The following is a 72,089-nucleotide window of genomic DNA, read 5'->3' as shown; positions in this document are numbered from 1 at the left end:
AATTCTGATGTTCTTGAAGCACTTTGCTGGTGCACAGATGCTGATGGAACCCAATAGCTTTAGAATCTTTTAAACTGTGGAGTGCATATTTGTGTCAGGCTAAACACAAGTACACTTTTTTTTTTCTTTATGTAAGGATAGGTCATAAAAGGGTATAAAATGAGGTAGGCCATATGGCTTCATGTCTTATGGGATGCACAAGAGGAAGAAATGGTTTCCCCTCCTTGTTGTAGCAGCTCTCCTTTGCTTTCCTCAAGTGAGATGCTGAAATGGGAAAGAAAACAGCTCCACTTATGATTTCTCTACTAGACACAGGGGTGAGAACATTGCTCCACATTCATGAACAAAAGAGGGTTGTCCACTGTACTTTGCCTCTGCTGATACATCTATTGTCCTTGTCCCTGTTTTGTGCTGCAAGAGGAAAATACAACTAGCTTACCTCAGAGATTTTACTTCACACACAAAAGAGCAGATTTCCAAGGCATTTGTGAATCTGAATCTCAAAATGGAAAAAAGAATATTATATACCAGGTACCATGAACAGTATGAATTTTTACTTTAAAAAAGCTTCAGAACAATATTAACAAATCCTTACGGATAAAAGATATTCTCCATAAAAATTCAAGATTTCTTTGGAAGAAGTTCTAGCTATCTAAAGTTTGTTTCTGGAATATACCTCAGTAAGTAAGATTCAGATGGTTGATTGCAGAGAGGCAAGATCTCAGTTCCAATGAGATTAAATCCTCATGTGGTCGTATTGACATCACATCTGTGCATCCAAATGCTCTGTGAAGAGCTTTCTTTAACAAGAACAAGTAATATCACTTGCACTGTTTTGACTGGTACTAATCTGATAAAAGGAAATGCTTCCATTTATGCTGCTGAGGCAGGTAACACTTTTCTCATATTTATCCATTATTTTAGCAGTTTGGAGATTAAATTTATGATTCCAGGAAACAATTGTTGTGAAATTTTGATGCAGAGTGTTAAAAAAGAGATTAGGGAAAATTAATAAAAATCAAACAAAACAAACATTTATAATAATTTTTCCAATATTGTACTTTTCCGTTCTTAATGTGAGAAATTAATCCTTATTTTTCTGTAAAAACAAATCTATTAACCCCAACATCAGTGGAGAAACAGTTTCTACAGGAAACTACTCCCTGACACATAAGCTTAAGTGCTGGGCAGGTGGATGTTTTACAGTAAATGTAAAATATTTAAATAAAATAAAATGATTGGCATTTTTATTTCCAGGATAGGATTATGTGCATGCATGTGGTGTGACACAGGCACTGTGAATCTAATGTGTCTGAATTACTCCTGATCATGGCACACATCCGGATAATACATTTGCTATACAAATTATAAAGGATGTTGAATGCACATTATTTTGTTGTGATCTCCAGTTCTTATGTCATTTCTTATTCATTCTCTCCAGAAATCCAGGAATCAAATCAAGGTGCAAGATGTCTATAGAGACTAGAAAATGCACCAAGTTTTCAAATTGTGTTCGGAAAAAGTATTCTGCATCACAGGAAAAAAAAACCACAACAAAATCTTGCCTGGCCTTACTCATCAGCAAAACATTCAAAGCCTGTACAAAAAACATGCATAATGTATCACTGGTACAAGATATGGCATTCTACTTTTTTTTTCCTGGAAACTTTTTGCATAGAGATTTTGCATAGCTGAACTTAAAAGTTCAGTTTCTTGAACATCTATGTACTGATCATTTTCCACACAACCTTGTCATAGAAAAAACCCTTAGTCACATGTATTCTGTTATGCCTCAGGAAAGTAAGTAATGACCTTTGAAAATGTATTAATAAGCAGGTAATATTTTTACCTATATTGCAGCACAGATAATTACATTATACGTAACATGATATTCCATTGTAATATTTATTATCCATTTATCTTTCCTATGCATTTCACAACAGCTTGTAAACCTCTGAATTTTAAAAAACTTGCCTTAGAGAAAGAAATGCCTTTTAAAGTTATAGTCTCAGATTAATCAAGAAAGTAGAGGCAAAGAATCACATGAAAATAAAAAACCCCCTTAATCTCTCTTGAATTTTCATACTTGTGAGTTATATATGGGAACTTTAAAATAATTTACTTGCAATATTTTACATTCTTTTACTGTCACTGAGAACAAATGGCTTAGATAAAAAGGGCTTAACAGAAAAAAGATAAATATTTATTTTTCCTGCTTTATCATTAAACTAGGAAACATAAAAATAAAACTAAAGTCTCAGGCTTTTCCCAAGACTAACATTTTTCATTAAAATGCTACACAAATTTCAGTTTAGCCTTTTTGTATGCCTGAGGCAACCGCTGAAGAGCTCTGAATTTTGAGGCTTTTCAGACCTATGTGCTATTGTGTGGTTCATAGGCAGACACATTTTTTTCTTTGATCCCTTTGTTTTTAGCAATCATTTATTTCTTTTCAATGGTGGTAAGTTTTTTTGTTGTTTTGTTTTCATTTTGCTTTGTTTTGTTGTTGTTGTATTCATCAGGACTGCTCTGCACCTCGGCACCTGGCATCACTTGGTGACCTCCCTGAGGCTAAACACAAAGGAAATTGTTGTATTTCAAAAGCAAAGATCTATCCTCTGCTTGCAGAATGCACCTTTCTAAAGGAAGAGTCACCAAATGAGAAAGGGATGGTTTATGCACAAGTTACCCTCCATCAATTTTGAGCAAGTTATAAGAACAGCACCTTCCATAAGGTAAGCATAATTCTGATCTGTCAGCAGCTCCCTACAACTAAATTTTTCTAATGCTTAGCAGTAGAACGACAAGATTTTTAAGATTCTTTCAAAGCTGCCTAATTTGACAGAGGAAATGGATGAAAGCAATTTCCATTGCTGGTGTCTTACTTTCCACTCCAACATCATCGCTGACCACCAACAGTGAGACGCTCGGATCTGGCATGTCCTGCGTGTGCAAAGAGCTTGCTGAGGGAGCCAGGGCTACCTGCAGTGTGCAGGGAACTAAAAGACAAAATTAAAAAAAAAAAAAACAAAACAAACAACAAAACAAAACCAACAAGAAATAAAAACCAGAAAGAAAATCAACAAAAAAGAAAATTTAAATCTAAACCAAGCAGTATTCAATATTGCAACTACCAATACGAAGCTGGCAATGTCTCATTAGAGAGTCATGTGCAGGTTATCCTGATTGTGATCTAGAAGTCTGTACCAGAAAGGACTGAAATATTCTGGAAATCAAATGTCTTAATGCCTACAGTCTCTTTCCCATGGTGTGAATTTTAAATCCATTTAGGACACCTTAATTTTCATCAGGGAACCAGGTGATAAACAGGGATCCAGGGAACCCTGATGAAATCTTGATCTTAAGATAACAAACTAAGTGTTCATTACCACATTTTTATCTTGAGATAAACAAGTTATCTGAAGCTAACCGAGTTAACTGCAGTGGGTTCTGGTTAAAGGCCCAGTGCAATAAAGATGAGTGACAGAGAGTTTTCTCTTATTTCTCTAAGGGCCGTACTGCCACAATTTCCATTCTTTTTACCAATGTCATGTCACTTTGTGCCTCAAAAAATCAAGCATAAAGACACACTCAAAAACCAATGCAATTACAAGACATGTCTGATCTGAAGAATTTTAGTTTTATTTGCCTGGACAGATTCTGAAAATAATTTTTGAGAAGGAAGCTGTTGTATGACATTTAAAAATTCAAGCATCAAAAAGATATAATGCCTGTAAGGGGAAATATAAATGGTAAACTGAAAGAAGATTAAATGAGTAACTCATAAAGTCTATAGGCTATGGAAAAGAGGGAAGATAAATGGCTAACTCAATTTGATGTTACAGCTGGAAGTCTAGGTTTACAGAGAGGCTCCTTCTGTTGCTTTTACACAGACTCTTTATTCCCATCAGGTGATGAATGCTTAGGGAGGTTAGGTTATGGGCATAATAAATGTTCAGAACTTTTCCAAAATGCGTGCAAATTACAAAGCTAAGAGTACATGCCTAAGAATAATTTATAATCCCCATATCAGTCTGAACAATGTAACAGCAGCACAAGTTCATTTTGCACAGGAACAGACCAGAATCTGACAGCTTTCCACTACAGTTTACAGGAAAAGAAACGTCCTGGTATCTCTCAAGTAAATGCTCTCAATGATACTCCTGCTGGCAAGCTGTAAGTTAACACACACAATTTCCCTGAGCTTCCTCTTTGCAAAGAAAGAATAAACCTGCTGAAAATATACTGATATAGCAGTATTAACTTCCAAATAATTGCCTGTACTATTTAATGATCACACATCTAATATCTCAAGAAGGGCACATTTTCTTGATAAGCATACTATTGGTGTTAAAGGAAGAGCCTGGCAGCATGAAAATATTGTAACAGTTTAGCAACAGGAAGAAATTGAGGGTTTTGTTTTCCTACCTGGGGAATAGTGAGAAGTTTTTCTTTAAATTTTTGCATGTGTATAAGATCTGTGGAGAACCTTACATAATGGTTGGTAAAGCAGTTCACATGAAATTTCTTTATAGGCAGAACTTCTTATGGTTCTTTGAGATGACATTCAAATTTCAATAAAACCACATGATTTAGATGGAAGAACTATATTAGGGACAACAAACAGTGATTGTGGTTTAGATCTGTTTGTTTTGTATTGAATAAGGTGTGCAAATTCAGGCATAGCTATGGAGACATGAAGAAATTTTTCCCAAAGGCTTGCAGGGTCATGTTAGCTTTCAATAGAGTGAAAACAAATAAACCAAAGATGCCTAATTTATCCTGAGTGTAAATTCTTAAACAATATACATACTCTGCTGCCAGCCACAAAATACGTAGGTAAAGAAAATTGGAAAAAAAATCATTGGAGGTTCCAAATTGTTTCATTTGCAAAGGCAGACACTTAATGGGTCACATTTTTATTTTCTATGCAGCTTTGGTCTTGAGTGAGGCAATAGCCTGTGGTGAATATCTGTGATTCTGTAGCTGAAGATCATGTCATAAACATAATGACAAAGGAATTACAATTGTCCAAGGAAATGTAAGTGTTTCATGTCTTAACATTTGTGACTTTCCACCTAAATAACCTTCATTTAATCTATTTTTATATAAATATTATGTAATTGATTGAGATTTACATTTAAAGCAAAGCAGGCAAAAAAGCTATGAATGTGTTTTCTCCAATGTAATGCGGAACTAAATTAAATTTACAAGATCTTAACATCTGGGGGTAATCACAGAATTCCTGTGCTATGTTTATTGATGTGTTACCATTTTTGTGCTGCTGTGTAATTGTCACATTAAAGCATCAGATTTTATTCTCTGTCTTTTCAGAAATACATGCACAGAAGGACACTGGATTTTATAATTCGCTGGAAACTAAACACCTTTTCCTCTAGGAAAATGAGGGTAGGAAGGTGCTTTCTTATCCTGAAGGTTTTGTTATCCTGAAGGTTTGCTCCTGTCAATGCTCACAGGCTTTGTGCAACTAAGAAGGAAATGGACATAATAGATCTTTTTGAAAACATCCTGTGAGCTTTTCATTTACTATAGGAAAAAGTGGCTTTTTAGAATTTCAGAGCAGAAAATACAGAAAAGCTTGTGAATTTTAAAGATTAGACAATAGAGTCCTGATCTGGTCTATCTAACCTGTGACTTTTTTTATTTTTTATTTTCTTTTTTGTATTGTTCCCAACTTCTTTGGCTCTCTCTCATCAATCTCTGTTATTTTGGTTTCAGAAGTAGTTATTTTGATTCAGAAAGTATGATCATTGCTGACAGTTTGGACTGCTGGGTAACAGCAACAATTGTACTCATGGACAGCAATTTTACCCATGGACAGCAATTTCTTTCCTCATGCACGTGGTCCCTTGTGAGAGTCTTGATGGCTGGGGGAGAGCAGAAAGCAAGCTCTGTCACCTCAGCTGACCTCACCTGAAGGGAAAATGTTATGTTCTTTCCTATTCCCGCACTGGAAGTAGTGCTAAACCTATGCATAACATGAACGGAGGTGTCTGGGGGTCCTAAATCCCAATCCTTAGTCCTAAACTGTGCTTCAGTGATTCATAAAAAAATAATGAACATAAAAAATGATGGGAGTGGTTTAACCACAGAGCCTGTAGTTCCACAATATGACAAATCTAAAAGTCTTTTCTCCCATACATTGGGGCTCTATATTAATGATACAACAAGCCTACACAGTTCTTGCCAGTTGGTAACAGCTTGCAATATTTATAGAAGAATTTATGTACAGACTGGAAAGCACTCTGTATTATTATTGGCATAAATCTACCAGAAAAGTACAGGTATGTACAAGTTTGTAAAAGTCATCTATGTGTGTTGACATTTTATATTATAATATGACAAGAGAGAACATTTCTTCATTTGATGATGTTCAACCATAACTGATGATATATACAATTTATGGTACCAAAATAAGTGTATTTTGATTTTGAATCACAAAAATAATGAAATTTAACTTTTTATAACTTTTTTATTTAGATCTAACTGTTTGATCACTAAACATTCTTTGTTTAAAATAGCTTAAGCCTACAATCCATATTTATTCCAATTTATCAGCATAACTCTCGTTACTTCAGTTTTCAATTTGATTTCTAGCTGCTTGTTTTATCTAAAACCCAGGCCTTGCTGAAAACTTCCCACCCAGAATTTAGCTTAGAAGGACAAAAATATGCTCAATGGAAAATATTTTTTGCTTTCCTGATATAAAATTATTTTGAAAGTGAGACTAGTAGGCAAACTATCTGTCTTTAGTTCTGAGCCTAGAGTTAAGAATGTTGTCTTTAAGGATGTACTCTCCTTCTTTCAGCTGTTTTGCTTTGTACCTTATCGTGTAAATTTTGATTCACTTAATTCTTCCTCCTAGGTCGCTTAATTATACCACGACCAAAGATTTTTATGTAGTATCTCCAGTTACAGCTCCCTACCTTGTCCAACATTTGAATTTGATATAAAAATGAATAATGTATATGAAACAGCATTAATTGTTCTGCTCAGACTGTCTTGTTCTTCCTCAACTCCCCAAACTCACATCTTATCACTCCTGCTCAGAAGCAGAATTTTGCGCATCCAAATCAGTAGGTCTGCAGCCAGCACAAAGTAGTAACCCACAGTGTTATGTTATCACAGCAGTAATAGGGTCAATAATAGGTTTGGATTTTAAAAGCCAAAACAGGCACTAAAAATAAAATCATGACAGGAAACATCTTTCTTGTATCCTATATGGTGACAAAAGTATCTTACTTCATATGCAAAATAAAACAGCATTCCAGTGTTCCTTGGCTCAGAAGTCTGAATTTTTGGATTGTTTCAATACAGAGTAATTTTACGCTGCCTTCCAGGCCATAACAAGTTTATGCCCAGCTCGCTTGGTGCTCACATAAAGAAATTAAATTCTCTCTGCTTGCAAATATATATGTTGATTGTATCCTGAATTGTTTACTTCTCTGAGGGGCCCTCTAGGGAGGAAACAAGACCAGAATCATAGTGACTGTTCTCTCACATGCCAAACATTGAGCTGCAAGCTTTCTACTGCACTTTTGCCCTGGGAAATGTGTCATAAGGTGCAGATTCTTTGGGGCAGCTCACAGAATATTTGTTTTGTCATACCAGGATCTACTTCTACATGCTTTGGAAAGGTTGTAATTAAGTGTGCACTGTTTTCTCCTCCTTTACTTCAATTAAAGTAGGACCATACACATCTTTTTGAGTATGAATCTTACAATATTTTGTAATTCATCTCAGAATCCTAGTTTTACATCTCATCTATGAAAAGGTCATAGTAAATATTTTATTCCTTGGCTTGTGAATTGTAACAACACCCATAACAACCACAAATATCTCCTGGCATTTGTTTATCTGGCTTTCCAGAAAAGTTCCAGAGTATTTCTTCCAAGAACTTATGCACATGCTTTTATTGTTTTTCTCATTTCCGTTTCTCACAGCATAAAGAGATACAATTCATGATGACTTGTTTCTGTGTTAACAAAGTTTGGGCTGAGCTCTGAGCCTGGAGCTGTTGGCTGCTGAGGATGGCAGCTGAGGAGCAGCCCCCACTACATAGCAGGATTTACTCCTCTGGGATCCCATATACCTTCTACTTTCCACATCTGTTCTTTTTGTTCTTGTTGAAGTTAAAGTAATGCTTTTTGGTATCCATTGAAGACCTTGGGCATTTTTAATGACAGGACTCTTAAGGAAAGATTAGACTGACTTTATTCACTCTCCAGCTAGTCATCCTTGAACTAAAACCTACCAAAATAAACTTTTACTTTTTAAACTAGGGTAAGACTAACATAGAATTTTCTTTATGTGTTCAGATGCTAAAGGAAACAAAACATTCCTAATGTGCCAAGCAGCAAAATGAGCTCAATGAGCTCATACTTCTGTGGCATTTCTGCCACTACATCAGGAAATGGTTGCTATGGAGCGAAGGTTGCTGTTAAGGTGATTGTAAGGTAGTGTTTCTTTCTTCCTCCCTTTATTTTCTTGAAAGACCTTATGTTTTGCACTTGTTGAAATGGTAACATTTTGCTTTTCTTAAGGAACAACAAGTATCCCAAAACATGCATTGGACTTGATTCAATGAGAATATCAACCAGCAAGAACTACGGTATTGAAAACCTATGCAAAAAATTCTCATTCATTTGTAATTTCCACTTAAGTTATGGAGTGGCCTTTCCTCAGTATTTCCTCCTAATTCTGCTACACTTTCTGCTCTGTTTGACATCCTGATTGCCTAAAGATAAAAGTCTTCTTCCTTTCATTTGTTGATCTTTCCTTTCAGGATTATTAAGTATAATTGCTTATATCCACCTCCTGTTGACTGATGTTGAGACAGTTTCTGATGCAGAGAAACGATGAGCTACTTTTTTTTGCTGTAGGTGTATTGTCTGAAATATGATGACTGTGGTACAGCTCTGTTACATGCAATGAAGATGACTTCACTGTTTGCTGTTGTACACAGACCATTGCAGTGAAATATGTAAAACTTGTTACTACTTGGAATTCTGACTTATTATTCTGGTTTGCTTTCCTTTTCTGTCAACATTTCTGTTGCAAAGAGATAAGTCTTAGTAGGCTTTTAATTTAATGTATGTGCATTTTTAATATTAATAATAATTAATATTTAAATGTGCCTTAGTACATGTAGAAAATATATTATGAACTGATTAGAGGTGATTATTAATTTTTAATTAATCAAATAAAATCCACTAATGTGTTTAATTCAGCAGAAAATCTACAAATTTCTGGTCCTTTCAGTTTTTAAAAGAGTAATTCCAGGATAGAATAAGTTGTGTTCTTGCTTTCATGGCTCATGCCATGAAAAACATCAGATTAAAAAAACAGGAGCCAACTTCTAAGGCAAAGGGTAAAAACTTCGACTTCCTAGAAGTGATCTTCTAGATAGTTCTATGCACCTGCTGATATGTTTAAAGATGAATGAATGAAAGTGTAATTTCTAACAAAAGGTGGTTTTGCTTGTTTACTTACTTATCTGTTTGTTCTCCTTGGATGCTCTGAGGAAATTTATACATCAGATATGTCTATCTATATAGCAGAAACTAAGGAAGCTGCCACAGCTGAAATTCAGTAGTAAATGAAAAGGAACTATTAATTATTCAAATAAAAAAATCAAGATAATAGATGCTCAAGGAGCATTTATCATCTTTTTCCATTTTTCAAATTGCTTTTCAAAAATTTTTTTTTGTCTCAGAGCAATGGTGCTATTTGGAAATGTAAAACTAGATGAACACTAGGAAAGGCAATGGTGTAAGATGGTTGGCATGTGGTTAGCAAAACTACCCATCCCTATCAGAAAGCATTATTCTGTCTCTGTAGAGGTGTTTTCTTTTGAGCAGGTATGTGGGATGTGAGTACAGAAACAGGGTGTGGATACCATTCCATCTTAAAAGGTTGTAAATAAAATATTTTCATTTCTTATTAGTTCCACAGTATTGTTAATAAAACTAACTCTTCTTTTAGGGATAGATCAATTTTTATTGGCATTATGGACTAACCAGACAGAAAAAATATTACTCAAGTTTACAGTACTCTGTGTGGTCCACTGCTAGAGCTCCAAACCCAGACTTAACACTATTGCCATAATTTGCTTAGCATGTTTGAAAAAATGTAATTGCATATTAATCTGAAGGGTAGGATTGTATCCATTTTATAAAAAAAAATCTTTAAAATATTTACAGAATGCATTTTGTTTCTCTAATGGTGGGATATATATCTGTGTATACACACACATAGCATTAGTGTGTATGAGAGTGCATATGTGTTGTGTGGTCTATATGTAAATTTCTTCAAGAAATAAAAAAAAAAAAGTCTGGAAAAAGTACAAATCTAAACTAAACAAAATATAAATCTTAGTTGTTCTAGGACGCCTAAAATATATTTATATTATTAAACAAAATATTCTGATTAAACTTAGCATAAATGAGCTGTGACCATTCCAAAAATACTACAAATTGTTAACACCTGCATGCACTTCATAACCCTGGTTACTGATATCTGTCTCATGTTGTAGTCTTGATCTCTTCTCCCTCTCACTCTTCCACTCATTAAGTGACTTCAGAAAATCTTTTCATGAAGCAGAGGCAAGTGAATAGCTGATCTTGTCGCTTTTTAAAAGTACTTGAAGGATTTACTGAAATTTATTTTGTCATTTTTATGAATTTTTATATATGAAATAAAAGAATACATAGCCTTCCAAATGTTTCTGGACAGTTCCCTGATTTTAGACTGCCATCATACTCTCTGATTTTAAAACTTAAACTGAAAGTTACAATAAAAATGTTTATGCATATACAATATTTGTATTGGTCTCAGTGGAGAGAAAAAAAAGCAAAAATTTAATCAAGATAGGCATATGAATAAAATACCCTGCAAACTTCACCTGTTTCTCATAGTGGCCAATAATTCTCAGCCACCAATACATCTGTCTTATTTTTAATCTCTTTTTCCACAACATTTTGGCAGACTTGTTGCTAATCTGTCCTTATAACTTAAATATTGTAGAAAAGGGGAAGATGCTGTGAATCCTATTTAATTTTAGATTTTCACAACTCAGCACTTACTACCTTTTAGGAAAACTCCAACTTCCTACTGCTTTTTCCTGCATTCCTCCTTGCAGTCTCATCTCCTTTCTATATCTGAAAGTCAAAGTATCTGTGTTGGCAGAGAGGAGTGTAACTGAATCTTCTGTTTCCTCTGATTTCTGTGGGATAAATTAGAACCAACTAAAAGGTTCAGGTGAAGATGTCAAGATAAATTTCAGTATTTTTGTTTCACTTTATGTCTTGTGAATATTTCTTGGTAAAGTGCAGTACCCAGATTTGTAATGGAGAATTCTGAGGATACATTTTGAATATCATCTCTGTTCTCTGTAGTCCCTTGAGTGAAATCCTGGGGAATGATTGTCATAGTCAAAAACTCTTAACCTTCAGATCTTTCTACACTCTTTTCCTTTGAAATATCTAACTGTGAAATTAGAGTGTACACTGCTGTGTTTCTGTTCTTTGTGCAACGTATCTGAAACGCTCCCTGATATGTTAATTTGGCTAGCTTATCTTTCTTTGCACACTCCTTTGCATCTCATTGTCCATCCATGTCAGCAAAGTCTTACAAACTCCTTCATGGAATAATTTGATTATGCTGTAGAATTTACAGTTTTAAAATCCTTGCCAGTCTTCATGCCTGCATAGTTGAAATTTGCCTTTTAGAATAATACACCTGTACATCAAAAGTCTTTCTCAAACCAGGATTTTGAATATAATGTTTTTATTTTGTCCCTGTCCTGTGTGTTCTATTTATGAAGTAAGAAGAAAAAACAGAACCTTGAAGATTGAAAGGAAACAAGTAGGTCAGCTTCCCAAGTGAATATAGCTCCTTTTTATTCTGGTACAATTGTTTCTTAAAATATGTCAAGTAATTATAAATATATGAACTTAATAAATTTAAGTAAACTATAAAATAAAATCCTTAAAATAGTTTCTAAGTTACTGTAATTTATGTATGAATTTATATTTACTATAATAAAATTTTTAAACACTAAGGTTGCAATACTAATTGAAGTCTTCTTTTTGCTATATTCAAACTTTAATTCCTATAGAATTCTGCCTCAATGGACCAAAAATAACTTGTGACGATCAGAGCAAGTCATCTGTCACTATAGGTGAATGCAAAATCATTTTCGCTGGTCAACTGGTAAGGAGACCTATTGCAGAGTTTTGCTTTATTTATAAGTACTATTGCTTTATTCTTGTTCCTGCTGCTGCCTCCATAAATGACGCAAGGTACTCAGGAACAGTTCAAGTCCCTGTGGTGCTGTTTCAGCCAGCCTTGCTCTGAGCTAGAGCTACAGGGAAGCAGATTATCCCTTTAGTCTTTAACTGCTTGTGCTGGTGGTTGCCGGGCTGTGGTTAATTTTCTTTGCAGCAGCTCTGTATGGGGCCGTGTTATGGATTTGTGCTGGAGACAGTGTTGATAATCCAGGTACATTTTAATTGCTGCTAAGTCACGTTTACACCGAGTCAGGGCCTTTTCTGCTCCTCACCCGCCCCAACAGTGAGGAGGCTGGGGGTGCACAAGAAACTGGGCAAGGACACAGCTGACCCAGCTGACCAAAGGGGTGTCCCACACCATATGGGGCCTGCTCAGCGTGTGAAGATGGGGCGTGAAGAAGGAAGGGAGGAACATTTGAAATGATGATATTTGTACTCCCACGTAACCCTCATGTGAGGTGGAGCCCTGCTTTCCTAGGGGGGGCTGAACATCTGAACATCTGCCTGCCCATCTGAAGTGGCGAATGAATTCCTTATTTTGCTTTGATTATGTGAGTGTGGCTTTTACTTTCCCTATTAAAATGTCTTTAACTCAACCCATGAGTTTTTTCACTTTTACTTTCCAAATTCTCTCCCCCCTCCTGGGGTTAAACCACAACACTTCTCCACTGAGATTATTGTCTGCAGGTCTTATGTGTAATGCTGCCCACTGCAAATTGAATACATATGAAATGATTCTCTGTATCTGTCTCACAGTCCACTAAACAACCATGAAATGAAATTAGCTTTTCTTCATTACTAACTCAAACCATATTCAAGCAAGAATATTACAGAAAATCATTCCTGATTATCGATTTTCTGATCCATGTACTATAGTCTAATTTGGAGTTTTTATGCAGTTTATTTAGGGTTGTTTTTTTTGTTTGTTTGGGGTTTTATTTTGGTTTTGTTGTTTTCCTTTGGGTTTTTTTGTTTTAAAACAATAGTTTCTGATTCAGTCACATAGCACCTGAGAAAAACTCTAAAACTACTTCTGTGTCTCCTTTGTTTTGTGTATGATAAAAACTTTGAGTCTTTGCAAGTGCCTAGTCTTTAGCCATTATTTTGTATCTCTTTGTTCTTGCATTATCTTCCATACCTTCCACAAACCATCTCCAGGTTTCCTTTTCCAGTGTATTATTTTCATTATGAGTGAGTTGAAGGCAGGAGAGCTTGTTAAGACAAAGTGTTTTGTCTTTTTTTACCTCTTTTTCTGTCTTTTAATTTATTCAGGTATTTAATCTATATTTTCCATTTTCCAGAGAATACAAAAAAAAAAAATTAAATCCTGTTTGGCATACTAAAGGGTGTAGCAAATGATGATGTTGCATGAAGGCCTCGTAGATTTCAGATAAACAGGCAGTGACATTTCACTCACTGGTGTTTCTTATTTACTTTATTTCAGGTGCCAGCAAAAAGGTAAAAGAGAATAATTCTTTCATTGGCTGAATACTGCACCAAGAAGGGATTTCTGTAAATAATGTAACTTGCCTAGAGAACAAGGCACTGATATCAATCTCAAATACATATAACCTTCTAACATCAACCATCATTCATGTTTGTTTTCAACCCTCTCCCACAGAAAGTGGAGAGTGAATGGGTTGGGTGGGTACTTGGCTGCTACCCTGGTGGTCATGGACTCAAGCTAGAGCACAATGTGGAGCAAAAGCAGTTGCAGAAATATAGGAGAACAGCAAAGGAATTTGTCCCATTTCCTCTTTTTTCATGGATCAAAAACAAGCCATCGGTTGCAGTTTGTCAGATTTACAGGTTCCTGCTGACTTTTTTTGGATAAAACAATAGGATTGATAGATATCACCACTTGATGAGATCATGTACGCAGTTTTGTCCTCTGGAGAACTACTTAGTAATTTTGGTACACTGGCCAAGCAGAATATTTTTGGCAGATCAAAGAAGGGCCAGCAGATCAGCCAAGTGCCAGTTCTAGATGTCATTATTATTATTATTATAAAGCTATTGATCCCCCAGGAGGCCACAGGGGGAGTTGAAGCTGCCTTAACACCTCTACACCACTCTCAGCTTCCACCTTTCCACATTGTGTTGATTAGTGAACACCATCTCTCTAGGATTTTATGGTAATAGGTAAGTTCATAACAGTATTTTGTCAAGTAAGACACTAAAAATAGTGCAATTAATGTAAATGTTTATAATTATTTTTACTCACTACTTTTCTAATATTGGTGCCATAGAGTTTCATTTCTCTGTATTAGAACAAATGCAATTATGCTGCCAATTTTTAGATTAAATTAATAAAAGCTATAAAATTAAGTAAACATATGGAAAAATAAGTTAAGTAAACATATGGTTCTTTTCAGCTCTCTTTCATGCAAATAGCAAGCAGAAATATTTATTTGCTTTCCCAGATATCAAATTTCTGTTGGCCTAATTGTGCCTATGGGTATAACCGTGCTGAGGTTGTTTAAAGCATGTTTTTATTTTCTGTAACTATTGATGTGTTAGGGAATCTCGGGAAACTTGCCTGAAGGAATTTTTCTTTATAGTGATAGGAACAAACCCCTATTCTTTGAAAAGATAAGCCACAACAATTTTCAGGTTCTAATGAGCATTATAAATTAATGGAACTCCTAAAGAGAGATCAGAGTTATTTTGTTTCAAAAAGTATTTGCTGGGATTTCTTATTAATTAAATATGATTTCAAGTATGAAAGTAGATAAAATTGATTCTGTACTAATCAACACATATTGCCTGCCTATGGCACTAACATTATGCTGATGCACTCAGTGAGAGTGGTCTGAAATCAATATAAAAGTCCTTAAAGCAATGTTCATAGCTTTAAGCTGTGATGTTTTCAGGCTGTTTGTTTTATAATTAACAAAGCTAACAAATTGTACAAAGAAAAAAATATTAAACCAGATTCTCTGTGAAGGAAAAAAGAGTATTTTATTAAGACTGAAGGTTTTTGTTCTTCATGTCTTACAGCAAATTACATTTTTTTGTGCAAGAAGGTAATTCTGGAAACCACTTATAAGTTTCTTGGGTTCATACATTTGGGGCCTACTTAATTTGGAAATGGATTTGATTTTCTTGTTAACAAAAAGATTTAGATTGATAATTTTTAGTTTAATTGTTTACCATTTTGGTCATAATTATTTTTATTTAGACTATAAGTCTTCTATGATCAGTATCTTGCCTTCACATATTTTTGTATTATCACAATTTTATATGGATGAGAAGTTCAGAATTAACTTTTAAGATCTTACTGTGTAAGATCCATTACACAGTAATTGTAGTGTATCTTAGAAAATTCTGACTTCCTGTTACCTGGGAAAGACTTTGTATCTTACATTTTAACCTCAAGTGAAAAATAAGGTCATGTATGAAACAAATGCTAATAATTTAAGTGATGCTACTTTAAACACTGGAAATACTTGTAAAATTCTAACTTTTTGAGGAGGTCATGCTCTCTCATTCATAAATGTTTCAATTTATTGGAAAAAACTCAATAACAGCCTTCCCCCCCAAAAAAAACACCCACCATGCAGGAAATAACACTCCAGTACCAAAAAGTTCAGTAATTTATTATAACTGACTTTTCTTGAAAAAAATTAAATTATTCAAGAATATATTAGGGTTTGAAATGACTAGGAAATATCTATACCCCAAAACCCCCAAAAGATTTAGAGCTGATGCAGCCTTTCAACAGGAACCAGAGCTGTGCAGAACAATTGCACATCTCCTTTGTGCTTACCCTTCAAAATGTTAACAGGTTTGACTGGGACTTAAATATTTGGAGTAGAAAGTAAATTTTTATAGTACCTATGGGGACTGTGGGAAAACAAGTATTAGCAATCTTACAGTAAAACCGGCTTTAGAAGACAAGTGACATTTAGCTCATATGAGGCAGTAGATGCTTTGTCTCCTTTCTTCAGCTGTGGAAATGCCCAGGCTTTGGCTCTGTTCCTACAGGATGATGACTGCCCTTAAATCCCAGTCCTGCTCTCCTTGTTCACTGACAAGTAAATCTGGAGATATCTCATTTGTCAAGACAATTGCCACTGATTCTCATCATTGCAGGGTAGCAGAATTGGGCATTTACAGTTCAGTGCAGAGTCCTTCAAAAGATGTACTGTGAGACCCTATATTTGCCATGTATATGCTTGAAACAGCAAACTCCCACCAAAGAAAGCAGCACTCATCTTTGTAATTTTTTTCCTGGTTTAATCACTGAATCTTGTAATTTTTTTCTTCCTCTTGTGTGATAACTTGCCTGTTTAGATCAAAAGCTGTGTGAAATATGAAAAATAAGAATATGAGCACTGGGGTGAGAACATGTCAAGGTGTCCAGCAGTATGGCTCAGACCATGACTTGTTTTTGAAGGCAAAGCCTCCTGGAGCTCATTTGTCAACAAGGCTGTGCACAAACTGACCCCTCACAGTGGGTGCAGAGCTGTCCCTCAGCACAATCTCTCCCTAGCTACAGCTTTACCAGTGTGCTACCCCTTACTCTACATTTTGGAGCAGTATTCAGCCCCAGAGAAGCTAAGGGGTTGAAGCCTGAATTCTGTCTGGCTCATATGCTGGAGGAAAAAAAAAAGTCAGGAAAAAAGACAGATGGAATGTTATCCCCAGGACCTGAAACAAGCCAGCCAGGCATAATGCAGCTCAGATACGTTAAGGTGGTTCTTCATTAAACTGAAGATTAGTGACTCATAAAGAACCAAATTTACTACAAAATTGCATTTTTTTAATCTTGCTGAATTTGCAAAATGTTGTTTAAGCATAACAGTGATCAGAAAGCATGTAAGTAAATCATACTACTGCTGGGGATTACATTGGTTTCTAAATTCTCTTAAGCCTCTGAGGTAGTTAAATCATATTTTTAGCAGTTTTGTTAAACATATCCATATTTTCAGTTAATGTGGTTACTTTTATCCTTAAAAGGAACATCATGACTGCTAAGGGAGTTGTAGCATCAGACAGAGATCATGGCTACTTGCAGCTGCCATTAACAATCTGGTTAAATATCAAGAGGCAAATTGTATTAAGTGTTTAGTCACTCAGGGTTTTGAGTAGGGACAACTTGGGATTTGGTGCTTCTGTGGAGTGTGGTGTTGGAGTAGGGTTACCATTTGTGCCAATGTCTGCAAAAGTTATTTCTCATTTCTACAAATATTTTATTGTCGAGAAAACAGAAAAATAATTGGTGTTGAATTTCGTGGACATAAGTGCTTTATGAATATTGCGGACTTACTGCATGGAATGCACACACATAGGAACATTGACAGCTGCTCCTTTTCAGAAAGAGAGAACTGAGGTATATAATTGACAAAGGCCAAGACTATTAAGTGGCATCCAAACTTTCCGTGCTTAGTTTGATAAACCTAATCTTGTGTTGCCAAGCACTGGAAGTTTTTGCCTGGGGTTTTAATTTTTTTTTTTTTTCCCTGAGAAGTTAATAAATTGCAATATGGCATGTGTTCAAAATTGGCTCTTTTTTTGCATTTGGATGCAGGCATGAATGCTCACTAATTCTACAAATGTAGTTCCAGTTATCTTGTGCTGGGCATGTAGAAAAGGAGGAAGACATGACTATTGATAAAAATCCTTGTTCCAGTTGCTCAGCATCCTGCTTATGAATAGGGTTTCTTTCTAGTAGTCTATAGTAATGTTTCCCTAACTAAAAAACAGTCTCATTTGTTCCTGTGCTGTGAATACCTTGTTTTTCAGTCACAGAAATGACTGAAGCAGAGCTTAGGTCATTTTCTAGTGCATAACATACATTCATAGGATTCTGTTTTTATGAACTTATATCTGGGTATTTAAATTGTAATTAAATCTTTAGAGATAGCCAAAGATTGTAATTGAAAAGCATTTCCCAAAAATGGTATTGAGTCACCTCCTGGATGTAAATGATATAAAAAAGACCATTATCATCTAGAAAATTATATGATAAGCTGGAAAGAAGGACCAGAGAAAACAGGCAAAGTATTAAAGAAGAGACGAAGGAAAGAACCATTACAACTTGTTCTTTAACATTTTTTTAAGAAGAATTGACTGATGGAAAATAAGCACTGTCTGTGCTGTATGTTAGCATTTAATGTGCATCATCAATTTGTATTTAGTCAGCTTTACTCCATTGCAGAGGTTGAAGCTAGCTGAAAATAAAGAAGTAAACAAATGAATATGGTTAACTAAGGGATTTGAATAATGTCATTATTTATCAAATAATGTATTTGACAAATAGTATTTTGACTCCTGCAGAATTGGTTGACTATCATAAGCAGTATTTGTTGAATAAATTAGTCAATGAAAAATGACAAAGATTCAATGAATAATGTATTTGATAAATAATATTTAGCAAGCTCAACTGTACATATAATTTTATTTTCTGAATCCTGTATTAAGCAGAAAGTATTCAAATTTTATTCTCCTCCCTCCCCCAGCTCCCAGGTCTCCTATGGCAAAGTGGGAACTGCTGGTTTTGGTTCTAGTAATACTGTTCCTCAAGTTGCACAGGAATGAAACTGAAAATTAGCTACTTCTCCTAGAAAAAACATATTTGATAGAGATAATGACATTAAAGACAAGAAAGAATTTATATTTTTTTTAAAGCAATGACAAGGTTTTGTAGTGCTCCACATTTAAACATAATGGAAGTTTCTCCTTAAAACCAAAATCCAGTTTTATTTGCACCACTTCTGTCTTTCTCTTTGGTATAATAATGATTGGAGACATGCTTTACTAAAAACATTATTTCTTATCAAAGATGCCAATACAGACTAGAAACGAGGATTACACACACACTAAATCCTGATATTTAAATGTCACTTTACTTGAAATTGACATTTTTAATATCTCTAATGCAGTAGAGTTTTGAGCTGCTTCAATTGAGTAAATGATGAACTTGCATTACACTGTTCTTTGTATTTATCCTTTCTTCCTATAACTTACAAAACCAACTTTTAATTATTTCAATTTTTTTTTATGGGGCAACTCTAGGAAAAATAAATCCAAAATGAAGATGATGGTGGTTATTTGAAATCATATATCATCTTTTTTCTTTCTCTATGAGATATTTCAATGATTTTTCAAAGATATTTCAAAATCAGCTCCAAAGGAGCACTATTTAATGTTGTTATGTAGAGGGTCAGCCTATCTGCCTAATATTTTTATTCTCTTACCAGTCAGATGTCCTAGTTAGAGCCTGAAGACATGAAAGATATGAATGCAGGAAGAGATGTAGATCAGAAGAAGAAAACAAATCTCAAGGCTGAGAAGGTGCCTGGCCCTGCAGAACTTGAAAGGAAAGAGCTGGCACAGCAGCAGTGATTCTGTCTCTATGGGGCCTTGGGCACAGCCCTTCCTTAGTGTCTGCTCCACCTCACCTCTACCTCATATTTTTAATTTTTCTGAATATTAAAACACCTGCTAAAGTATTTTTACCTGATAGAGAGGCTTTTGATATTTCTGAGGAAGGATGACACAGCAGGGGTTAGAGATGAAAAGGTGTTTTTGAGGCCTTTACCTGCCTGTGTGTCTGGCTCATGCTGCAGCTCCCTGCGGGCTGCTTGAGATCCTGCAGGATTTCCTATCTTGTTTTTCATTCACATCTGCTTGGGAAGCAATTGTATGTGTAGGATCATGTAATGGTACCACTGGATTTAATGTGCATGACATGACGAAGGTTTCCAGAGGAGTAAACAGTTTGTGTCCCCTTATACTGAAGAAGCTCAGTTCAGACATTAACTGTGAAGAGTGAAGTTGTATAAAAAATAAATTGAAAAAAAAAGAGAGTATATATTGCTGCACTGTAGTGATACAAACAGGATGAAATACTGTCTTTGCAGCAGTCAATGAGAGATTTATTCTTGATTTAGTAGTCAGGAGGTCATCACTCACAGTACTAAATAAGATGTTAAATAAGCTTTTGTCCTTTGGTTTCAGCAAATATTCTAAGTCATCTAAGTCAGATAAAAAAAAATTGATAGCATGCATTTAAACATCTGCTTGAATAGTTTAACTGTTTGTACATAATCATGTTTTAGTGTTCCGGAATAGTGAATATGGAGTGAAAAATACCAATAGCAACAGCTCTAATTTCTTTGTGATACATAGAAGTACATTTTATGAGTTTCCTTATGCTAGCTTAACCAAAAAAGTGAAGAAACAAAACCAAGAAAAATGAGACATTCAAATGCAATACCACAAAATCATCTATCAAAACTTTACCTTTAATCCTTAAACTAGGCTGCTTCAGGAAGCAGTTAACAGACCAGGCACTGTTAGAGTGTGTGTGTTGTTACATCTTAGCAATACTGATATATCAAATATCCAGTCTTGAGGACAAAAAAGAGACACCACCGTTTTACTTTGCTTTGTTCTTTTTGTTGAAGCTGCAGGGTTAGGATGCCTGTTTATTTTGGTGAAGAACTTAGGGATTTAGAATAAAACCCCCTTAAATTTGGTGTCTTAATAACTGAGTGCATACATGTGCCATCTCTAATTTAATCACAGGTAGTCTGCCTTCTAACTGTAATGTTGTGCTTTTAGGATAAGGCATAAGAATTTAGACAAGTATGTTTTCCTCCTGTTTAGCTACAATCTTACCGAAATTTAAAAACAAAGTAATGGAAGCAAGCCATTGCAAGCTATTTTTCCTGCAGATATATCTAATATATCTATATCTATCATCTGTCAATCATCTATCATCTATATATATCTATATCTATCATCTATATATATGTATATCTATCATCTATATATATCTATATCTACAGGTTAAAAATATATACAGGTTATATATATATATATATATATATATGTGTGTGTATATGCCGTGTAATATATTTTCATAGATTTGTCACAAAAACACACACAAACACCCACAAAATAGACATTCATTTTCATAATGAATCGAGGACTTTTCCTGTTAAAAAGTTATGTCATAACTTCTACTAAATTTGGTTCTATCAGAGCACAACACTGATACAGCTCCAGAACACATATAAATATTTTGCTCTTTCTGTAGAATATTTTTCCTCATGATTCTGCACCTTTGATTACAAAGATTCACTTACGTTTTCTCTCAGTTGGATCAGAAAGTCATCCTGTTAATGAGAACAGTAGTTTTGAGCTGTTCAAGCATAGTTTTCAGCAATACTGTTCTGACCTTTTAAATTATACTCTTAGAGTTTGTGCCCTTACTGTGCTCTGCCACATAGAACTCAATTTGTTTTACACACAGGGTGATGAGAGAGCATTAAGAAGCAGATATGAAAGTTTGTGAGAGTCAAGACCAAAAAAAGAGAGAGAAAAGTGAGTGGTCTAATTCAGGAAGGTTTGAAGTAGTGAAGGGCAAAGCACAGACTTAAGCAAATGGAAAGAGCAAGAAAAAATAGGAAAGGATTATGGAAGTCAGAGAGGCTACATTTAATTTAAGCTGACAAATTAGTTCTCACTGTACATTTACACAGCAAAAGATTTACATATACATATTTTACTGCATGTAAATGCATGTGTTAAGTAATTTTAAAAGAAATAAGTAAGTGCACACAAATGTAAGTAAAAATATTGATTTTGAAATATTTACACTGACAACTTTGTGCAACAAGAGGGGAAAGAGTGAGTGGCATGTAGCATGCCTCACAGCTGTCCTAGTGAAGATGAGCAGAGGGATGCACATTTTCACTGTCTGTTGATATCCTTGAAAAAAGGTTGTTTCATAGGAGCAAATGAGAAACATAAAAGGGGCTTAGAACTGTTTCTCTGGGACAGTCTAAGGGTTGATTTAACCCCATTGCAATACAAAATTGAAGAACCAATTCAATATGATTGTTCTGTTATTTCAAGACAAAACTCCTAGATTTTATTACATGAAAAGAAAATAATGCCAGGGCAGTTGTGCTGGTAAACAGAACACTTTCTGGAGTACCTGCTGCCACTCTGACTGAACAACATGAACTCCCCTGTAGATTAAAATGTAAATTTTATTGAGAAAAAACAGCAATACACAAAAATGGAGTCTTTCTACTTTCTGCAGAAAGCTGGCAATGAATCTCAATACCTTCAAGTATCAATCCTATTTTTACCTACCTGTAAAACCTCAGCCCTTTCCAAATGTGAGTTTTTTGAACTGGAGACGTCTTCATACTGTCAATTGTTGGTCAAAGTGATTTTGATAAGTTTAAGTCAAACCTATCATCCTAAAACATCCTGAGCTCAGTGTGCTGGTTTTGGCCAGAGTAAAGTCAATTTTTTTCCCAGTGGCCAATATGAGGTTGTGTTTTGGATTTGTGCTGAACAGAGTTGATAACAGAGATGTTGTTATTGCTGAGCAGGGATTTCTGCTTTTTACAGACAGGCTGGGGAGCAATTTGAGGGTGCATGGGAGGTTGAGTGGAGACAGAGCCAGGACAGGTGACCCCAGCTGACCACAGGGGACATCCCACACCATGTGACATCATGCTCAGCATATAAAGTGGGGAGAAGAAGGAGGAAGGGGAGGATATTTGGAGTGATGATGTTTGTCTGCCCAAGTAACCCTTACATGTGATGGGGCCCTGCTCTCCTGGACGGCCAAACTCCTGCCTGCCCATGGGAAGCAGTGAATTCATTCCTTGATTTGCTTTGCTTGTGTATCTTAATCTCAACCCATGAGTTCTCTACTTTTTACCCTTCCAATTCCCTCCCAGTTCCTACAGGTAGGGCAGTGAGCAAGCGGCTGCGTGGGGCTGGGCTGCTGATTGGGATTAAATCATGACAGCTGAGCAGACCCACTCATTAGCTACTAACAAGACAACAGATCTGGTTAGTGGTCTCTGAAATCTCTACGGGTTAAAGAGAAAAGCTTGTGCAATCATTGTGATATCTTAAGATTTAAGAAACATAAGATACGTACATTGACAGCTTTCTTAGGTGTATTTAGAATCACAAAGAGATCAACCTGCTACTTCAAATAACTTGTTCAATAACCACAAGGTATGTGTATAAAGTTTATGAAAATATATTTCTTGCATTTGCAGCTGAGGGTGCTCCTGTTGTTTCTGATGGAGTTTATTTAGTAGTAAGGGATTTTAAATAGGTTATTAATATAAGCATGAAACACAGACCTTTTGAATTAACACAGATTGTCACATTCAGATATATATTATGACAGTTGTAGTTTTTTTCTGTTTTATTCATGTTACCCAAGGCAGTTTAGACCATTTTAATTCTGAATACTAAGAACTAGTAGAACAGAGTTGAATAATGTGTTTCTTAGCTAATCTAGTGGGGCTACAGACATGATATCCAGTATTTTGTTTTCTCACTGGGCTAGACTAGGAGATGTCATAACTATCGAGCTAAGGTAGATGTTTGTGCTCCCTAGGTTTCCTCTACAGGAACTGGAGAGAGGAAGATTCTTTAGAAGTTAATGCAAGGAAGATTATATGTAAATTCCTTAATAGTACAGTAAGTATCCTGAATGAATTGAAAAACACTAGGAAAAGAAAGCTTTTTAGTTTGGGTACCCAAAGTCAGATGATATGAAAAACCAACTAAACAACCCTCCCCAAATTCACAATAAAAAACACCACAGCATTTTTTCCCAGAATACTGTTTTATATAGCATTTTCCTAACATTTCACATAAATTGAATTTTAGTGTAAACTACAATTATATAATTTCTTTTTTACTATTTCTCAAAATGAAGTCTTCATAAGCAAATGAAAACAGACTCAGTATGTGTTATCTGTGATTTTGGAAGCGGTCATAACTATTCACTGGCACACTAAATATTTCAGGATACCTTGCAGTACATTTCAAATTATTGGCTTCCCTATCTGACATGGTATGTGCCCTATTTAAAATAATGCCATAACCAGGATTACACAAGTTTCTCAGACAATGTAAATTAACATAGATCCAAGAAAATCAAAACTAGATGAGAATACAAATTACCTGAGGTAAAAGTTATTTTGGTTGAAGTGTTAAATAGTTTATTTATAATTTTTCATCCACTTTCTTTGTGAATCTTGTTCATATCCAAAATAGGAAACCATCAATGAATCCATAGAACTCCATCAGATAATCTCCTATTTCTATTAGTTATTACTACAAGTTCTGTGGCAGACATGGATTCTGCTTGGGTTTTCTGTCCCTTGCTTGCCTCAGCATCTTTTTTTCATTGTCATATCTCTTCTCATATCTTATGTCCTGTACCCTGTGGTATCTGAGAGGAAAAAACTAGACCTTTTTTTTTCATTTTTTAGAGTGGAAACTAAGGAAAATATGTTGATAATGATGCAGAGCTACAGCAAGTCTGAAGGATGAGGGAGACATCAATGGTGACAAAATAAGAGGTCAGCTTTTCTCTTGAATGATAATCTTAAATGATACCCTGGTGAAACACTGCAGAGTAACTTGGTCAAGACCTGGCGGCTACTGAGCTGCTGTGTAAATGAAAGGATTTTGTATTTGAGAAGCTTATGGAAATGTCTCCAAGAACACAGAAAATAGAGGAAAAGAGTACTCAGAAAAGGATTAGATTCTGTATATAACACATGTAGTATAAATGATGAGTTTGCAGGTAAAATATAAAAAAAAAAATAATAAGTAGAGGAAGAAAATAACAGCTCGTACTGCAAAAACATAGAAAAGGATGATGTGAGACAGCTGCAGCTGGAGAAACAGTTTGAAAAATGAGACCAAGTTAGATGAAAGAGGAAAGAGCAGCAGGAGTTTATTTGAGGCTGAATAAGAGCCAAAGGTGAACACAGTGGAATCTGCTATTCATCCATCATTATAGATTTGACAGCTTCCTTCTAAAGTATCAAGAATATGCCAAACTGTGAGGCCAATGAATTATAATAGTAAAGGTTTTCCAGTGTTATTTTTCTTACATTCTTTTAACATAAAAAACAAAACAGAAAATGTAGGTGGAAGGACTGAACAAATTGTGATAATAGATAGATGTCTGCGCAGATAAAATAACATTACATTTTCAAGATCTTCAGCTATAGACAGGTGTTCAAAAACACAACACAGTGACTGGATGGAGTCCATTTTAGAGAAAAACTTCCTTCAGATTGCCATAACTGCAAAAAAATGAAAATCAAAGGGAAAAACTTTGCTCTCACTACGCAATTGCCTACTTCTAACACACAAAGGAAAGAGGGAAAAGGAAGTCGCATGACATGTTGCAATAGATAAATGATCACGAGGGAGGCATATTTAATAATAGCACAATATCAAAGTAGGTTATAACTGTTTATAGAAGAGTTGAGCATAGATAGTTGAATATATCAAAAACAATTATTGCAAAGTTTACAAAGTCTAAATAGATGTCTGGGAAGATCAATAAACAGAAGGAAAAGAGCTACATGTGTGAAAGAGGGCATTATAAAAATATTTGAAACCTGGTGGGCTAATCACTAACAATAAAAGTCCATTACTAAAATTTTAAAATTCAAGAAGCAGTATAAAACTATCCAAGGAGGAAAAAGCATTAAAGAGATTAAAAATCCACAAAAAAATTAAAAAGGAATGAAAATATACTAATTGCAGAATTTGTCTGGTACAAATTTTTTTTTTTTAAAAGGTAGACAAATTATAAAATCCTGTGGTAGGATTTTTAAAATTTTATTACTCACATTACAGAACTAGTAAGAGATCACTCTATCAGATTCAGTTTTGGTAAAAGTTAACTGAGATGGGGTGGTTGAACATAACATGGGTTTAGTCATAGTAAAGCAATTGATTTTTTCATTCAATGAGTGGAAAAAACATATGTGATATAAGGTCTTCAAATTCAAAAGGTAATAGGAGTGCTCAAGAAACTGAAAAATACTTTAGGCTGAAGAAACTGTATAGAAGAGGAAAATTTTATATGCCTGGCAATCTTAATAAAGGCACATTATACTGCCTGTAGTGAGTTTCAATTTTAAAATAATGTTTTATTCAAGTATTAATTTTATTCCTTTTAACCTGGAAATAACCATTTCGGGTCTTGTCTGATTCTGTACTGAAAACTCATTATGCTACTTACAACACTTTCTTCACTTTCTCTAGTACATTCTTGGTGGTTAGCTATTGTCAGCATAACTTCAGACTTCTTCCAATTATTTAGAAAAGCATGCTGTTGTTATAATTGTTAACTATATATAATTTCTCTCTATTCCTAAGTGGGAACAATTTCTATGACATTTCAGGATAATCATACTTTAAGCCATTCTGAGGTAAACTTGAATTTTAGTTAAGGACTCAAAAACATGAACTATCCAATACACAGAGTGAGAGCTTTAGATTTAATGCACTTATTTGATGCTGAAAGGTGCGAGAGGGTCAGGAATGAAAATACAGATATTGTGCTAATGCTGGCAGCTTCAATTCTGCATCTGTTGCCATCTCCATATTGCAGATGAACTCTGATAAATTATACCAATTCATAATTTTAAAACAGTCTCATGGGTATCTTTTATTATGCATTTTAATCTGCATCTGCAGTGACACAGTTCTGCAGTTCCCTTTACATAGCAAATGCAGCAGACACTTTTTCACTGTAATTGTCGTTGCACATGAGTGCTGCATCAGGATTTGAGAAAAGGCTGCTAAGAGTATCCCTCATAATAGTTTTCAGCTAATGTATACTTCGATTCTGAAAGTCCAGGCAGAGTGTGTAACAAGGCATAGAGACTTATTTTACTTGTTTCACACAAATTCATAGGAAAAAACCTGACAAATAACTCAAAAGGTCAGTTCTTCTACTCATCCCAAAGACAACAAGGATATATAGAAGATTCCATGCAAAAGAACACATGGATAAATTTCTATATAATATCATTTATGATAAACTCTCTAATAACTGATAATAATTTTTAGTTGTGATAAACAACATGATCAAAATGTGCAAGAAATAATATTTAAGAGGAAATATTAAGTAAAACAAAGTTTTTCATAAAATTTTAAAAACTATTATTTTCCTTGATCAAAAGCTCTTTTTTCTTGCTAGCTTTGATTATATTTTATGAGAAAGAGACGGTCTTTTGGCAATATTACATGATTCAGTATTTTTAATGTGAAATATTTAACAAAAAATACAAATATTTAAGTATAGAGAGAGTTTTGCAGTCTTGAATCATTTTTATTTGTGTGTTGTTGAATAAGAACACAACATAAATTACTGGAAGCTTACTTCTAATGTGTATACATCTATTTCTCAATAATGTATTTAAGTTTATACCAGAGTAAAATATATTCCTAAAGTCATTTAGGATAATTATCAGTGGATCTTTCAGATTATAAATGCTGATGACTGTGAATATATGTGCCTTAAAGAAATATGCCGTATTGGATACCATGAAGTTCATCTGTCTGATAAAAATGTTCTATTATAAAGAAAATTCTTCATCCCATATTACTATTCATCATTATTTCTGTCACATCAGAGTTTATGATGGAATTAAGTGATATTTATGTATTTATTGCTGTGCTATTTCATTATACATCATTGAGTTTTATGACATTTCTAAGCAAATTAATTATACATATTCTCCCTGCTCCCCAGTCTAAACTCTTATAACCACGGGCCATTTGAATAAATATCTGTATATATCCTGAACTGGAAAGTTGGATTTGAGACACTTTTGCATAATTTTGTAATTCCATTAAAATATCAACGAGAAAAAGGGAGAAGAACATCTGAAATAAAAAGAAGCAGAAACAGATTTAATCATGTTACATTATACATAAACTATTATCTTGAAACTGAGAACATCTTAAAGTATTTGTTCTGACCAATGTTAAATGTTGTGTTAAACAGAATTATGAAATATTTACTTAAACCACTATTTTTTGGTACCAAAATATGATATGTTTGTAATATGTAAGTTACAATCACATAGTAGTTTTAAATAATACTTATGTAGGAATTATTTTATGCTTAAAATAATTATAGCTCATATTAAAGTGATTCTGCAATAAGTGACATTATACAATAAAAATCATATTAAGAATAATTAGATGGGTGTTGCAATGAAAAATGAATGTTACTTTTTAATTCTTCCCTACATTTAACTAAATTATAAGGGGAAACATTTTAGTAGTAATGACACTATTGCAGTAAGAGTAATAAGGAAATATAATAGTTGGAAAAAGTAACAACTATAAGGGGGATGTGGTGGTGCACAACTGTATGAACATTTTACACAGCACGAGCATCAAAGACAACACTGAGCATCTCTTCTCTCACAACTGATTTTAATAGATAAAAACGTATCAGAATGGTGATATTAAACCAATGGTTATATTATTAACAAGGGTCATATTATATACCACCTGACGGTTTCTTACACACCTGGGTTGTTTGCAAAAAGAAATAGTATTTAATGAAAAGAAGTCTTTTGTTTCATGCTTGCTGAACAACTTAATATTCTAAAATGCCTTCTGCTCAGCCATTTTCAAGTTTCTAGAATAGTGTTTCCATGAAAATAAACCAGAAAAATGGTGTTCAGTTTTCAGCAAGGAGTTGACCCTCTATGGCTGTTAGCATTTCTGTGTGAAATGTTGGCAAATAGGATGAGCTGTAAGGGTCTGAACAAGCACTTCCTTTCTACTATAATATTTGGTGTGGAAAATTACAACCATCTCCAGTTTTTAAAATGACATCTTGTTTTTCTTTTTTTTGTTGTTAGCATTGTGCAGGTTTTGTAGGAGAAAAAAAAATAAGGTGAGATTGTGGGAATAGAGGGATTGATTTTATTTATCATATAAATGTACATATTTGTGCTTGTCTGTGTACTGCTTTTATTCCTAACATTAAAAAAGCAGATGGAGATGGTGCCAGAAATAATAAGTAAGTTTCCATTAGTACTTAATCACATAAAGGTAGATTCAAAATTGCAATACTTTTTATTTAAAAACAAAAATGGAAAACTATATTACCAGTAAAATTTCCTCTGTATTTTCAATACTGTTGAAGTCTCTTACATGCCCAGATAGTAATAGTGGACTATTATTATTTATTAATTATTATTAAATATATGAAATGTCCTCTTCTGGGGAATACAACAGATACAAATATATTGCATTAAACTGAAATGGATACTAATTTTTACTATCAGCCATAGTAGTTACATGAGCACGACCACAGTCCTGGCTGTGAAGTTCTATATCAAGATCTACATCTACTCTACATCAAGCAGATAATTTCCTAGATGTGAGATCAGTCTAAGTGCTAGGTTTTGTGCTTTACTTCCGTTTTGTCACAGAAATCCGACAAAGGAAATGTAAGCGTTGAAGAGTAAGGTTAAAAAGTAACATTATTCACAATGCTCAAAATGAATCTCTGCACAATGACTTGGTAACCATGGACACAAAAATCTCATCTGAATGTTATCTGGAAGATGACAGATTACATCTAGGAAATTTTTTCTAGTGTTATTTGTTCATTGGGAGCTGAAGATGGATCTCCTCGAAATTTGGGTTTGATATAATGCCTTAAGTTTTAGCTTTCATATTTTCCAGGTTCTGTACTACATTACTATGTAAGTCTGAACTTCATATAAAGTTTTAACAGGTTCTCTTCTCAGGTTAGTTAGACAAAACAATCCTTTTCCAGCCTGAGAACCAAGGACACTGTTGCAGCTTCAGGCCCAAAAGGTATAAACAGCAGCGAATTGAGGAGAGCAGTCTGGGAGGGTGGGAATTCATAACCTGAAGCTGTAATTGGAAAATTAACCCCAATATTAAAAAAAACATAAAAAATTATAAAAGTGTGAAATCTCGTAACCGGGCGTCCACCTTGGTAGGAGCCATGGCCGGGCTCTTGTACTGCCCAAGGTGTATCCTTTGAAGGCCTTTTGATAAATACCTACTTTATTCCTGTAAAACTGTCTAGCCTCTGTTCTAGGGAGCCTCTCAAGGCAGCAGATACACAGAAGACTGAGTGCCACAGTGGTTACATGCAGAACTAGAAGTAACAACATCAATGTCTTCACTGGTATAACTGCTACTTTAGTAATTTTGCAATACTAAGGAGAGTGAATTGGTCACAATCTGCCAGGCTCAAAGTAATTTCATTTGTAAAATGAGAATTCAATTTGATGCATTTAAAATTTTAAATGAATTTAAATTTTCAGATGAATTGGGAAGAAATATCAGTATTGGTGAAGCAAACATAATTCTGCAATATGGTCACTTTGGAAGATACAATCTGATTATAAAATTGATAGGAGTTTTATAGGCTGATAAGAATTTGACAACCAGTTAGGGTGATGTTTTGAGTTGCAATTTATTGTCATGATCAGTGTAGAAGATATGCAAATGGAGCTCAATTCAAACGTAATCTCCAGATTCATGTGCCAGAATTTGGTCTAAAATGTCCATGTCTAAAATGTGCTGAAAGGACTAAAAATCTCGTTCTGCGACAGAACTTATATTCAAATTGAATTAACCAAGGCAGTTCTTAAATTTTGAAAGGACAGTATTGGAACCTAATGGTTATTATGACAGTGATGGAGTAAACTCCCCAGAAAGTTTAGGTAAGTAAACAGTGACAACTGTTTAGGCTGAAGTTTCCCCTTCTCCATTACTCCTTCCTTATACAGATAAGGTACCACAAGGATCATGACATCTTCCTAGGATATTGAGAATATTTTGCAATGTATGTTTATCACATTATGTAAAATATTGATCCTTAACATTTTCAACACAATAGTCATGGGGCCTCTGCATCAAACAGTCAAAATGTGAAAATTTCCCTTTTTCCCCCCTTTTTTGTCATTTGAATAAACAATTTTGGTTTTCAAACATAAAATAAGACTAAAACTATGTTTAAATAACTTTGTGGTTTGGCCTTGAACAGACCAAAAAAGAAAACCAACGCAAATTTACTTACCTTTGCATCTCTCAGTGCAGAAAACTAAATTATGGAAAGAATTTCAGGCAAAAATAGAACATGAATTGGTTATTTATATATCATCAACCCTACATGTCATCACAATGCACCAGACACAGAATTAAACAAAAGTTGCAGAGCACACTACGATTTCCAGGTAATATTTAAATCAAGAATCTGGTTCAATGCAGTGATAATTAGAAGGAGAATTTTATATTCACCTGACATCACTTTTTGATAGAACATCTCATTTAAAAAATAAGTAATTGCTTACTAATAGCTGGAAGCTGAGTTTAAATTAAATAACAATGATAATTTTAGGGATCTAAAAGAAAAAGAAATGAGATTTGGTGGAGGCTGGAATAGGAAAACTTGTACTCTTATATGTATACATATTTTTGCAACATATTACTGGCAAATGTGCTTGTGCAACTGGGACTCATTTTTCTATGAGAATAAACCAGCTTAAAATAATAATGAGCTCAACAAGTATTGACCAAGTCTTTGAGGATGACAAGACCTATAGCTTCAGGCACAAGCTTGAGCTCTAAGAGGAAAAGAGATTTGTCATTTTTTCCCACTGTATGTTTTTTCCTGCAGTGCATGAGGAATACAGAAAAATAAGCAAGTATGACTGTACCTTTCTAGGAGAAACTCCACTCGCTTAACAGAGCACAAGGAAATGCACCATTTGTGGTAAAAAAAGAAAACCAAAAAGAAAAGAGTCTAAGTAGGTTTGGAGGTATGATTTATAAAGCAATAACAATTCTTCTGGAAATAGCTATGCCAGAATTAGGGTAAACGTGCTAAAGAATCAAGGAAGAAGTACTCAGCTATAAAGTATAAATATTTCCTCCCATGAATTATGACAGCTTCATATTTTCCAAAGGAGTAAATATTTATGGAATATTATTTTAAAATATTTTTCTTCCATAATTATGTGAAGTGTACTAAGGCACTGGAGAATCTCTCATAAAAGGAGAGGCTGAGAGCAAGGACTGGTCAGCCCAAAGAAGAGAAGGTTCAGGAGGACCTTATAAATGTGTATGAATCCCTAATAAGGTCAGAGAATACAGGAGCCAGATCCAGACTCTTCTCAGTGATGTCCACATGAAAGGATGAGAGGCATAGATTGAAATGTAGGAAATTTTATTTAAACAAAAGAAAAAAAAACCAACCTTACTTTGTTTAAGGGTGATTGAACACTGGAATGGGTTGTCTAGGCTGGTTGTGGAATCTCCATCCTTAAGTCTATTCAATACCTGACTGGACATGGCCCTGAGCATCCTGCACTTGGGCCTTGCTCCTAGCAGAAGGACGAAGTAGAAAATCTCCATTCCAATTTCAGCAATTCCATGACACATTTTATATTACTGTTTATGAATAACCATTCTGAAAAAGAAATTTTTGGCAGAAAAATGTAGAATTTACTAGTCTCCATTTGTCATACTTGCCAGTTATATATGCCAAGATGAGTTTCTTGTATTCTTTTTTTTCTCTGGCCTGATATTGGCCATGCCCTGCCAATGATTGCCATGACAATGAATTTATTTGACATATCACTTGATTTACTCTTGCAATAAGCATACACAAAATATTTTACTCTCTGTACAATGAACTCTGTCTCTTTTGGGAGTTTTGCATAGCTAAAACAAATGACCTTAAACTGTCAGAAAAGGGTGCTGTACTGGAGGACTTGGTTTACTTCTGGACAAAATCCTCCTATGAACAGTCTGTTCAACAAAACCATGGCTTCATACATATATGAAAAAAGGTTGATCTCCTCAAAGAAAGGCCTCCATCTTATCTAGCATTTTGATTTGAAGAAAGGAGTGGTTATTCTGACACAACCTGCTAAACTACGATCAAAGCTAGGGATTCATTGACTATCAGGAATAGCATACTATACATAAAATAAGATGTAAGAATGTTTTTTTAAATACCTGAGGTTGACTTTGTGTTCAGTTTTTATCACTGGTCAGCCTTAATTCAAGAACACATTTGCATTCAGGAAGGCATTCATAAACATTGAGTAAGTTTGGCACTATCACAGCAGAAAAGTAAGTTATAAGATAGAGTGAGCATAAGTTACTAGGTTAGACAAGGAAAATGTGATATTTAGATGAAAGAAATGCTTCTGTTTGACACAGACTGAGAAAGAATGAAAACAGACCTTCTGGTCATCCTGGAGACACAAACCTGATTCAGATTTTCTAGCAGACCTGGATTCTTATGTGTGTATGTGATTGGTAGGAAATCACATATTCCTTCACATTGCATTTTGCCTGGTGCAAACAAGGGAGCGTTGTTTTGTAGGTCAATGTGTGATCTCAGTGTGTCTTATGTCAAGAGAAGTGCTTTTATAAGTAAATGGTTACAATTCAAAGTAATGTTTAGCAGAAAAGGCTACTTTATCCAAGCAAATGTGACAAGGCCATGGCATATGCCCAGGACAAAAATGTTTGTCCTGTTGCATTTTTAAAAAAGTGGCTTATACAGGTCAGCTAAGACTATTAATATCAAACAATTCCTGTTTTCTGGCACAGAGGAGATACATCTTAAGGTAGAGAATGCTGCCAGTGAACAGTATGGCCAAAGCCATGTAATTTTTCTAAGCTGCCACTGTCTTCCCCACACAAGTGTCAGCACAGGCTGCCCCACCACGCACTGCTGCAGCCTTCATGCCTTCATCACTCTGGACACACCCCATGGTGCCCTACTCTGAAAAAGCCCAGCTCCCAAGATCTCCAGAACCTCACTGTTCTGATCCAGGTGAGCTGTCCTAAGTGTTTCAAATTGAAACAGAGGCTCAGCTGGGTGGTAGAAGCCCCTGGTTGTTCAGGACCTTGCAGAGGCTCCCCTTCTTGATCCTCCCCCTTCTCAGATTAATATCGTCCTGTGGAAAAACGTGATCTTTGGAGGATGAATGGGAAGGTGTTAGAAAGCAGTCATCACTGTGGCCACCCTCGCCCATACTGATGAGCCTTGCAGTGGTGTCAGCCCACAAGCCCAGCTCTGGTAAGAAAAAAGTGCCTTAAGCATGCTTCTGGGAAGGTGCTGGGTTAAAGCAAAAAGACAAGGATACCTGCAAGACCTTCTCACAAAATGGCTTCTAAAGACAAACTTTAAAATTCTAATTCTAAAGCAGTTTAGATTGTAGCAATGGAATTACATTAAAGATTGATTTATTATAGTTTAAATTCTGGCTGCCAGAGGATGGAAGAGCTACTTTTCACTGAAAAAGCAAGAATTTGCTTTTAAATTTTACCTGAATGATGTAATAAGATTGACTTAATAAATACAGACTGAGAAAATGATGTATGTTGGCTATGACCCAGCCAGGTTATTCTGTTAACTGAATTAAACCCTGTGTTAAAATAGATCCCTTTTCAGTTCCTTTTACATTATAGAAGTATTCTGAGCATTCTATAAGTGCCCATTCATTACATTTACTGTCAATTGTTCCACGTGAATAATTTACAGCAAATGATCTCCAGAAAATCAATACCAGACTTCTGAATTTACGGAGCTTTTGGATATGTAGGAGCAAAGCTTTTATATTAACTAGAAATAGATCTAACTTTTCCCTGCTCTGTAGAAAAGAAATCCCAAAGATAAGAAATCTTTCTGAGTCTAAATAATTGTTAGTACTTACCAGTTATTTACTAAAATTCAGAGTGCTGTCCTAGCATTGCCATTGGTACTGATGTCCTTAAGAGGATGGTGAGGTGTGGTGTACAGGCATTTTCAGGGTCCTTTGCTACGTTCTTATGAAGCTTCCTAGTGGGAACACAAGGAAAAAATGCATGGATAAAATGGGGAAATACAATGCTTCTTTTCCATGATGACACACAAAATACTGCCTTCATGTGCAAATAAGCACTTACAGCCATGGCCTGGAATGCAGGCCATGTAACTCTCTTGCTTACAGGAAGTCACTCAGTAACACTGCAACAGTTTGTAATTATTTGAAGAAAAAAAAGTTAATTATATTACTTCTTTTATCAATTTTTTTTTAATGTTTAAATAATACCCTTGAGTAAGTAGTCCCTTTTTTCTTCCCAGCACTTGAAGTATTCCTAGTATTATTAGCTCCAGCCACCATTGGTGTTACCTCAATGATTTTGTGCACTAGACCTCTGATGTCTTCCCTGCCCAGTGCTTAGCAAGGCACGAGATTTTTGGCTCAGGTCAAATAGGAGTTTCTGGCCTTGGGTTGGAGCTACAGCACCAGCCAAGGAAGTCCCACAGTAGACATCAGGGACAGGCTTGTATCAGGTTTGTCTTTTTCTCTCTCAGACAGAAATCTCCAACATGAGCTGAGGAGGCCTTGTGTTCTCCACCTCCCTTACACGTGTGGCCTGAGGTGGGACACACCCATCAACTTCTTGAGACTCTTTTCAGAAACTGCCTGTACTGCCCTTCCATTATCTCCTATACCTTGAATTAAGCACACATACACAAGTGATTATCATGTCTGAGAAGCATCACAAGAAATCAGGTGCTAGATAGGTGAAATTCAGCCAGGTCTCCAGCTTGTCCTCAGAGCCAGAGGCTCTCAGCCATGTGTAGTCTACCATCCTTTTTTTTACCATCATTCCTGTTGTTAGTGCCTTCTGGTATTTGTGTAAAAAATATTTTTTCACCCTTATGCTTAAATTCTTGCAGGAAATGCCTCCCTGGGGAACAGTTTTCAGTTTAGAGAATGGCACCCAGCTCTCATACAGCACTTACAAGTGAGCTGTTCAACGCTGGCTGCCAAAACCAGCATTGTGCTGCTAAACTCAGTTCACTGAATTTATCAAGGAGGAGAGGCCAGGCCAGAGAGAACTTTACACACACTCAAACACACACAGTTTGTGCCATATTATTGTACCATATTATATACTGGATATGGTAAACAACACCTTAATTAAGGCCCTTCTTTAGTACTTAGAATAGCTATAAAAAGGGGAGAATTGTTCATCTGCTATTTTGGGTCTGTTGTGCCAGCATTAATGATTTGTTTCATAAATATGTACTCATCCATGCATGCACTACTGTTTAAGTATATATTAAAGAAAAAAATTTTTCAGACATAAAGGTGAATACCCATTTAGTTTGTTCAGTGACAGCGATGTTAACCCCAGGACTCCTTTCCTCCAAGCTCTTATTTTCTACATGATGTTTGAAGACTTTTTCATTTAGAATATAATTCCTGCAGAAATTAACTGTAACGTCTTGCGTATTATAAGAAGAAAAGTGTCAATTTTTAAATTCTTGTTTCTACCTTGATACAATAACAAAATAAAATTTCAATTTAAGCTGTAGTCTGAGAAGGGCCCAGATATCCCACTGCTTGGAAGGCTATTAGATATTTTGTAACATGAGGCCTCCAACATCATGTTGGATGTTTTAAAGGATAAAATTTGTTCTGCTCACCATTTCAGAAGCTACACCAACAAAATATGACAGCTAAGAAGTAGCTGAATAGCTGCCAGAATTTCTGAAGTCATAATGAAGCTGTAACAAGTCATTCAGACACTGCTATACTTAATATCTTGCACAACTATTTTCAAATCATTAGTTGAAATTTGCTGCCAGAGGCAGTAGTTCTCAGCTGTGTAACTGATTCCCAGGAATCAGATACAGTCAAAAGTAACTCTGTGTTAAAAAAAAAATCACTTTGGCCATTATCATATAGCTAATATATTGATTGTATCTCTTATATCTCTCTCTCTATCTAAAATTATGTATCTGTCTAATTCTTACCAAAAAGTTAATGAATTAGAAAGAGAAGCTGAGGTGTACCGCTCTTTAGGATAGTACAAATGTTACATCAAGAATAACACATACAAGGAATCACTTCTACTTTCACATACATAACCTTCACAAGCTTTCCTGGGAAGTTTAAAAACAAAGAAAATTAAATATAGGAAAAATGTTAATCTAGTACTTTCTCTTTCCATACTGGTCACATACTAAGCAGAATAAGAATTTTGTGCATCATCTGCAGTTAAATAGTTTTTTTTTTTTTTGTATTTGAATGAGCTCATTCTTAGAAAAGCAGCTTTTTCTTTCAAGCCTGCAGCAAGAAGGAACATATTATGCAAGCATGCCGTGAAATGTCTTTATCATCTAAGGCTATTCATGCTAGAACAAATAAAATGTTGCAGTTGTCTTCAGTGAAAACTCAGCTGACCCTTTGCTAGCATAACATCTATTATGCAGCTCCCAATTATGTTTCTCTAGACTTGATTAGGCTTTTTATTTCAAATAATAGCGATAAAAAACTTAGCTTTCACATGTGAAAATTCTTCATTAATCAACTCTATTTTTTAATAATTCATTTGCTACTTACATAAGCATTTACAGGCTAAAAAGCAATGTTTTGGTTGATGGTGTTATTTCACCCTTTGTGGAGAACTCTTCCCCTGAGTCATGCAGTAGTAATTCTGATATGCGTGAATGCAATAATATAAAAAATGATGCAACAAGAAAAATAATTAGTACTTTATGCCCCATTTGAATAGTTGGAGTGTAAAAACTTAACCAGGGGATGGAAAAAAAAACCATAATGAGGCAACTGTAACAAGCGAGCCAAAGTCACTGTTCTTATTTATGTATCAGTTTCCATTACTCAAGCAGTACTAGAAAAGAGAGATTTGCCAGTGTAAATTAATTAGGATATATATAAAGCTATTTTTTAATAGAGAAAAATTATGTTTTTAGAGAAGATTGAAAACAATAAACCACATGTATACTAGCATACATAAGAAGGCTGATTCTTCCAGAAGAAATTGATGGAAGAGAAGATGAGTGTCCAGTATAGTACAATAGATGTGATTAATCTGTAGGCATAAGAGACTGGAAAGAAAAATTCACTGCAATATTTAAGAAATTTAAAGGAAACATTTGAAAGCAACTAAATGGCAATAGTCTGCTGAATTATCTTTGGGTGTAAAACAAATGTACTTAAGCAGGGCTGTGAATATATTAGCAGGAAGGAAAACAAAACACATATTTGCATTGAATTAGGAGCCAGCCAACTATTAACTAAACCAAGACCCATGGTCAGAGAAATATAATTCTTGCACAATAGAAAAAGAGGTGGTCTTAATGGGAAGATATTGGATGTTTTAGGTGGGGAAATGATGCCTTAAGTTTTAAGTTTCATATTTTTCAGATTCTGTGCTGCCTAGCCCTGTTGCTCTGAGCTTCATATTAAGCATTTGTAGGTTCTCTTCACAGGGTAGGTAGACAAACCAATCCTTTTCCTGCTTGAGACAAAGGACAACTGTTATAATTTTCAGGCCAAAAGGTATAAACAATGATGAATTGAAGAAAGAAAAACAAGGAGGATGTGACTTCATAACATAAAACTACAATTGGACAATAAACTCCAGTATGAAAATGGACCAAAACTTACAAACGTGTGAGGGAGACCTTGTGACTGGTTGTCCATTTTGTGACAATTTTGTGAACATCTTGGGTGCAGCCCTGGCCAGGCTCTTGTACTGCCCAGGGTGTATCCATTGAGGCCTTTTAATAAATTCCTACTTTATTCTCTAGTCTCTGTTCCAGGTCAAACTCTCAAGGTATCAGTTCAATTATGAATGTTCTCAAGAAGAACTAAGTGATCAAAAATACAGAATAAATATTCAGGTTGATATAAAAATGGTTACTTCCAGGCATGCTAAGAAATGCAGAAAATGAAATCTAAAATGGCAAATATCCCTACTCCTCTTCCCTCCTCCCTTACATTATATCCTCTACATTATTTTCATCAATTACACAAACGTTAGCAGAGGGATAAGTGTCAATATTTTCTCACTGAGAACTCTGATCTCTGAAAGGTCTGAAAGGAGGGACACCACCAGCCAGCAGGTTGAGGGAAGTGATTCTGCACCTCTGCTCTGCTCTGCTCTGCTGAGACTTCACATGGATTGCTGCATCTAGTTCTGTTGTGCCCAGTGCAGGAAAGACATGGACCTACCTGTTAGAGTGAGTCCAGAGCAGGGCCAGAAACAGTCAGAGGGCTGGAACACCTCCTCTGAGAAAAGGCTGAGAGAGCTGGAGTTGCTCAACCTGGAGAAAACTCTGGGGTGAGATTATAGCAGCCTTCCAGTATTTAAATGAGGCTTATAAGAAGGATGAAGACAGATTTTTTAGCAGGGCCTCCAGGAGCAGGACAAGGGGTAATAGTTTTAAACTGAAGATGGGTTGCCTCAGACTCATGAAAAAAATGTTTTTCAATGAGGGTGGTGCTGAAGCACTGGCAGAGGTTGCTCAGAGTGATTGTAGATGCCCCATCCCTGGAAACCTTCAAAGTCAGTTTAGATGGGGCTCTGAACAGCCAGACTGAGTTGAAGATATCCCATGTCATTGCAGAGAACTGGTTCTAGATGACCTTTAAAGGTCCCTTCCATTCCACACCATTCTATGATTTTATGACACAGTGCCTGGAAATTGAGTGATAATCTTTATTCCAGTCCAAGCAACTGTTCTTAATATTCTGCCTATGACTGGTATTATAGACATGGGTATAATAATATTAACAGCCAAAATCCTCCTATTAATTTTTTTATTGACTGCACTGTCTTCTATATGAGGTTTTTTTAGTGGATAATATTTTAATTTCCTTATTTTGGTGGTGGGTTTTTTTTGGTCTTTTTTTAACTTAATTTTCTTCTCTATCTTTTCAGGGGTACTCTGATTATATCTGAATAATAACTGTAGCTAATAGGTGTATCTTTAAGCAGAAACTTGAATTAAGCATTGTCTAATTCCAAAGCTGTTTATAATTTTTGTGATCTGCCACATGCAAGTTTACAGGTGAAAATGACATGCTACAGCCTGGATCCCATAAAGTTTTCATGCAATCACATTGTCTCACATTGCATTTTATTTGTAAATGAAACTGGCTTTGCACAATGATTACTCTCTCAGAGTGATTTCAGCTGAAGAAAAATAGGTGTTGTGTTGACACAGCTCCACTGAAGCATGCAATGATTTCAGACATTTGAAGGCGCAACTGGGAGACTGCATTTATATTCACTTGAAGTACAGTCAATGTAGCCTTTAGGCTGATGAATATGGACAGTGTATAGGCCACAGGACACAGTAAATTTGCATCGTTTAACTGCCTTCTGAATCCTGACTGTACATAATTCATTTATTACTGAGTTGCAAAAGATCTGTTTATTTTCAGATATTAAGAGCAATTATACAAAAACTCAACAAGCAGGAGATTATGTTGACATCCACTTCATTGTGCCACTGGCTTAACACTACTTTAAATACAGTCTGATTGAAATTTTATTTACACTATCAATGATTCTCTCATTCCAGTAGGACTGTGTATGGCTGATGCATTTTCATATTGTATTGCAATTATCTTTTTAGAAGCTGGATGAGTAGATGCAACCACGTCCACAAGACTGGAAGGGGAATGGTTGCAAATGCTGCACATTTGCACTACTCCAAAAACTGTGCACTTCTAAAATTCATGGGGGGCTATATTTGACAGGAAGAGTGAAGCCATGACTGCTCATGTATGTTCTACTGCCTTGTTTATGTTCTCAATAGAAAACAATCAATACATATGGGCTTTTAGGGAGCATGAAGCAGCCAAGAATAATATAGGCAGGGAAAGGCAAGGAGAGCTCCTCCCCTTCACCTCCTCTGCCCCCCAGTAGCTGGCTCAGTTTTAATCTCAAGTAAGGCAGCAGAGCTCAGGTCTATGCTAATACGTGACCAAACAGCCTAACCACGAGGCTGAGCTGTATTCCAGGGTAAATTTCTCTCCTGTGGAAAATGCTGCTTTTCAATTAAGAGGCTTTAGTGTTCATTGGAGCAGGAACTCGAGCCTGCACATGAATCAACCTTTTGTTTCTTCCCTCTCCTTTCTCTTTGTCCCAGTGACTATTTCATTACTTTCTGCTAGGGTAATTAATTGAATACCTTCAGCTGGAGAAATTTGGAGCAAGAGAGATATGTCCCTGACTATCTGGTAACGTTGCAATTAGGGCGCTCTGCTGAGATGGAAAATACTTTCATCAAAATGCAATCAGATATGGAGGAGACAACTGAGTCCCAGCTGAGCACCCTGTCAGCTCTCCAGCTGTGCTCTATGGCAGGAGTGGACATTTTGTGGGGATTTTTTGCAAAGGTTTTAGATTGCTTTGAGTGCATCTTCAAGGTCCTACCCTGGAGGTCTAATCTCTGTATCCCACTGTCACTGAGACGCATCATAGAAAAGGGGCAGCTTTTCTGTAGGCATTTCTGTCACCCCAAGCTGCAGAAATGTCAGCACTTCAGAGCTTTGCTGGGTGTTTTGATGCTATAAATTCTGGTGACTTCATTCGGGGTGTGCCAATGCATCCTACTGAGCTAGAGGAGGAGCTGCAGCAATATTCTCTCTCACAGCACGCAGCAACATGCTGGGCATCATCCTCCTCCCCATACAGAGTGCTCTCTCTGAGATTCCAAGGTTTACCACACAGCATGCCACTGCACACAGCCATTTCCTATTTCATTTAACAAGTTACTGAGCTGTGTGGCCAAGTTCAATGGGTAATCTTACACTTTGAGTTACCATTAGATTTGCCATTACTTATCTGTTTTGGGAAAACTATTCATTCTGTGTCTTAATAGGACACCGGGCAGAGATGTATATGAGAGATGTGTAATTCAGAAAAAATTATGCTGCCAGAAAATTCAAAACAACTCCTGTTTAATCTGTATCAAACAGACTCATCAAGTATCTTATTATATATTTAAAGGGAAAGAAAGAAAAATTAGGTCAGAAGCTATGATAGCTAGTCAGAACAATCTGCAGAAACACTGTAAAATGAATATGTGAACTGCAAGTGATGCGTGGCCTGGGGAGCAGAAACTGATTAAGCTTTTATAAGTCCGTTTAATGCACTGATGACCTGATAGTTTGTAGATGCTCCATTTCCCTTGATGTTTAGCAGCTTTGTACTTTAAAAAATCTGAATAAAAGACAATAAACCTTTCTGGAAAGGACCAGCCCATAAGATTGCTTTTTCAGTTTCTCCCTGAAGGACTCTTTCCACGTCACTGTGCTTTCATGCTTGTCAGTACATGACTGTCTGAAGGGCTCCTGCAGTGCTGGAAGTGACAAACCTACATCTCCATAACTAAACCTCACTGCTGGTCAGAATATATCATTCCTTTTGCTGTCTATCATTTTTGTGCCCTATGCCTTAGAAACACTTTGAAAGCCACACCTTGGCTCTCTGCAGCGAGGGGCTTCCAAGAAGTTCCTTATGAATTCACATAATTCAAATGAAATGGGAATGAGCCTATACATTACCACTGAGATTATACACCAATACATTTTAATTTTCCATAGATTTTGTTCCAGATATTTTTCTATAGATATTGTCAACCAGACTTAGACAGAATCTGGCTACATAATGGAGCCCTGTAACAACATAAGAATAAGCAGATTGGTCAGCTGTGAGGCTTTTATAATTTGTCTTTTATACCTTACAAGAGTGCATTTTTCTTGGAGGCTATAATACCCATCAGCAAAAGGAAATCTGTTCAATGTTATCAGAAACCTGTCATGACTGCTGAAAGCATTTTATTTCTCTACTTTAGTCCTCTTTTCTTTAAGTCTTCTTTATGTTTTATCTTTCCCATAAAGTTACAGACAGAAGACCAAACCTTCCACAGGAGACCTTGCTATACTTTTAATTTAATTTGGTCTAATATTACTGGCTTAGAGAAAGTAGCTTTTTTTGTACTTTACTGAGAAATAATGGCTACAAACTTTTCAGAGCCTAAATTGCCCACAGAATCCTGTCCCCAATAGGCGAGTAATTGCATAATCCTCTGTTTCACAAAATATCAAATTTTAGACTGTGATGAAGAACACGAAATACTATTTGAAGATCAAGAAAGCAAGGTAGAATCTAAGGCAAAAGCACTGTTTTGAACATTTTTTTAAACCCTAGGTAGCTACCAGACAAGATCACAAAGAAAATTGATCACAAAGAAGATAATCATTTATGTAATTCCTAAATGACCTTAGGTAGTTGTTACATATTTGCTTTTGAACTACAGTAAATATCTATAAATGCATGCAGTTGCCATCACATTTTGGGTTTAAAAATTTAAAGTATTAGAACTCTTTGAGAATAATTTTTGATATTTTTTTTTATTTCTGTAAGGTTATAAAATTCATAATCCCTTTTGTCTCCACTTTCCCCAGGACTGTGTCCCTAAACATGAACATGCCAAGAATTAATGCACTCTAGGACTGACAATTTGAATAGTTTATATCAGTGCAGTGGAAAGAGCATTAATATAGTAGTTAATAGCCTTTAAGGAAAAGTACTAGACCATTAATCTCTTCAATAGTTTAATCTACTCTACACTTATCAATAGCTGGGAATAATTGTCCCATTTTAACAGGTCTTACTAAAAGCCATGCCTTTGATTGAGGAAAGCTTTCCTACTCGTTCAATTCTTAATCATTGTTTTCAAACATTTCATTAATATTTTAATTTCCTATGTTTTAGAGGTGTTTCAAAATCAACATGAACTCATTTAAGTACAAAGTAATCCCAAGACAGTTTCACAGGACTGACCCATGCTTAATGCATGTGTCAGTTTGATAAAGAACCAGAAGTGTTTCAAATTGCTACCTTAATCCTTAGTCAGACCAATGTTGTATGCATTATATTATTCTAGTAAACCTTCTGATAATCTCTTATAACATGTGTCTCATTCACAGAACAGATAGTATTTTCTATGATTTTTGTTTTTCAGGAAGAACAATTGATGCTTAAAATAACACAGGATTAAGAAGATGCAAGTTTAAAAAGGGGAAAAAACTTCTGTGAAAGTGGAATTCCGACGCCATCTGCTCTTGAAGCGCTTTGAGACTGGAGGAGTCAAGCAGTGCTGGCAATCAAAGTCTATCCTGCAAGAGATGACATCAACACTAGGAATAAAGCACAATACTAAGGCAACAGGCAAAGCAAGTGCAGGCCCTAAAGAAAGAGGTAATGAAACCTTCTGTGGCTTTGCACTTGTATAACTGAACCACATACCCGATCTATAATTCTGAATAGAGGTAAAAATTTATATCTGTTCATTATAAAAGAACAATATTTCTATGTGGTATTATAACTCCATGTGTCTCTTGTGAGAGGGAATTGTGACCACACTAGGAACTGGTTTATGATTGCCTTCTTTTAGGATGGCTGCTTAAAGTTGCTAATTACTTTCAGGAAATCCATTTAGGACAGATTTCTTGTTAAGAAGCACCAAGCACAATTCTACAACAGAAATTAAACATTAACAGTGAATCCATTTTAATACCTGCTCATACAGAGAAAAAAGCAAATTGACAATGCTTTCAGTCAGAAAAAATATTTTGTACCAATGATCCTAAAGTACTTTATCAGAAAATCCCTCTGACATATGACATACAGGACCAGAAAAAATCCTATTCCACAATCCAGTCTAGCTTGAAAAATAGGATTCTCTGGGGAAGGAGTTGTGCAGTTATTCCTGAGATACAGCAGGCCTGTGTGTAGGCTTCCTGTCCAGAACCATACAGAATGGGTTGGAGAGCACTCCTGCCATCCTTCCACCCAATGGCCTTTTGTATCTGTCATCCCTTAAAGGAGAATTATTTTGAACAGCTGAGGACATTATTGCTAACTATTCAAAGGGAAAGAAGTCCCCTTATAGGTAAGTCTTAAATGTGAGCCTCAGAACAAGTCCACATTAGTATATAAAATCCTAGGCATTATTTACAAATCACATGCAATGATAAATATAGTTGGTAGTCAAACCATTAAATACTTTGGAATATTTGCAATATTTGTGATTGTTTTACTGCATTTGCTTTGGTTTTCTTTTTCCCTGGAATTGAGCAATAAGGTTTGAAAAAAATTATTTTAGTGTTGGAAAAATACCCCATTTTATGATTCACTTACCATTTCTGCAGACCCGCAATCCCAGGAGACTCCATGAAAGATTATTTCCATTAACTCAGATACACAGTGGCAAAATGCAATTTTTAAATTTTATTTTAAAAATAATATTAATATACTAAAAAAACAATAGAATTACTGTGATGGAGGCAGCTTTCTGTATCTGTGTGGTCTTTTTGTCAGTTCTTTAATGTCACAGTGTGTCCTTGCTAGATCTACGGATATGCATTTGAATACTTCAGAAGGAACACTATATGTTAGCTCAGTTTCAGAGATTTTCCTGAATAGATGCATTCCCTTCTCTCTGGTTTGGGAACATTAAATTGAGTAAAATATAAATTATCTTGTGTTTTTTTATAGAAATGTCATCCTAATCCACCTAAAGAAGAAAGAAATAAAACCCAGTCCCGTTATTTCAGCTGAATACTTTGTGCTAGAATGCCAGAAAATAGATAAAATGCACTTATAACAAAGGGGAAATAGAAAACAAACAAAAAAATAAAGAAGTAAAATACTGAATAATGCATATAGAAGACAAATGGAGATGAAACTAGTTTGGTTGATTCCTGATGTGTTATCCTGAAAACTGAAAAAAATAGGATAGTGATGAGAGAGCTGTGGTAATCTCAGCTGTAATTTCTTGAAAAGAGGATAATATCTGAAAGAAGAAATTCCCTAAAAATGCAGCATGAACAAATTGATACATTAAAAAGAGATGTGTCAATCACTACCTGTCAGAAGAGAACAGGGTTTAAGAATACAATTCCTTAACAAAGAGTACCAAAAGAAAACCAAGGGAGTGCACAAGAGAGAGGCTACTTGAAAACCATAATATCTATCCGGGAGATCCCAAAATTAGAAAATAGCAATGAAAGGAACCTCAAAATGCTGTCTAAGCCACTTCTCCATCAAAATGTATGGTCCACTAAATCTAAATTGTTCCTGAGAGATAGGTTTTTAATCTCTTCTTAAAAGTGTCCCAGAATCCTAAGGTCTGAGAAAAGCTGTCTTGAAAAATAAAGAGACAAAAATCCTATGCTATTTACAACACAGTCTGCTTAATAATATCCCAATCAATTACCAAAGCTATCACCAGAGTTAAGGCCTAAATTTGAGAAGGACTAAAGGAAACACACCAATGTGCTTTTCACAATAACTTCTTGTAGTCTAATTTATTTTCATTTTTCTCTTTAATTCTTTAGATTAATTAATCCTCTAGATTAATTATTTAATCCTTAAAAAATTAAGTTGCAAGTACATACTTTTTTCTTAGAAGCAGCACATCAGAAATAATGTTTCTAATAACGATATTAGCAAGCATGTTTTTATTTTTTGTTTATATAGTTTCACAGTTTATTTTGTAAGATATGTTGGCACACTGGAATTTCACTCAAAGATGATGATCTTTACTATAAGGCCACTTAAATGCTGCTTGTTTATTTGGGAAGTTATAGACATGCCAGACACTCCTTTTTTATTTTTGCAACATTATTTATCCTTCTTGAGGTAGTTTCATTATTAAAAAAGGGTATTTACATACCAGAATCGTTATCTGAAGATTATAATTTTTATGTTTATTTCCAATCTGTCAAGACATTTTCCAATACCAAACCTGTGTTTTGATATAAAAATGGCAATTTCACATAATAAGCAAATTAGGTTACTTGATATTACAGCATAACCCTTCAACTATTTAAGTTGTGGGTTCAGCTCAAAAGTGTTCTTCTTTCTGTTCTGTGTTGTAAGATTTACCACTTCACTTTCTAGCACTTCATTTTTTTTCTAAACAAACCTATGAATCTGAAGATGCCACAGTATGAGTATTACCTGATTGAAGCGCAAGGAAAGAGTTACTGTTGTTTTCCATAGAAACTGTATTTCTCCAATTTAATCAAAATGTCAGCCTATTTTCTCTAGAAATTAGTTCTGAGTCTCAAACAAACCAAAGGAAAAATTTTTCAAGTCAAAATCTCTCAGATGTCTGACTCAAACACTGATTTTAAATTTTGCGGCTTATTTCTGATTTTAATCTTACACTCCCCCTTTGGTTTAAAAAAAACCAAAGGACATAACACATATGGATTACTAGTAGGAAGGTGCCTTGGAGATGCATTTGTTTGCAATTTGCTGATGCCACTCAGCTTTATCATTACAGGAATTGTATAACAGAACATATTCTTGTTAAACAAATACTGGAACATTTGGTTGCTTGCCTTTAGAAGAAAGCATCAAACAGCCAATTCCTTGCCCCCATCTTCAAATCATGAATTTGTGGAGAAATTTAGGACTTTCTTGAATTCAATGGAGGACAGGCTAATAAAGAATGTTCGGATTTTATATGAGTAAAGAACTTCACAGAATGTGAAAACTAGATTGTGGCTTTTGAAAATGAAAAAAAAATAAAGTAATAAAACAATGGAGTCTAAAATAAAGCAGAATGAGAAGAAATTTATGAGAAAAGGACAGATATATAATAAATAAAACCAGCTGGGTGACAAGCTAGAAAACTAATGAAGCAAACCCAGAAACTGAAAAAAACAAAAGATAAAACACTGGAAATTCACAAGAAAATGATAAGGCACTACAGATGAAAATCTGAGTGTACCTGGGGGGGAAGCTGAAAAAAACCCCATAATCATCTGCTGTACACATTTCAAAATCTTTATTGGAGAAAGGTGTCCTGTTAATTTTGAGATCTATATTTATCAATATAATTGACATAGCAAAGCCTAAGGGAAGAACTGCCCTGCTGATGTGCAGGTTGCTTGTTGATGTATTGCAGTTGTTTCTCTCAACATGTAAAGCTGGGAAACGGGTTCTGCAAAGTGCTCCTAACATGGAATGTCAGCAGAAAACCCTGCACTCCAGCTTCTTCTTTTTTTCTTTTTTCTTTTTTTCTTCTTCCAATCTGCAGATATTAATGTTACAAAATGCCGCCTTCATCATTTCACTACTGAGCCGAGTAATAAAGTTTCACCTTTCTGCTGATTGGATCAATGCAACAGATCAGCTGTGGAGAAAATAGGCTGCATGGAAGGAGAAGGAATCAGTCTCTGTGGCATCTGAGGCTTTTTTCCTTGTTCTGTTAGCGCAATACTAATGTTAGGATGAGAACACTGAAGAAGCTGAGAACACTGAGAACACTGAAGGACAACATGGAGATTAGTGGAAGGATAAATCCTCCTCATAGATCCTCTTCCCAGGGCACAGAGCAGCCATCTGGACAGTTGCTGTGCTGGTCTTTATTCAGAGAGGCTGTATGTACCTCAGGCTCTGAATAACCATGAGGGTTTACTGATTACAGAACATTTTCTGATATTAAATACTGTACTTAGAGTGACATAGCAATTAATAACAAACACAACAGAGAAAATGGACTCTGTTGGGCATGGGAAGCCATGGCTTTCAAATCACTTGCTGATTCTGTAATAGCTGACTTGAAAGTCCAGCTGTGATATGCAACTATTGAGCATTATAGCCATTTGAAAGCTATTTGAACACACTGAACATGAAAAGTAAATGCTAATGAGCTATTTAATCTCATCAATACATTTTGTTGTCCTTTATACTGACAGCCATCACCAGGATTGCTATGGTATGCTTTCAGAATAGTAAGTACTGTTTTATTTGCTATGTGGGTCAGAGAGAAAGAGCCCCATAAATAAAAAGCTTGTACTTGACACGGAAGGGTGGTTAAGCGTTGCAGTATCTCCTTTGCAGTGTGAAAGATAAAATGATTCAATTTTATTGGGGAAACAATTGAATTTGGTAGAAAGAATGATCTCCACTTTCAAAATTATTTACTCTCACTTTTCCTAAACAATGCATTACTGTAGGAACTAAAAAGAAACTTGACCAAATTGCTTTTTCTTTCAGATAACCATAGGAAGCAAAACACAGTGATGTCTGGAATGATCAAGTCTCACTACATAGGAAAAAAGAATGTTTTGAGTAGGTATTTTAAGTACCTTTGGGTGATTGTTTTGATTACAGATGATTATTTAAACAACCTCAGACAGCTGGCTTAAAATAGTAGCATACTTACTGACTTCTGGAAACCTCAGCATCTGAGTCAGAAAGAGAACAGCCATGGGTGATGAGGTATGACAATGAAAAACTTTATCTTTTTCACACACCCTTCTTTCCTCGCTCTAGTGAGTAGGCTGGCTTCAGTGACTGATCTCTGTTCACACCACTGCAGTGAGGGGTGAATCTAGTGTGCACTTTGAATAACAGGAGATATTGAATGCTCCCCAGAAAAGTGCTGCCTTTAAGTTGATGAAAAACGATCACAGATGAGAGCTGAGAACAACTTCATTTTAGCATTAGCTAAATAATGAAAAATTGTCATTCCTTACTCAATGGTATGATGTTCCTGTAAATTTCTAAGGAAATGAGAAAGAAAGCATAGTAGGTAATCAAAGAGTTTATGATTGCATTTGAAATATCAGTGACAAGTCCTTTATTTCTACAAAAAGCTGTTAAGATATTCCCTCAGTGCATTTTTGGATATTTTAAAATGGTGGGAGTAGTTATTCTTTACCATTATTTCACACATATTGTTCACTCTGTACAATTTTCATCTTATATCTATGGAAATAGAGTGTATTCTTATATAAACTGCCTTCTGCTATTTTTTTTTGTTTGCTGAAGGAGATATGTGTTCAGTTTTTAAGGCTAAATTAGGAAATCAAACCAATATTTTCCTTCATATATTAGCCTTATATTTATATTAATTATTAATAATATGTCTATTATACATATTTTCTTTTGTAATCATACTTTAAAATTGAGGTACTATAATTTATTATAATGCATAAAGTACTTTTGTGGATTTTCACTGAAAGAGATAAGGCTGGTAGTAATAGTCAGATTTTTTGAAAGGCATTGTTAAGGCAGAAGTATCAGTTCTCTTTATATAATTCAAAGTTTTCCACAGCTTTGTTTTGAACAGTTGTGAACTTTTTATTCTGAACTTTCAAACTTCAAGCTGGACACTTTCCAGTAACATTGATAACACTGAAGTTTTCCATGGACTGATTTTGGCTGTAATGGAGTTCTTTTTCTTCTTGGCAGCCTGTATGGCGCTGTGTTTTGGAATTTGTGACTGAAGCAGGGGTGATAACAAACCAATTTTTGGGCTGTTGATGAGCAGTGCTTCCACAGCACCAAGGCCTTTTCTCTTTTCTGCTCTGTCTCCCTCAAAGGTTGTACTCTGGGAGTGGGCAAGAAGCTGGCAGGGGACACGGTTAGGGGAGCTGAGCCAAGCTGGCCAAAGGGTTGTGTGCCCTTCCATATGACATTGTGCTCATCTATAAAAGGAAAGCAGAGGAAGGGGGATCATCTGTGGTACTGGCTTTCATTTTCCGAAGTAAACCTTCTACATGCTGGGTTTTTCCCAAATTACCTGGACATCTGCCTGCCAAAGACAAGAAAAACCATTAATTTTCTTTGTTTGTGCACACATTTTACTTCCCTTATTGAGCTGCCTTTATCTCAACCCATTAGTTTTTCTGATTTTTGCTTCTCCAGAACTTTACTCTGGTCAGCTGGGAGGGGAGAGGGTAGGGAGTTGGGGCCTTATGACCAGTATCAGTGTCACAAATGCCACTAGTCTGATAACGCAGGAAAGGAAAAAACAAGGCCGCCCATTTGGTCAGTCAGATTTTCAGAGAAGTGAGATCAGTTGGCAGTGCCAGAAAAAGTGAATAAGGCTGTATTTGGGCTACATATACAAAAAAAAGGGAGATTAAAGGGTCTTTTTTTTCCTGTTTGTGTCTGATGTTAGTGATTAGTATTAGGTAAGCATGCTGGAGGTTGGGGAGCAGGGTGGGTGTGCTGGTACCTTAGGGAAGCCAGGGTTTGATGATGAGACAGTGGAAGAGAACAGCCACTTTTTTAATCTTTCTTGTGAGTCCCTCAGAATCAACATCATCAGCAACAGAGAATGCTGCAAGGAAGAGGCAACAGGTGAAGATCTGGGCTACACTCACTGCCAGAAGAACTAGCTCCCAACCTCTTTAGAAGAGGCAAAACAAGCACTGTCTGCAGAGGTAGTTATTTACTGCACTAATACTGACTTTACTCTAGATAAATTTAGTTTTTCCTATTTATGAAAATGATTTTTTTCTTTGATTCCTCTCCCTCAATACTGAGAAATGATTTATCAGAATAAAGCTATGCAAATGTACTAGTGCTACCAGGTAGATTTTGTTGGTGTGGGCTTGTGGTTTGGTTTTTTGTTTTTATTACAGCTATCCTGCTGTGCAGAGATGCATATTGAACACAGAGAGAAGGAAATATAATAATGAAAAAGGTAAACCATTATCCAAAGCTCAAACAGAGGAAATGTTCTAAACTATGAAAAATTCAAAAGTACCATTTTTCTGAGTTAGGCAAATTGAGACCTGAATAAGTCTTGCATAAAGCACAGACAAACAAATGTCTGGACCAAGCTATGGAGTGCTCCACCACATTCTCATTTTTAAAATGGAGTAAATTCTTGAGAGCTTGGGTTTCATCCCTACAAGTTTTGATAGTACTATTTTTTTTTCCAAAGTATTTTTATCTTATGAATTAATGTAATTTTAGATGTATTTTTTTTTAAAGCAAGTGAAATGTGCAATATTCAAAAAGGGCAATGATTAAAATTTCCAGCAAGATGTAGGGATGAACTCAGGGAAAAGAAAGAAAAAAACCCCAATGTTAGAGGTATGTAGACAATGTCTTGCAAGAGTGATGTGCATTGAATTTACTAGATTTCAGTTAAACCTTTGTGGATATTATTTCTGGTTTCTCTTTTTTATTCTATTTCCTTGGTGATACATTTCACAGTAGGCAGACATTCATACTCACAGTGCATTGGAATAAGCTTTTAGCCTGCCTTCCAACATACTTACTCTCCTGTATTTTTCAGGTAGTATGTGTCATTTTTAATTTTTATAAAGTCTAGGAAAACTCTTAGTAGATCCAAATGTGGCTTGGCATTCAATAAATTTAAGTCTTATGAAAATTCAAGCCTGCACTACAGTGAATGTCATTTCTGTATGCAGAGAATATTCTTGCCAGATACACAGCAAAGATCTATACAAAAAATTGTCTAATTTAGCTGCTTCATGCACAGATCATAGGTGGTTGGCTCTGGCACACTCATAAGTATCCAATTTAAGGTCTCCCCATGCATTTCAAGCCTGGATGGATCTAAAACCAATGTGGCCAGATTGGGCACATATGAGTTCTTTCTTTATAGTCAGAAAGCTCTTAACAAAGAGTCCAACACAGTGTATGTTGCCTTTCATTGTTACCTCCTTTATCAGAAAGATAAAGGAATCCTCTTGATTAGCAACATCCAGCAAGAGGCCAATGGTCCCCTAGAAGGACCTACTGCCTTAATTCCTGCCCAGTACTTTATGATTATCTTTAGTCCTCATTGAATTTTAACTCAATGAGTTAAATCTGTTTCTCTGGTCTATCAAGAATGCTGTGAATTCTAACCCTATCCTCCAAAGTGCTTCCAAACATTTGCATCAGATTTTACACTGAAACATTTTATTCCATAATGAAAAACATTAATGGAAATATTTTCCATTATCTTGTCCACTACAGACCACTGCAAAACTCCCCTAATGTGGCCTGAGGCTAAGTTATGAATCAGGAAAGTCACTGTCAAAAATTAGTGAGCAGTCCTAATTCTACATTCATTTGACCATGTGTCACCTTGTTATTCTTTTCAATCAAATTTTCATCTTTCAAAATGGATTCAGCAGTTTTGCTTATAGTAACTCTTTAATCCAAATAACTTCACAGAAAAAAATACTTTCAAGTAATTTTTCCATCAAACTTTTTTTTCCTCAAATTGCAAGTGGATATATTAATTATTTCACTGTTTTTAAGATTTAGAAGTGATCCAAACTATCAGATTTGTGTCTTAAGGGCGTACTGTATCCTTTGTTTAACTACATGAATTTTCATTGATTTGAGACAGGCAGTGTAAATTTATTTCCAGGTACTTGAAACTATAACCTACTGAATTTCTGTCATAGAAACAGCCTTCACTGACACATCTAACCTGTTACTTGGCAACCTTGACACATTAGGTATTAGCTGCCATTGATGTCACTTTCTCACCTTAAAAAAAAAAAAAAAAAAAAAAAAGGAATGAATCTTTAAGCAGAAAAACCAAAGCCTGAGGTCTGTCTTTCCAAACCAGTGAAACATTTTCTCTTTTGACAGCTCATTCTGTCAAAGTCTACACTATTAATAATTATTCAAAACAGATAATACACCTCTAGTATCAATAAATCGAGAATTATCCAGCAGCAGACCCAGTAGAGCTCTATATTTCATAGTACTTTTAATGCTCAGGAACAATTTTTACTGTTGTCTTTTTCTGTGCCTTCCTTTTCTTTGGAAGGACAAAAGGAACAGAGGAATCTCCAAAGGCTGTCTATCATATTGATATAAAGAGTAGACCATGTATTTAAATTCAAATAAGTATCATAGCATGTAGGAGACAGGACTATATTATTTATGCAATAAGGCTAAATTCTTAATGAGGCTAATGAGTATTTTGTACCTAACAACTCCAACATATGCTGCAGCTCCAATTTATGTCACCTATGGCCAGGGAATTTACAGCTTCTTCTATTCAATTCAAGGACCTCAAAGGTAGGTTTTATTTTCTTTTTCCTGGTACTAGAGTCATTAGGAAACCTGTCATTCAAATTTCAGGAGCTGGACTGCAGTAAAGTATTTATAATCTAAATATTCACGCCTGATTTTCCTTATCAAGCCACTAATGATGCCTTGACTTGATGTATATCACAGTGCCCAGATGCAGATGGTGGGATAGAGCAAAACTAAGATTATTGCTGCTTTCCTCACCTCCTCAGTGGTTCAGCTGGATGACCTGCTCTAGCTCAGGCAGTTCCACTGGCATTTATGGCAGTTTTATAAATCTCCCTGAATCTTATAATTGAATTTTGATATAGCAATTGTTCCTGAGATGAGAGGTACAAGAGCAGGAGGGAATATACTAAAAGGTATAGGAAGTTGATATGATGCAAATTTTCACCTAAGAGTGGTATGGTGTGTAGAAAACAGATTACAGAGGTAAAGCATAGAAGAAATGTAAGGACAGAAAAAAAAGTGAGAACCTACCTTTGAAACAACCAAAATGAAAGCTTTTATGTACTAAATCAACCCAACTGGACCCATAAGAGGATACTGCCATAGAGAGTGAGAACAAAGTTGTATAATTTGTGCATAATCAAAGAAGAAATGAAAATCTGAATACATGGGAAAAGATTAAACAGAAAGATCAAGAGCTAGCACAAGTACATAATGTTTCACAGCAAGAAGTCAAGACCACTTAGGAGTATTGTGTTCAAATTATACCAGAAAGTATTTTTTTGTCTATAGGAAAGATCCTCAGTCCTTTTACTTTTTTATCTGCTGAGCTAAATCAGAAAACTGATTTACTTTTATCTAACATCCACTGTATCATTGAAAAAGTAGGGGCAAAATCTACCACTATAAAAGCTTTGGTGAATGAAGAAATGCTTGATACAGTAATGTTGGCAGTGTTGAGGGATGGCCTAATATTGCTTCTTTATGTGATATGGAAGCACAAAGCAACGCTGAATGAGTAACTGGCTACTAGAATAATTGTGAGGTGTCAAAATCAAGGATAGATATCTACGGATTTCATGAAGGACTGACTGAACAATATTTGGACCAGACAACCAGGTGTGATCTAAAGAAAAAGAAGAATAATTGTCCCGGATTAATTCAGAGGTCATCTAATGCCAGCTGTGAAGAATACTGCCAAGAAAATGAATATTGATCTTGTAATTATGTCAAGAGGAATGACATCAGAACTCTCTACGTAGGAGAGAAAATGCCCTTTAAAGACTGGTTAAAATCTTCATACTCAGAATGGCTGTTGGCAGGGAACATGCTCCTGTTCCTACAGAAAAAAATATGGACTAGAGAAAAACTACCCTGTCATTTTGAAACCATCAGATCAGATAAATCCAGAACTTGTGGCTAATGTTTTTAAGAAATATTGTATTTTGGATTCCGTGGACGGAACACACATTGCTATGAATGCAAAGAAGAATCTGAAAATAGGGAAAACACTGAAAGTGAATAGATTGAACACATTGAAGAGAATGACAATAATGTTAGAATGTAAAAACTGAGAATGTAAAAACTAGCATTAGTATAGCATGTGAGAAGAGTACAGATTAACTTCAGGCAAACTGTTAGAGAAAATATTTTTATACTAATTATAGATTTGAAATAATAACATTTCTATGTATAAAATTCATTTGAGGGTCAATTTAAAATCCATATGCTCCTCCTTTCTGGTTGGCATGGTGCACTTACATTTCAATGGTGTGATTGATAGATTTAGATCTTGCCTACCTCTGTCACTTATATCCACTGTTCTGAAGCATCTGTGGCACTGTGGCTTGTGCTGATATAATGCTGAACTGAATCACTATAATGAACTGGCTTATGAGACCAACAAAAAGAAGACCAAAAGGCTTTGATGTTGAATTTGCAATCAGCTGAATCATCATAGTTGAGAGACCCTTGGGGCATAATGGAGAATTTGACATCTTGAATTAAAAGAAAGGAATCCATGAACCAGTTTAACTACTAGAGTAGGATTGCATATGCATGCTGCCACTTGGTACTACTTTCTTGCTTTTATCTTTTTCTTTTCATATCATTTTTATAATATTCTAACTGCAGTTTCAAGTAACCCATGAAAACACTGATTATTTTATTTATGTCACGAACTATTTCCACCATATATCTCTCATCAAATGCAACACCTGTATTTAGAGATCATTCTCTCCAATTCACAGTTCACTGATCATCATCATTCAGCCTAGAATGCAAGAGTGGCACTGTTGCACTACTGGAGTTACACTGCTTGAGAACAGAGCAGTGGACAGAGGCACCAGACCCAAAGTAAATAATGCAAAGAATTTAAATAGGTGAAACAGTGAAATGCATTACAGACTCAGTGTATTCAACCCATCTTATCAAATAGTTTAATTATGATTTTTGTTTTCTTTTCAGAATATTATCAATATTCCAACTGCTTTTTCTTTGTTCTGAGAAACAGTGAGAGTCTTTGCCAGCCTCATCCCAGTACAGATCTGACATCACTAAGTCTCAATAAAGAGAATCTGTCAGGTCCTGCAGCACTGAACCACAGCTTTTGCAGTGGTGAGTCAGATCTTGTTAGCTATAGTCCCACAGACTAACTATTAAAAAAGCAGGATAAGCCATTTGTTAACCAAACACCGAGTTTAACGGTTGTGATTGTAAGGGTGAACAGCTTTTATTAATTTTCTTATAAATAAGAACTAATGGTGTGGAATGCAAACTTAATTATAGGTTAAGTTAAAGAGCTGATAGGATAGTTTTTAGTCTTTGTTCTATTAATGATCAGAGTAATCTATCTGACCACTGGTATTTATTTTTACACAGTATTTATGTGAATTCCATTGTGAGGAGATAAAAGTCAATATCTTCTAAATTATTTTTAATTTAGATTTGTGATTTATCTTATTTTATGGACTGAAATTTTTTTAGAAAAATTGGATGATGGAAGTATTCTACTCTTACAAATGTTGTTTCCTTGAGACATTAACCAATTTTAATAACAATCAAAATTATAATTTTTAAGTCCCTAGTTTGCTATAAAATTTTCTTTGACCAGACAAATCACAGCTATTTTATTCTTTGCACACACTTTTTTTTTCATAAACGTATTCACAGGAAAATAAAATTAATCCAAGTTCTTCCAAAGCATACCATCTGTTGAAGTTTTACACTAACATGATAGAAATAGTTCACTGCAATACCTGGTTTTATTGGAAAGATTTATCTCCCTCCTAGGCAAACTAATTCATGAATGAACTACAATATACTTTCTGGCAAAAATGGTTACAGTTACTGTTTATTCTGAAAAGCTTTGAATTCAGGTTCATGGTCTAGAACTATGGATATTTTAAACTGATTCACACATCATTTTTGAAGTTAAAAAATTAAAATAGACATCTTCCTTCCATCTTTCAATAACTTGCTTGTATTAGAGTCCCTGAGAGGGATAACACCACGTATTTTTTTTTATCTTCTCATCTAACCATTTCCAAACCAATTTTTTTAAAGTCATTCATACGAGAAAGGAAAAAAACATCTGTTTTGGATCTGATCCAACTCTAAGGAAAGTATTTTTCAATTAATATTAAATGGATCAGCTACTACACAGTGCAATTAATACAACAGTTCCATGAAAGCCACAGGTGAGGGAAGACAAGGAATCCAAGCTTTTAGGACAGATAGATTTCAGTGCAAAGCATTGACATTATCAGTTGCTAAAAATCAATTATTACGATTAATTAATGTGGCCATCCAAATAACAAACTCTTTAGAAAACCAGTTAACTGAAACACTCACCATGGAAAACCTTATTGTTTCCTCCTTTAAAGGAGAGGTTTAGGATTACAATAGGGTGACCTGGAGAAAGAGAATGTAGGGGGATTAGGAAACAAAATTCAGTAGAATAAGATTTTTGCCATTAAGAATGTGGATTGAGATAAAAATCTTCTCAACACTGTGATGATCACACTTGACAGATTCAGAAACAGACTCATAAAATTTCTAGCCAATAAGAGCCAGGTTAAAAATAGAAAAAGATGTCTCTTTTTCAACAGATTTTTGCTACAGCATGCTCTGGCTTTAGAGGGTCTCAGGAAAGCTACAGATAAGATTGAAAGGATAAACCATGGGTTGCTGAAGAGACCTACCGTACTTGAGCTGAGGAATTCTTTCACATGAAAATAGTTCAATCTTGAGAGGATATTACAGGGCATGGTTATATAACTTTGTCCTGTTCCAAGTCTTCCTGTCTATGCATTTACTTTGGTTCACTGCTGGAAAAATAATGTTAGGTTGGATTGACTCTAGCTCTTGGCCAGTGAAACCATTCACATATTCTTGAAGCCTACCAAAACTTTTGACTTTGAAGGGCTGTGGATCCTGTGGATCAAATGCTGCAGTGAAAAAAGGAAGTACAGATGCTGCAGTCAATGGGCATCCTTAAGTTTGTGCTCAATTATACACCTAAGTATAACTGAGCACAAGCTCTCCTCATACTCTTTGTGAAGGAGTAGAAGTGCTCTTAAGACAGACAGAGTTTTCTGTAAGGATTCTGTAAATTGTAATGTGATAAGGACTATGAAATGAACCCAGTTTTTCACTGGAATATGAACTAGACTTAGAATAAATCAGAACTGTCATCTCTTCTGCTACATTTCTCACCGTGCAATCAGTATACTCTGGCATATTTGTCAGTTATTTCAAGAAACACATGGTTTCACACAATTTACTGTTGTACCTGACAATACTTATCATATCACAGCTAAAAACAAGGCCAGCATCTCACTGCTTAAAGAATAAAAGATAATCAAAAAAGCAAAGGAGCAGTCTTCCAGGTTATGAAAAGCACCAGAATTCTACTATGCCTGCAGTGAACTGAATGAAAGGGCAGAAATTTTATTCTCCAAAGACTTATCCTTCCTGCCCAGTCCTACTGATTCATGAAACCACACTGGCAGCTGGGATAATGTCACTTAAACCCTAAGATTAGTTTCATACTTTAAAGATGTACGGAAGTGCTTTTCTGAACCTGGGCCAGATGCTCAGCATCTTCCAGGATTAAGTTCATATTTATGAGAGCTTCATAAGTGAGGAAAATCATAAAATTGAATGGCTTTGTTCCCATAAAAAGGGAGATATAAAGCCCTTAATGCAAAGTAACCATGTGTTAAGTACTCATAGAACATTTTTTCTTTTGTTAATTAAGCAAAAATTTCATATGGGTGGGGCATTTCCTGGCAGCTGATGTTGAGGCGAGAGCCGTGAGTTTTAATTGCCACTTAAATCTAGTGCATTTCATTGAACAAACAGGTGGAGCATATCCACTTTGAATGTATGCAAACAGCTTGCCTTATCATAGAGAGGAGAATGAGTTTTCTGATTGATTAGTTCCTTTTTATTCTAAGCAGGTTGTGGCCAATTGCAGTAACTGCAGATTTTCTGCATTGAATGTTAACGCAGTTTGCATTGAAAACTAATTCAAAGAGAACACTTAGAGTTTTAAAATCTGTACTAAAGTGAAAGAAAAAGCAACCAAGCAAGCATATTTCATTTATAGCTCATAGAAATGGGAGTTATTAATTGAATTATGTGGCTGAAAAGGAAAAGAATCTATTTAAATGTGGTAAGTCTCACTAGCTCTGAACAAGCAGCTATTTCTAGGCTGGCACTCTGTAGGATGTAAGATTTAGTTAGGAACCAGATATTAAAGTACATTAAACCAGTTACCAAGTTACATTCTGTGATCTGGAAAACAACTCAATGGTTTGTATTTTTTTTTTAACATAGAGAAAAAGGGAAAATTAATTTGTGAGATGTGTTCCATTTTATTCTAATATTAAGAGATTAGCATTTAAGAAAGATTTCTTTCCTCTGAAAGAATATTTTCCTTTTTCAGCTGCCAAGACCAAGGTAACTCATATAAACATCTCTCAGAGACAACACATTAATTTGTTGTATTTTCAGAGGTTTAGCTAAGGTGGCAGTAGATGATATGTAAATGATATGTAACCTATGTCCTCTATTTACATGCATTATGGCAAGGCTGAAGAACACTTCAGAGCTAAGTAGCTGTACAGTGGATCTAAGTCATCATCATTTTAGAATTAGTTTATGCTTTTGCTGTTCAGTAATTGAAGCCCTTGATTCCAGCATCAGTGTGTTAACATATGAAAAGATGGAATCTGACTCTCAGCTTGATGTTGCACTTGTGACATTCATTACTTTATTCACCTGAACCAGATGCAAATTTGCAGATTAGCCTGCAAAGTACTGTGTCTTATCTTTATTTATTTTTATGTCTAAGGTAAAAAAAAAAATGCAAAAATTTTTACTACTGTTTACAATTTTTTTCTGCATACTTTTTCTATATTCTGTATTTCTTCAAGAATAATTTAGAGCTAAAATAGGAGGATGAAATACCTCTTTGTATTACACTAGAATATTCAAGGGATGCTATTTATTGAGAGGAAAGTTACATGACCTTCTGGTCATTTTGGGTGGTTAAATTTGCACTGGGTTTATTTTGAAGACAATGTTAACCACAAGAAGTGATGTATGAGCTAATGCCTAAATCATAGAGGAAAGGAAATAGGAGGAGCAAAGGATTTTTGGTTTGAAAGCAGGCCAAAGTAGTAAAAATTCATGTGCTGCAACCTAGAGGGCCAAGGTAAGAGCATGGTTAGAGGTCAGATAGGTGGTCAGTTAAATGGAGAATCAGAGCAATGAGTAGCTCCTGAGAGATTAGGAAAAAGGAAGAAAGGGGATGTAAATGGATTTTGAATATGAATTATTCCAGGAAAGGCTAGAGCTCCAATGATATGGGAAATGAGCATCAGTGAAGGAAGGGCTGTTCTCCATGAATTCTGTAGCTTGCAAAAGATCCTTGTCAAGACATCAACTTAGAATGTTTGGTTTGGAATGGGGTTGATTTTTATGTGTAAAAACCAAAAGACAAAACCGTATGCTTTACAGACAATAGAGGTGCTTTTATATGAGTAACGTGCACATGCAAAAAAAATGGATGCTTATCTAATATATTTATTTCAGGTAACATGTGGCAATCAGCTGTAACAAGCACAGCATAACTCAATACAGCCTGAAAATGTATTCTGACTTACATTTTCCTTAAATCTAACCACACTTTGTAGCTGTAGGCTAGAAAATAGAGTAATAATAGAATTACAACAGTATTTTAGAAAGGTGGTCACAGTGACAGTCTAGAATTGCCAGTAGAAAACATATCCTTATTTAGTACTGTGTCTCTGAGATGAGTTATAAAATTACCTTTCTTTCATTATATGTCCTTCTTAAAGAGTCATTTAAATTAAAATCATATATTTTAATAGGACTTTTTTCTCAGTAAGACCTTTTTCTTCAGAGCCCATATTTGAAGGTGGCTGTGGCAGTTTTCAGTGAGAACAGATAAAAACAGATAAAGAGGAACTACTCTTAGGACAGTGATTGAAGCACTTTAGAAAAAGAAAGAAAGAGATAAGCACATCTGCATAATAATTTTATACAGAAAGCTAAAATATTAAAAAAGTTTCATCAGTTGTAAGCTTGAAAAGATATCTTACATTTTTCACTATAGAGCATCTGCACTCATAAAGGTAGTGAATTTTTCATTAAGAAAATAAATATTGAGATCTTTGAAATTATTACTACTCCTTGGGACATAAATATCTTCTTCAGGAAACTGAATATTTACTCTGTTATTTATTGAAACGTAAAGGAGTCACTTGGGCCTTTACTTTTGAGGCATTAATTTTAGCTTAAAATAGTGAAATTGTAAAATATGATATAGGCTTTTAGTCTCTGTGCTTTGTGTGGATGCAGAACACAAGAAACAATTTGAAATTGACCAGAAATGGTATTTTAAATCATGAGCTTTATTGAAGATCACATACTGGTGTTATGATGATTTTGCTGATATCATATTTGAAGAATGGTTTCCACAGAATGAGATTGGGATAAAGACACCACCATGGTGTCTATCAAGACCATTTGCCAAAAATTTGTGAAGGCTAAAACTCAGCTATTTAAAAGAACATCCCTTCCATAATGAGAAGCTGAATTATCTCATTTCATTGCACCAATGGACTATGCCTGATAAGTCAGTCCTTCCAAAGCTTCAAAGGAAGTGGTGACAATAATTGAGTAGAAAAATTATCAATGGAAATATGGGACAGAATAATCCATTTCTGCAAGAAGTGTTTCATAGTAAAGGTTTTATACATCTTTCTTCCTTTAAAAGACTTGGGTGTTGGCTTAGGTTAGCAATCTAAGAATTAAATGTTTCATCTAAGAAACTGTTTGTCCAGAACATGGAAGAAAAGTGTACTGGTGAGAAACATTACACTGCCTGTACAGTTTCCTCTGGGATGAAATGGTCTAGCTAATCAGTTGAGATGAAAAGGCTTTTTAAAATTTCATTTAAAATCAATATCTAAAAAGATTTCAAAGTTGATGACTTGATCAAATATTCATCTCTGCATGTGTTCAAGGCCAGGCTGGGTGTAGCTCTGAACAATCTCTTCTTGTGAAAGGTGTGCCTGCCCACAGGGGAAAGCTGGAGCTGGGTGATTTTAAAGGTTGCTTCCAACCCAAACCATTCAATGATCCAATGTGTTATTTCGAGTCAATCTCACCACAGTTTTCACCCTTTGTACTTTAAAGTCTTATCTTTATCACATATTTAAAGAAAGGCTATAAATAATTCTGGAATGCAGTGAGGGTGACAGACCTGTATCCAGAAAATGTCTCTGCCTTCTTGCTGTCTCACACAAGTGGCTTCTTGCTTCATTTAAAGTTGCCCCTGTACCTAAATGAAATTGGATTCAGAATTTAAGTTCTGAAATTTAAATGTTATTTATTCAGTATTAAAGTACTTTTCATCAAGAATAGCTGCTTTTCTTCCTGCTATGAGCTCTTCTGGAAATGGGGATTTTAATGTTTTTTGCTTTATTTCGTTACTGGTGGCATGGAATTCTTGTCACAGGCAAAATATAAGTTGAGCATGACCTTCCTTTAATGCCTAAAGTTCTAGTCTTTAGCAGGTTTCAAGCATCTGTCTCTTTCTGTGGCATTAATACTTTAATCCAAAATTTATCTTTCTTTAAAACGTGCCCTTATACTTCTCATTACAAGAGAATGTACAAGAGCACCAGGTACTTGCAGGTCTACTTACCTTTTCATATTTTGGACACTTCTCAGAGTGGCTTATCTCTATTGAATACATAGGAATTAGCTTCAGAAAACATCCTTAGCTTTTTGATGGTTAACCTTTTCTAACCTTTCTTTCTGGAAAGCTCAAGGGGTTTTTTTTGGGGGATTTTTTTTTTTTTTTTGGTGGGGTTTTTTTTTTGGTTGGGTTTTTTTCCTTTTTATCTCTCTTTTTCCAATTATATATGCACTTTTTTCTCTACAAGCTCTTTACAAGCTCTTTTTGTTACATTGTTCTAGATAATTGATTGGCCTGAAAGGAATTGAGGAGTTTTATTTCCTGGTGCTTTCCTGCCAGATATTTGGCATATGTTACCTTTTGCTTTTGCAGCATTGCATTTAACAGCTGTCTAAAGAGATATAACCAAGTGCTAGAAGACAAAGAGCAATAAGATTCTCGAGAATACTTTTACTTCTAATGATATTGCCATAGAGTTGTGTGCATATTACTTTTAATAAGTATTTTGAGAGCAGTTTATGTAATTTTTTTAAAAAAACATTCACCTCCAATTTATATATGGAGAACTCTTGAAATAATCTAGGTCTTTCAGTAATGGAGGTCTTCTAGGAGATTAAAATTATAGTATTTGTTAAGGAATAAGATAGGGACACATTTGAACCACAATATTAATATATATGTATCTAAATGTTGATTTAATGACATTTTCCAGGGCTTATTTAGTTATAGCACTAGAAAATTTCAGGCATATAAAGTAATTTTAACCCTATTATTTTTATTACTTTTTATTGTTATATTTTCAGGCATCTTGTTCTGATTATGCTTATTCTTACTATTACAACAAGCATATGCCTCAAAAATCATGTTAATAAGACAAAATACCTATGATATAATTAAAAATCTGTCAAAACAAGAAAAAGTCATTAAATTTGATATCTCATTTCTGAGACTCTGTAAAATAATTTCCTTTTACTGCTTGGTAGTTTTCAGCTCTGTGTTTTTTGAAATTAGAATAAAGTGATTTACGGAAATTTTAATGCTTATAAATATAGTAAATATTATCTATATTATCTATATTAGTCTGCAGCATGACCTGTTTGTTTGTTGGGTTGGTAAACTGTGAAATGTAAGAATGAAAACAGAATCCTAATGCAATTAAAAAGCAATTATTTTCTGTGGATTTTCACCTAATATATTTTTACTTGTACTACAGAGTTTTAATTTGTAAGATTTCAGTTAAATTAATTCAGTTATTGTAAGGCAAAGAAAGGAAAGCTTTAATTCAGCTAAGAAATGCTAGGAATTTCTCTGAGCAGAGAAGAATTTTTTTAAAAGAAAGATATCAGATCTTTGAAAGGATTTGGTCAGGAATACGTTACGCGTTATAGAGGAAAGGAAATGGTAAGATAGAAGTGAGAACTGACACGAGGGTAGTGGGTATTAATTCAGCTGGGATATGGTATCATGCAATAGAATTCTTGATGCATCCAAGGGGAGGGGAAGCCTAAAGATTGAAAAGTTCCACAGACACTCACAGTGAATTAAGAGCTGTTCCCAAATAACAAGAACATGGGCTGAATAGCCTGGGGAAGCCCTGGCACGAGTTGTTTTGCTTACATGTTGCATCAAACAAGGAGGTAGAAAAACAGTTTGATGAGAAATAGAGAGCAAGAAGAAATTATTCTGTATGAACAAGGAAGGAGGAGTCTGGCAGAGGAACAGCAGTAAGCAAAGGTGATCAAACAAAAAGGTGAAGGGAGTGAGAGAATTAATAGGGACTGAGTGAATTGGACATGAAATGAGTAGCCTGAAGAAATGAATCCTGTAATACACACTCATTTTAGGTGAGATTATAATAAATAACGTGTCGGTTAGTAAGGGGATTCAGTGTAGTTTCTGGCAGACTACTAAAGCAAAGTAAAATAGGAATCATTTGGGAAAAAAGGAACAGACGGTGCTCCGTGCTGGAAGTTTCAACATCAGGGAGCTGAAGAGTGAGCTTAGGATGGGGATCAGGGTGGGGTGAAAGAGTAAGCTTGACTGCAGGGTATGTAGAGAGTGCTGTGCTTCATGAAAGCATTCATCAGAGTTAGTGCTTTTGAAACACTGCAACTGTAGAATAAAAGCCATCAGAAAATATGTATAGACAATATATTTTTTTAAGATAAACTTCGGTAATACATAGTAAATTAGGAGGTGATCAAGATGGAGGAAAAAAAACCCTACACAAATAATGCCCCCCTACCCCCCAATAACCTGTCTAGAAAACTACAACTCTGTGTATAGTTTCTTGAGTTTGATTTTCCATTAAGCATTCTATTGCATGATACCACCTTATAGCTCACCAATGAATTCCAGAACTTCCTAGCTTTGAAACAATATTCTGGAAGCACTTCTAACATTATGTTAAAATGTTTTTATATGAGCAGCATTTAAAGCAGATATATGTCTCTAACACTAATAGTAGCCAGAATTGACTAGGCTTTGTTCTGTTATCGAGGAAGATGTAATCTTCTGATAGAGCACTCATAATTCAGGGCTTTAGTCCTGTGAAAAGCTCCTCTGGGATTTTTCTAGTTTAAGGACTTAGGGGTCTACTGCCTCCTACAATTGTTAAAGAGGATAAGATATATAGTTAGAGATCACCTTCCTAACAGTCAGCAGCAGTCTAAGCCTCTAATAGAGCTATTCTGAAGCAGCAACTTCAGAAACAGTTGGGTCAGCATGGTTCCTTGGGGAATCACATAAATTTCTGGATGCCCAAAAGAAAAATTGCCAGTGATAGAAGCTGGCACTGTTTAGCAGAGCTAAGCTGTGAAACAATTCAGCTGTACTCAGCCACAGAAATGCAGTAAGACTGGCTGACTTTGTCAATTCTCCTAACTACGTTAGTTTTGCCTCTTGAAACCAGAAACTAATTTTCCTACTGAAATAAGTTAAATGTATATAACTTAATATTAAACATTCAGTTCTCTAAGTGTATGGCTTTTTGTTTGATTTTTTTTTCTCCTGAGGAAACTGTGACCTATTTCCAGGCCAGAGAAACAAGTTCCACCTACACCACTTTCTTATCTATGTCCACATTTACTTCTCTTTGATTTGATTAAAAAAAAAAAAAAAAGAAGAAAAGAAAAAAAAAGAAAAAAAGTGAACAGCAAAACCAATGCTTCATCCAGAAACAGCAAGCCAACATTGCCCAATGTTCCAAGCCATCAGAAAAAAAAAAAAATCAGGCTGGGATCCTTCTCAGTAGTTAAAATTTATCAAATCCCACAAATTATTTGATCTCATATAGATCTCTAGACCTTGAATTAAATGGAAATTCAGAAATTTCAAGTCCTAAGCTGAAATTCTAAGCTTATGTGCACTTTTGTCTTGATTTGATTTGAGGTTTTTTTGCTTGTAAATCCAGAAAATTAAGCCACTGTGTTGTCTTGACTGCTTAAACAGAATAATAAGAGAAATAACTTTTTCAGCATTAGGTGAGAAAATGAATAAAATATGTCTCTTATCACTAAGCCTGATAAGTGCTACCTGCCAGTGGAATCCTGTGAGTATCCTGGATAGGGAACATTTTGTCCAGGATGAAACTGGGGACCAACTCATTACAGGTGTATGTGGGGCTTCAGAGAAGGGTTTTCTATAGTCAAAGAAAATTATTAAATAAGACTAATAAATTGATTGTGGGGCAATACAAGACACAATTAAAAACCCCAAAAGGAATATGGTAAAAGGCATTTCCGTATGTATTCAATATAAACATCAAGCAAAAGAAATAGCACAAGCCTTTATGGGTTTCTATTATATTGCAGAATATCTGTTTTCTTATTTATATAATACTTTTTAAAGATTACATGTCTTTTGAGAAGGAACCTAGAAACCATAATGGCATTTTAAGTGGTATTCATTTACAAAATTGAGAAATAAAGGCAGTTAGGGTAGAGACTTCTTACAGTGCTGCACCTATATTTTCTGTGTAGTCAGGTGAATAATTAAAGCCATCAAAGTACAAACAATTCCATAGCTGTCTTTTTAACAGAATACAAGTTATTTTCCAAAAATTCTCTGTTAACCTCTTCTAATGAATCAAATTGTCTTTTGAGATTGCTTATTTGAAAGTATCCTGAGTTATTCTGAACCTGTAATGTTTTAAATACTCTTACTAATCTGCAGAGGATCTGAGTGATTGATTAGCAAAAAAAAAGAGACTTCTTTTGGAAGCTTCAAGACTTATTTTTTACTACCCAAGAGCTAAACACACCATAAAAGCAAAGTCTTCAATAGTCAAATTCCTCATTAGTCACCTGTGTTATCAGGAACATGAGTGGTTTCTATCACAAAGCAAATGATTTGACAAGACACCACTGTGTGTTCTTAATTGCAGAGAATGACCTGACTCTTTTTCCTTCTAAGAGCTTTGGGACTGAAACAAGAGTGACATATGCTGGACTTAGATTAGTTTTTTGAGTTGCATGGATGACTACAAACCTGCAAAGAAATTTCAAAATAATCAGCAAATTGGGAAGCTGCAGCTATATACAAAGATTATTATTATTATTATTATTAATATTAATAATAATAATAATAATAATAATAATAATAATAATAATAATAATAATAATAATAATAGTAATAGTAATAATAATAATATTACTTTAGATATCAAAAGTATCAAAAAAAAAAAAGGATCTATAATTTTTTGGGCTGTTACAATCACCAAACTCTCCTCTTGCCAGCACACCTTCAGTTCTTACCAGCTGACTTAGGTATTTGACATATTTGTAGGGAGGGCAGATGCAGCTCTTGGTGAGCCTCAAGAACAAGTTTTAGAAGTCTGTCCTACAGAACTAATTAAAACAATGGTTTAGTGGTTTTAATCACAAATTATGAGTAGGTCGAGGATTTTAGTGTACCCATACTAATGGTTAGGTTGTTCAGATTATAGTATTTTCTAAATAGATACCTAAGAAAGTCAATAAGAAGGCAGCCTTTTAAGATTTCTTTTGACTAGACTACTTACTCATGCTCTGGACTTGAGATGCTTTGGGTCATATTCTCTAAAGTTTTCAAAATAAAAATCTAAAGATTTCATAATCTGCCCTTTACAGAAAGAGAATTAAATATGGAAGTGCACCAAAATGAGCAGATGGGAGAAATTTATGCCATAATTCTCCGTCTCCCGGGTTCACTCCTGGGTTCACAGAGCTATTTTACTTTTATCTCCTTCCTGAAATTTTACTGAGTGGAATACATTTAGTTTCTTCCTTCTAGAAGTTGAAAATATTTACTTATTTAATTTAAAGTAAAACATCTTAAAAATTAGGCAGATTTGGGAGTGATGTTTCAGGACAATCCAGGAGTTTATGCAGTTTTGCATCAATAAAAACCCCAAACAACCACAGCAGCAGCAACTCCAGCCACAAAGTGCTTCCATTTCCTGACATCTGCAAGGAATGCTAAGCAACTTGTATGACAGATTTGTCAGATCTCATTTGGATTGGTCGTAAAATGAATATTTCTGAATCTCGTATCATCTCAGTAAAGTACTGCACTTGTTCCACTTTTATACAGAGCAAATAATTTCCTTGTTGTACAGTTATAACCCACCAGAGTGATTCTATAGATTAGTTCAGAACATTAAGCTTAAGTACAACAAACTTTGTCTTTTGAAAAGTTTGACACTGAAAACAGATGCACTTAGTATCTGAGAGTTAATAAATTAAGACTTCTTTTTAAAAGTGTGCAGTTACAGGCACATTGAGCTCCGCTGTTGATATCAATGTTATTGCATTTCTGCAGCTGAAATGTTACAGTCTGCATTCTCAGTTAACTCTGCCAGAGAGAAACTGAGGACAATTTCAGATATGCCCTGTCAAAGCTCCTGTGGTTTTGGTTATTAGATGCTACAGGAGAGAACATGCATGCACACTGGTTTCATCAGTTCTCACTCAGACATTGCACAAACTAGCTGTTTTCCTCTCCAGGCAAAGAGACCTGTCTGTTACTCTGGTTTAAAATGGACATCTACAAATAGAAAAACCTGATCTAGAGGGAAGTTACAAAATCATTTCAGTACACAATCTATCAACCTCTTAATCATTCATATTTCAGCTCCTCTCCCCTTTGTGCTACATTTCATTTAACCAGCATAAACATTTCTTGTGATAGGCAGAGAAAAGATGGGGAAAAAAGAGCCTGAATTTCTTAGTTATGACAGCATGGAGGTTGCACACTGCTCCATGCCTGTTGTTTTTCATGTTTAGCAGTATAAACTCAATGGTTTCTTATTCCCCACCATACGTTTTTAGTAAAATATTCTCTTTCCATTCAGCCTTAGACTACTAACTCCTTAGGACAGCCAAAAGCCTTTGAACTTCTTCTGTATTGTTTAATCTATGAGCTATTGCTGAAACCACTGAAATGTGTTGGAGCAGAATTTTTCAGATGAGTTATTCATACCATATCACACTGTGTATCTAAATGCAATCTTCTCTACAAAACGAAAAGAAAAATATATGCTTTCTTTAAGAAAGAATTTAGAAATCAATTTCAAGCTTTCTTATGCATTTTGGGGGCTGGGAAACAAAAAAATATTTTTCCAATGTAGTTAATAGATTTTTTATCCATATACCTGTTTAAAATCTTGGTGATTATAGAAATTACCACATTGGACCTAAGCAGGCCATAAAAATAACATAACTTCTTCTTGGCCCTCAGTGGCCTCATTTTATGTTCTGGCATGTGTCTTTGTGAAGTGTCAAAATCTCAGCTTGCTGCTTGCAGGCTGATGGTAGTTTCTACATCTTCAGTTATGTCAAATGTAGAGGAAAAAGAGGAAACACTTTGAAAATGTCACCTAGTCATAATATTAGAACTACAGAAAGACTTTGCAAAGACACAAGCTTTTTAAATTTCAGCCTAAATCACAGAAGTTACCACGGTGCTTTAGGAAAAAGTACTGTTACTTTAGGTTATCCATACATGCACTTTTTCTGTGTCAGAAGGGCATTTTTTTGTCAGAGTTGATGTTACTGCACTCCAACAGATTCTGTCTCCAGGAACATCACTAAGGACATGTCTGGCAGACAGTAACACATTGTAAAGACTTGGAAAAAAGGAGAAGCACCGTGTGTGATGTGATTACTAATCTCTACTATTGAAATACATTTTTATACATATGTATAATAGCCATGATCAAGACTATTGGCTGTGGTTTATGTCATCTTGTCATTTTTATGATAGAAAGACACCTAAAGCCAGCTGATGATTGAGGTGGCTCCCACTGATTTTACCTAAACTCATTCCAACATTGCCATATCTTTTTTGGGGTACTTAAAGGAAACAGCAGTTACAAGACTGAACTGCAGGATACATAATTTACAACAAATTTGTCCTGGTTAAATTTCACTTCTGAAGGTGGAGAAAATATTTCTTTAATCATCATTATCTCCCATAGGTTTCTGTTTCTTATTAGTTTATTAATCCCTCCATACGTATTTCTTAAATGTAAAGACTGAGCAGACAAGTCTCCTGAAAACTACAGATTTTCCTTGCAGAATGTTTCTTCTTTTCCCACAATACTTTCAAGACTTCATCACTATGGGAAACTTACAGGTGTGTTATTTAAGCTTCTGTATGCTTACTTTTCCTCTTTTTCCCTTTGTTCAGCATCACCTATCTAATCTTCAGTGTCTTTTCAAAACACTGCTCTTTACTGCCCACTGGCCCCACTATAAATATCCCAATATCAATATGGGTGATTGATAAATGTGTACATGAATCTCTGAGCATGCCAGCAGAGTGGCCAGCTTTGGGAGCATGCATTATGAGTTGCCCTCAGGTCAATAGGCAGTAAAGTCTTCTGAGCATCCTCCACCTCAGATTAGAATCAATTTCTTGACTAAATAAACACGCAGCCAAACTTCAGCTGACAGACAGGAGCTGTAAAATGTGAGAGTGAAGGTCAGCACCCTGGATAGAAACTTTTACATGGTGATCAGACAGGCCTCATCAGGAAATAACCAGCTTTGACAGATGAGGTGGCCTTAGCAGCAGCATTGGCAGTGAGTGATTCCTGTGTCAAAACCTACACCTGCCAGGAGGGGAAAATCAAAGTGGGGTCTCTGCATCATTTTTCTAATTGAAACAGGCATTGGTAAGGAAGAAGCAAAAAACGTGTTCTTTTTGAAATCTAAGGGTGAAAAATTAATATTTGATAACTATAGAACTTGTTTGGAAAACTGAAATAAAATGTCCTGCGATAACTTCTAGCAATAATATAAATGTATGTAGAAAACAGTCAAATTTGAAAACAGTAACATAAACTTGAAATAAACCTGACAGTGATAATGGAATTGAATTTTTCTTCATAGGCAGGAACAATTAGCATATTTGGAGAGAATTTCTGAAAGTAAATAAACTATTGGACTCAAACACTTTCTTTTCACCTTAGAAAAATATTTTCTTTAATAATCTTGATTTTATTTAATTTCATTGGAAATTTTACAAACCTTTTAATATGCTGGTGGTATAGGAAGGCCTTCTCAGAGTTTTGCCAGAAATGCACTTAGCTTTCCTGACACATTAAGAATCAGGCAGCTCCCAGCTTTTTCTTCTGTGGGTACCAGAATAATAATTTCATCCCAGTGGGATACAATTTCCCAACAAAGCAAGCTGTGAAATCTGAAAAAAAAAAAAAAACCCAAAAAAAAAAACCAACTTCTTTTTTTTGTGATCTCAGGCACTTTATTAAAAAAATGCTAGTCAAAACAATTAATACACATTTGTATTTTTAAACAGTGTAGAGGAAAAGACAGCAACATTTCCAGCTACAACTGTTCAATCAAAAAAGCATATTCAACAGAAGAGTCCATTCTATTTTTGTCTCTTCCTTCTGGTTCTTAGTTAATTAAGATTATAAGCATTATAAAATTATGGGAAATTATTTAAAAATCAATAATATATTGGGATTATATTTATACATAAACATATATGTCAGCAACAGGTTGTTAGACCCTAAAGGTTAAATTCTAGGAAAACACATTCTACCACAGGAGACAGCC

This window comes from Ammospiza caudacuta, chromosome 4 (assembly GCF_027887145.1).
Source record: "Ammospiza caudacuta isolate bAmmCau1 chromosome 4, bAmmCau1.pri, whole genome shotgun sequence".
Lineage (NCBI taxonomy): Eukaryota > Metazoa > Chordata > Aves > Passeriformes > Passerellidae > Ammospiza > Ammospiza caudacuta.
The sequence above is the reverse complement of the archived record's forward strand: the minus strand, read 5'-3'. Positions refer to the sequence as shown.